This window comes from Quercus robur, chromosome 12, assembly GCF_932294415.1.
Source record: "Quercus robur chromosome 12, dhQueRobu3.1, whole genome shotgun sequence".
Lineage (NCBI taxonomy): Eukaryota > Viridiplantae > Streptophyta > Magnoliopsida > Fagales > Fagaceae > Quercus > Quercus robur.
The window spans coordinates 22,228,230-22,300,318 of NC_065545.1; the positions used below are offsets into that span (position 1 = coordinate 22,228,230).

General features: G+C 35.1%; 1 protein-coding gene and 1 pseudogene across 1 annotated transcript; both read right to left on the reverse strand.

Moving 5' to 3' along the window:
• Positions 1 to 27,217: 27,217 nt before the first annotated feature.
• On the reverse strand, positions 27,218 to 40,927 carry LOC126709172 (membrin-11-like; annotated as a pseudogene).
• Positions 40,928 to 41,742: 815 nt separating this feature from the next.
• On the reverse strand, positions 41,743 to 49,792 carry LOC126708991 (probable beta-D-xylosidase 2). Its single transcript, XM_050409055.1, has 7 exons — positions 49,325 to 49,792; positions 47,272 to 47,550; positions 45,849 to 46,018; positions 45,465 to 45,562; positions 43,897 to 44,247; positions 43,171 to 43,584; positions 41,743 to 42,767 (listed from the first exon to the last, which is right to left on the reverse strand). Exons 1-7 carry the CDS (start codon positions 49,739 to 49,741, stop codon positions 42,166 to 42,168), a joined length of 2,331 nt encoding a protein of 776 aa, XP_050265012.1. The 5' UTR covers positions 49,742 to 49,792; the 3' UTR covers positions 41,743 to 42,165.
• Between the last annotated feature and the right edge of the window lie 22,297 nt (positions 49,793 to 72,089).

Genomic DNA, 72,089 nt, shown 5'->3' on the forward strand with positions numbered 1-72,089 from the left:
TTAAAGGCTCTCTCTAACTTCCCTTTCCACTGCCCCACATAAAAACCCTACATTTTTTCAATTTATAATATATTAAAAGGAACAGTTCCTACAATCTCATGCATACCCAAACACTCTCTTGCCATGTCACCTCCTTCATCTAGCCTGTCTCCACGTGTCCTTTCTGTATGCTGGGTCCCACATATTACAAGGACTACTTTGCTGTCTAGATCAGCAACAGTTTTTTGCCTTTTTGGACAACGCAGTTTTTTGGTATCGAGATAAGGGGTAGATGCTTTTTAACAGCAGTTTTCAATAGGGATGGTAATAGTTACTTGATCTAACCCTAATGGGTTGGATTTTACCCGACCCAATAAACAGTGGGGTCGGGTCTGAGTTTTTGCAATATTCGCCCAAATTTGGACCCGACCCGTTTAGTTTAGCTAAAATTACAAAAAAAACCTAATTGTATATATATATATATATATATATATATATATACCCTTCTACCTAACCCTAATTCTTACTCTCATTCTAACTCTCACTCTCTTCAATAGCCGCCCCTCATACCTCACCCTTACTTAATATCCACTCTCACTCTCAAGTCTCAAGCCCTCTCTCAAAGTGGTCAAGCCCTCCCTCAAGTGATCAAGCACCATGCAACTCACCTAAACCACCACAGCCACAACCAAGATCCAAAAAAAAAATTCTTCACCAACGGATCATTCCAAATCCTTGCCGACAAGTCGAAACTCTCATCAATCATGAAAATCTCTATAACCACCGTGAACCACCCCTCACTTGTTAGGTCGTTATAGACCCACAACCGGTTTTTTTTTTTTTTTTTTTTTTTTTTTTTTTGTTGTTGTTGTGTTTTGTTGTTGGGATTTTTAGATTTGCTAATTTTCCTTCTAGGTTTGCAAATTTTTTTGGATTGGTTGGATTTTTGGTATGGATTGGTTTGTTAGATCGTGGCATCCGTTTGGATTTTTGGGATTTGTTGTGTTTGGTTTATTCATTTTTTTTTTGTTGCTTTTAATTTCATAGATTAGAATTCGGAACATAGATTCTAATTTGGAATATTTGATAGTCTTAATTTCAATGGATGGTGAATTTTTTTTTTCTTCAGACATGGCTAGATGGAATGGGCCACAGATTGGGTCAAAATCTGGCATGGTTGGACGGGGTCTGTAGGTGCCTAATGGGGCGGGTTTGGGGGTTTAAAAAAAACCCGTTTAATAAACGGGGCGAGTTTGGGTAATGGGGGCAGGCCTGCGAGTAGGGTTTGGGCAGAAAGAAACCCGCCCTGAACTAGACGCATTGCCATTCCTAGTTTTCAGTGTTTAAACACTGAAACACATATTTCCAATTTTCCATAACACTTTTTAATCTACACATATTTTCACAATAATTAAACAACGATACTAGAAATCTTTAACCAACCGGCCCTAAGCCATTATTTAATGTGTGGCCATTGCCCAGTGTAGAGTGTACTATTATAGGATCAAAGATTTAAGTGTTGCATATGATATATGGCCAAGTTTTAAACAAACAAAATTTTGAACATAGGGAAAAGAAAGGCATTCCCTGAAATAAATAGTTTGAAAATTTAGGGTGTGTTTGGATACCGCTTATTTGTTGAAAATTGAAAAACACTATAGCAAAATAATTTTTAAATGTGTAAATAGTGCTGTGGGACCCAAATTTATATTGAAATTTGTGTTTGGATGACTTTTGTAAGTTTGTGAACAGTGCCATGGGACCTACATTTTTTCAGCAAAACGCACAAACGCCAGCCATAAACGCTATCCAAACGTGCACTTAATAAAAGAATGTTCCTTAATTTCTTAATTATTTTTCTTTATTAAATTAACATTTATTGCTTTTAATATACAATTATAGGAACACAAAAAAAAAAAAAAAAAAAAAAAACTGAAAAACAAATCCATTTGCTTTGGAAGTTAAAATCATTGTCTTCAACAATTTTCTCTCAAACATTATTGATTAATAATCAACTACTGATATTTTATCTATTTTATTAGGACATAAATGAACTAAGTTGTTTGCTGTGTTGGTTTAGTAAATGAGTTAGGTTGAAGCCTAAGTTTAGATTCAACTATTTAACAATTTGAGATTAAATATATAATCGGTTTGTGAACAAACTTTTGAGTATAAGGCTCAATTAAAGTATATATACTATTATATGTTTATCGATGTTTAAGCTATACTTATTTAGTGATCTTGAGATTAGATTATGTAGTTTTGTATATAATTTTATAAGATATCAAATTATTATTTGTAATTTATTGATAATATAAATAGTATATTTTGTAGTAAAGTTGTATATAATTTTAAACAAAACAAGGTTGGTGAATCTAATTTTTATGAGTTCATAAACAAAAACCACTCTATCTAATTAAATCAAGTAATATAATTTCAATTATAATTTGAATATTACTTATTAACTTTGTGAGGAAGTCAAAAATTGTAGCTGTTGTGTTCACTACATATGAGAAAGGAATAAAGTTAATTAAGTAGTTCGTGAATAACTTATTTGATAAGAAAATGAGTCAAGACTGAACATACATGTGATCACATTTGGTTTTGAGCTTGAGATTGACTCATATTTGAAATAAAATTAAATGAACAATTTTGAATTTTTAATACAGGCTTAAGTTCAACTCACTTACAAACCTAATTTCCGTTAGGGTAGTTGACATGTGATCAGTTTAATTTCATTAATTATCACATTATATTTCTCAGGACATTGCACAAGATATCATACTATTGCTGCAACCTCATCTTGCAGCAATTACATTATTTCATGGAGAAACTTTATTAAGCAACAAACTCATGTTTGTCACATACTTCAACAAGGCGACATAAGCCGAATTTGTTCTCCCCCCCCCCCCCCCCCCCCCCCCCCCCCAATTTCTCCGGAGGGCATGATATAGAGAAGTTTATTGTACCCCCATGAAGAGATTTGACACGATGAGTGCAATGTTTACTACATATATAACGAAACGTAAACAACATGTATTGCTTTTTCTCAGTGAAATTATAAATGTTTGAAAGCAACCATTCCTTGTTAACCCACTTTGTAATTTCTTTGGCCCTTAGTCCTTACCCACCTCAAATTCTAGTGTAGCCCCCATTATTGAATAATGAAAATGATATACTCTTTATAGGACACAGGTCCTATTAATGTAGCTTATGTTTATTTTGTTCTTGTTCCCATAGGGTCGGGACCAATGGACCCATTGACAAGCCATGGTTTACAGGGGGTTGGTTTCTTCCAGAAACATTTGCTGAAACACCCTGTACAGCTAAGTATTCCAGGTTGTAAAAACTGGGACCCTAATTTTGAATTAGCTAGGCAACCCATTTCTAGGTGGAAATCATCAATGGCATGAAGCTCTGGCATGGCCTAGAGGCTTGAGGGTCCACGTTGATGGAGCTTTGTGAACAATATTTTAACAGTTCCAACTTTCAAGTACTTCTTAGATATGTCTCATTTATATGTTATTTGAATTTCTAGCTTTACATTTCGTTACAATTTGAAACATTTTCTCACTCTGACTCTTTTTTATTTAATTATGTTTTCATCTGAATGGTGGGGGATATAGGTTTATCACTTTTCTTGGGTAGATGTCTAATGAAGTCTATGCTTGGTTTATGCATGAAAATGGACCAGCAATTTCAAGAATAGTATGGAGAAAAACAAAACATATACCCATTTTTCGTATGCACAAAACATGTGGTGTGTCTACCACTTTCAGATTTGAAATGGCAATTCTTACAATGGGGCATTAAACCTGCTTATCTGATCCAACTACTTACCTGTAAAGTAACTATCTCATTCTTAGGCATTGCTCCATAGAAACATATTCATTGGTGCTGTTTTTTTCTGCATTCTATTGGATCTACCTCCCTTTGTTTCATTCCTTATTATTGCCAATTGTTTGTTTGCATGTACTGAGCATATATATATTTGAAGTGTAAATAGTTCCAATTGACTTCAAATAAAGCGAATTAAAAAAAAAAAAAAAAAAACATATACCCAGTCTAATATTGAGTTTGAAGTTTGATTGATATTGCATTAGCACTATATTTAATGACTGTTAAGTAAGGGTGTTTAATTATCTCACATTATTTAAGAGAGTGTATTGTGTATAATATAACTTACCCCACCATTTCTTAAAAGATATATGGTTAGCTGATCTTGCCCAACAAATCGAGCCATTGCTGCACTGATTGAACCAAGGTGATGATGATAATAATTAAAGATTGGCTATTAATGAATTAAATGGATTCAAGTATGAAAATATAAAACATTTTTATTATGTTCTCTTTTATCATTTATTGCATTTAAAAGTTCTTTACTGATTTGATTACTAGATGCAATAATAATTTTAAAACACTTAGGATATGTTTGATAACTATTTTTTTCTTTTATTTTCTGATTTCAAAAATAATTTTCTATTTTTGAGACTAAAAAACATGTTTGGAACCCAAAATGGATAGAAAACAAAATTATTCTCAAAACTCAATTTGTAAAGGAAATTGAAAACATGCAAAATCCTATTTTCAGTTTCTAATTTTTAATCTATCTCAAAAAATTTTAAAAATTTTTTTTAGAGTTTTCAAAAGTCAATAAAAACACGCGTTTGATTTAATGAATTTGTTCCATTTATTGAGTTAGTACTAGAGTTCAAATCCTAGTAACAACATATTTCAGTATTTTTTTTTTCCTTCAAAAAACTATTTTTTTTTTTAATTTCAATTAACCAAACATGTTTTTGATTTCAAAAATACAAGAAAATTGTTTTTTTCTTTATACTCCCCGAAACAAGTTTGTGAAAATAGAAAATAAAAACTATTACCAAACGTAACCTTAATAACTATTGTAAGGGCACGATTTGCTCCTAAAGCCCAAATGAAGGGTCAATGGTCTAAAGAGCCCAAAACAATAAATTTGTTAAAGAGTGGGCTTAAAGATGAACTTTCAATGAGATAAGTGGATAGTAGTCATAGTAGGTTAGTTATGGTTGGAAAGAATACAACAAATAGTTTAAGCAAGAAAAGTTCTCCTCGGTCAAGTCCGAGGATGATTTGTTCTTATATATTTCTCTTAGACTTGTACAAAATTTAGTTCTTGAGTGTACAATGATTTTTCCTTAGATTTTTTGATGATTCCTTTGTAATGGAGTTTTTCTCCTTTATATTCTCCTTCCTTCTTTCATCTCAGCTCTCCACGTGTAGATCAGATTGTTGGCTTTGATACTTGTCCCATCAGCACCTTCCTAAAATCTTTGGGGGTAGCTGTAAGGCTGAAAATTACAGTTCAGATATTACCTCCACATTAATGCGGTCAGGGGATTAGATGCAGAGCATTTAATGCGGTGGTAGCAGATTTCTTCTCAGATATTTCCCAGCTCTTTTTTGTTTTATTCCTATCTAAGGTTTATCCTTACCAGCACGATTGCTTGTTACCTTGTCTTTAATGAAGGGTCAGACCTTTGACCTCTACTCTGTTTAGCCGAGGAGATACTTCTCTTCGGACAACGTTTCCAACTCCTTATGACCATACTTCTTCCACGGCCCATTAACTAGTACGCCTTTGTTAGTATTTACCTGTCCTCGGGCACGGCCCACGACCCAATACCTATATCTAGGCCCTCATCCCTACAATAGCCTCTCTAAATTTCATTTTTTTGCTCCTCGAAAAAAAGGGGGATTTTGATTTTTGGCAATCATCCTTCCCATTCTTATGTCACTTCTTTCTGTGCAGGCTTCTTTTCAACTGCAAAGGGGCATGCTTCTGACTCTTCGGCATCCGAGATGCTTCAGCATTTACTTCCCACGTTCTGCGGTGTGATGGAGATCCTACGGTGGAAAAATTTTATGGGGATTTGGGCGGGAACTCTCTCGTTTACTTTTCCTATTCCTATATATATTGTTCGAAGATTTTGGCTGTTCCACTTTTTGTATTTTCAACTCTTAAGAACTAGTCCGAAGAGCCCTTCCACATTTCCGTAAGTTACCTTTAGTATTCCTTCTTAATTTTAGGACCTCTTCTTCCTTGGCCTCTTTAATTTACACATCGTCTTCCTAACACCTTCACATACCTTTCAAATGGGTAGATTTGCTAGCTTAGTAGATACCCTAGAAGGTATAGAGAGTTTCAAAGCCCGTTACAGTATTTCCACTAGGGTTTCAATCTGGTATTGCCGTAAAGGGAAATGGCATACTATGAGACAAGAAGGAGAGGTAGTAATCCCGATGATTGCTTTTATAGAGGTCTCTATAGGTAGAGTTACTAGGGACTACCAAATCGCCCACAAACTTTGCCCCACCCAGTGTGCCCTCAACATGTTTAGGATCCTAGGTAGCATAGATACTCTTAATGAAAAGATGGGTGAGAACCTCACCCATCACGATGTTAACTGGGCTTATAATCATCAACTCCTCAAAGGTCAGGGGTATTATTTGAAAACTAGGGTCCTCGAGGTCAGGCTTATATCGTGTCTCCTTGATACTAACAAGGTTATGGACAAGGACTTCTTAATTGTCTCAGGGAAATGGCATGATGGACGTCATTGCCCAACATGAGATGGGACACTAGGTGGGGTGTTTAGGTTCAGGCTTATTGCTTTAACAATACCCCTTTTCTCACTAACACTCTTTGTGTTTATATTATTTATTTATTTTTTTTTTAATTTTTAAAATGGTTCTTATTTGGCTATCTATGGCTTATTCTAACAATGTTTTCACTTTTGATGAATTTGCAGATAAGTACTCTACAACCCCCAATTTCAACCTTGTCAACGAGCCTGATTTGATGAGGATACTTAAATCCAAGATCTTTGTTCACACTGACGGACAACTACGAGCTGCTCACATAATCCTCAGCTACGACCCTATCTCTTCGAGCTTCCAAGCCCCTAAGAACTTGATAAAGGCGAAGGATCTTCGATTGCAGCAGATCAACATCGTCGTACTTGGCTTCCTTGCTAGCACCCCTCTAGAAGGCATAAACTAGTGGAGCTACCTTTCTGGTGCAGTGTCGAGAAAGAGGTGACCTCCTCTCACCTAGTTCTTGAAGAAACAGCCAAGGTGGTGGAGGTTTTGGATTCCGAGGAAGATTTTGAGGTTTTTGACCAACTTCAAGCGCTAGAACCTTCAGGTGTTGACTTTAGCCACCTTCCCCCCGCATAAGTTAGCGGCATTCAAGAAGCCCCCAGTGTACTCGATGCAATGGTGCTACAATGCAAGTCCAAAACAAGCCTTCTTGAGCTTCTTGAGTCTTATGCAGGAGGCTTAGTGCCCGAGGTAGCCATCCAGACACGTCCTCCCACTCCTCTTCTTGCCTACACTTCCCAGCCCGAGCCAGTGAATAAGAAAAGAAAACAGGACAAGAAGGGGAAGGATGTAGCTGAAGAAGGAGAGGTTATCCCCTCTAAGAAGCATAAGCTCCAGAGGGAAGCAAAAGTGGCAAAAATAGCGCAAATTAGGTTCTCAAGTGAGGGAGCAATAATGGATAGAGGACATGATCGTTGCCCAAGGGTCCAAAGTTGGAACCCTCCCTTGGTGTTAAACGGATCTCCCCTTCCCCTAGATTCCTTTATTAGGGACTTTCAAAAGGGGAAGGCAGGTTACGTGTCCGATGCCTTGGAGCAGCCACTATTGCTACCTTAGGACATGGTTGACCTGAGGACCATGAAGAAACACGAAGTGTTTCTTACTTTGAAGATGGACCTGGCGTTTGTAAGTTTTTCTCTTTTCTCCCCTCATTTTCTTTTTTTTACTAAGTCCAATTATTTCATCTCACACTTTTTTTTAAAATTATTTATTTATTTATTTTAACAAAGGTGATTCAAGCCGTGCATATGGCCGAGGAATTGGTGAGCACCTCCCATAAGCAAATGAAGGAGGAAGAGGAGGAGGGATGGCGCATAGCTGCCGTGGTGGCCTTCACTCTGGCCAAGCAGTGGATAAAGGACCTCAATACCAAGTTAACTGAGGCCACTAGAGAGAAAAAGAGTGTTGAGACTGCTCTGGAGGGGGTTAAGAGGCAAGTAGAGAGCCAATGCCAACAGCTGCGCTAGACTGAGGAACAGCTCGTTATAGACAAGGGGCAAATAGGGGATTTAAAGAAGAAGCTGGATGAGGCAGAGGAGGCTGCGGACAAAGCTGAAAAGGCTGGGTACGAGGTAGGGGTAGTAGAGACTAAGGAACATCTGAGGGCCCAGGTCACTGGGGTATGTAGAGGCTACTGTCTCCAAGTGTAGAACGAAGCACTAAACCAGACTGGTGTGGATGCTTCTTCCCCACTTAGGAGGGAAGAAAATGCCTTCTATCCCCTAGCCCTTCGTGTAGCAGGTCCCTCAAGCTCCCAAACTGAGGCCATTCCCAAAACTCTAGAATCTAACCAGGCTGCCTTTACCAGTGCTACTCTTTCCTCTACCGTTCCCCCCAAGGAGGCTAAGTAAGCTGGTGCTACGGAGAAAGAAAAAAAGCCAGCCAAAGAGACAGTCCCTGAGCCTCAAAGCTCCCACCTGCACCCAAAGATTCCTCCAAGAAAAAGGGAACCTCTCAGAGCCAGGAGCTGGTATTGGTTACCCTCCCCTGCACTGCCAAGGAGGATCCAAAGGGCAAGGGTACAACCAAGTAGTTATGCCTGAGACAACTGCCAAAATAGCTGCAAAGACCAATCCTCCTTCTAAGACCAAGTAGAACCTAGGCTATATTTTGTGGTTGTAGTTTTTATTTTTATTTTTTATGTACTTCTTTTTATGTGTATTTGTTGTTTGTGTTTTTAAGTACGTACTTTCTTTGCCTTTCAAGACCTTACTTAATGAAAAGCATTAAATTCCTTTATGTTTCATTGTGTTTAGATAAAACAAGGCATTATTTATTTCCTGATTAGTGTTTTACTAGTATAAGCATAACTTATAGCCTCATTTGATTAAGATATATCTTCATCCTTAACTTTGACAGTCGTTTATGCAAGGTGCAACCTGACTGTTACATTTCATGTAATTGGTAGAGTAATAGACTAACCTTTCCAAGCCCATAACACTTAATAACTTGTAATTTAACTTAAAAACATACTTCTAATACCCGAGATAAGTAGCTCAATGAATTATGTACTTCAAGATTCCCTTCTTAACTTCAAACAAAGGTGAAGCACCTATCTGTCCAAGGCGTACGATCCGAGGAGACTATCCTATCCAAGACCTCACTTAACACTCCACTTGGTAGTAGGCTCAGATAGTAGTAGGTTTTAATTTACTCAATGTATGATGTCCGAGGAACCCATACATAACCAAGATTCTGTTTAATACCTATATGAATAATTAAAAGTATTAATTTACCCTAAGTATGTGGTTTTAGTAACCAAGCATGACCGATGTTCTATTTAATACTTAGATAAATAGGTGGTGTTAATTTACTTAATGTACGTGGTTCGAGGAACCAGACATGACTAAGATTCTGTTTAACATTTAAATAAATAATGGGAGACATTAATTTACCCAAGGTATGTGATCTGAGGAACCAAGCATGACAAAGGTTCTACTTAATACCTAGATAAATAAGAAGTATTAATTTACCCAAGGTATGTGGTCCGAGGAGCTAGGCATGACTAATGTTTTGTTTAATACTTAATAACTGAAAGCATTAATTTACCCAAGGTATGTGGTTCGAGGAACTAGGCATGACCGAGGTTCTGTTTAATACTTAAAGGAATAAGGAGAAGTATTAATTTACCCAAGGTATGTGGTCCGAGGAGCTAGGCATGACCAATGTTTTGTTTAATACTTAACTAAATAACTGAAAGCATGAATTTACCCAAGGTGTGTGGTCCGAGAAACTAGGCATGATCGAGGTTCTATTTAATACTTAAAGGAATGGAATACACAACATATAATATTATAAACAAAAATGTGGTTGAGTTGCCTTTCATTAATAGTAATACCTTCGTAGGTTATTTACATTCTAAGGGCGTGGTACAACATTTTCATCTAAATCTTTTCAAAAGTAAGCACTTATACCAGCTGCCGAAGTAATACAATATGGCCCCCAGCTTTCCCCATGATGGGTTCTTTGCAATACCTACAACTTTTCTCAATACCAAGTCACCAGGTGTTAACGGCCTTGCCCTTACACTAATATCATACCCCTGTTTGACCTTCTGTTGATAATATGCTTGTTGAACTATGACAGCTTCTCTACGTTCCTCAACCAAATCTAGACTTTTTTCCAATATCCTATCATTATTGTCTGGAGTGAACAAGCTCGTTCTCAGTTTTGGAAATCCAGTCTCTAGAGGGATCATAGCCTCGAACCCATAAGTCATTGAAAATGGTGTTTCCCCAGTTGACCGACGAGGAGTAGTCCGATATGTCCAGAGAACATATGATAATTCTTTCACCCATCTACCTTTTGCCTTATCTAATCTCTTCTTAAGTCCATTCACTATAACTTTGTTGATTGCTTCAGCCTGTCCATTTCCTTATGGATAAACTGGAGTTGAATATATGTTTCTAATGCACAATTCACAGCAGTATCTCTTGAACGCTTTACTGTCAAACTAGAGCCCATTATCTGAGATGAGGGAGTGAGGTTTCCCAAATTGAGTGACAATGTTCTTCCATACAAACTTCTTTGCATCCAGATCTCTAATATTAGATAGTGGCTTAGCTTCCACCCACTTTGTGAAATAATCAGTTCCGACCAGAAGCCATCTTCGGTTTCCTATAGTTTTAGAAAATGGTCCTACAATGTCCAAGCCCTATTGAGCAAATGGCCATAGACTAGATAAAGGATTGAGGACACCCCCTAGCTGATGAATATTCGGAGCAAATCTTTGGCACTGATCATACTTCTTCACATACTCCAGTGCTTCTTTCTGCATACTTGGCTACTAATACCCCTGGTAAGGGCCTTATGGGATAGTGACCTACCCCCTGTATGACTTCCACAGATTCCCTCATGTAACTCCTCCAGAAGTGGTCCCATTGCTTTAGGATGGACACAGAGCAAGTATGGTCCAAAAAAGGAACGTTTATACAACTTTTTCTCCTTGGACAACCAGAAACAAGGAGCTTTCCTCCGTACCTTATCTGCCTTTTCCTTCCCATTAGGCAGAGTACCTTTCTTGTGAAACAAGACCAAAGGATCCATCCAACTAGGCTCGACCTTGATTTGGTGAACTTGGACCTTTTCCTTCTTCTCCTCGGTGGGCTTGTGCAAATCTTCAACGAGTATAACTCGACGTAAGCCTTGTCCAGAAGAGGTTGCTAAAGTAGCTAGAGAATCAGCATGTGTATTCCTGCTTCTCGGAATTTGTTGCCAAGTGAAAAACTCAAAACTTGACTGCAAGCGCCTAGCTTGACTCAAATATCCTTGCATTCTCAAATCCCTAACTTCCAACTCTCCCTTTACTTGGCCTACCACCAACCTTGAGTCCTAGAACACTTCCACTACCTTTCCTCCCATTTTTTGAATCATGGCCATCCCTACCAACAAAGTTTCATACTCGACTTCATTGTTCGTGGCCAAGAAACCTATCCTTAAAGATTTCTCAATAGTGATCTTGTTTGGGGATATCACAACTAGCCCTAACCCAGATCCTCTCTAATTAGCTGCACCATCAACATACAATTTCCAAGTTAAAGGTCCTTGTAGAGAAATTGTTTCAACTGGTTTTCCTTCTAAGTTTTGCTCTTTGTCCTTCATTTCTACTAGAGATTCAGTAAATTCTGCTACCAAATCTGCAAGAACTTAACAGAAGTCCAAGGCATATACTTATTGTCAAAGGCCCGATTAATTGTTCCCCACTTGGCAATACTCCATGTATAAAACCACAACTGTGTGAGCTTGGAAATAATGAGAGAGTTTCCGTGTAGCATGTACCACTGCCAAAATAGTCTTCTCTAGTGGCAAATAACGAATCTCTGCTTCATGTAGCGACTTGCTCACACAATAGACTGACCGTTGTACTCCATTGTCCACCCTTATTAGTACTAGACTAACTGCATGAGAAGCCATAACAATATAGGCGAAAAGAACCTCTTCCTCTTTGGCCTCAACATAATGGGTGGCCGAGAAAGTTAATCCTTCAACTACTGAAATTTTCCTGAACTGATGCCAAAAGAACACTTAGAAGCATTAAGGCGTAGTTTGTGCTTTCTCAGCACTTCAAAAATACTTCCAAGGTCATTCACATGCTCGGATTTTACCTTACTTTTCACCACCATATCATCTATGTAGACTTCAATATTCTTGCCAAGTTGAGGTTCAAACATTCTAGTCATCATCCGTTGATAAATGGATATTGCATTCTTCAGCTCAAAAGGTATTACCTTGTAATAGTAATTCCCAGTGACCGTAACAAAAGCAGTCTCCTCTTGGTCATTTAGAGCCAGTGGTATCTGGTGGTACCCTTGAAAGGCATCCAAAAAGCTCATCCGAGGATGACCAACTGTTGCATCCATCAACTGGTCTATCCGAGGTACCGGGAAGCGATCCTTGGGGCAAGTTTTGTTTAGATCTATGAAGTCCACACATGCCATTTCCCATTTTTCTTCTTTACCACTACTGTGTTGGCCAACCACTTAGGGTAAAACACCTCTTTTATTTCATGCTTGCTTAAGTTTGATCACTTCTTCTTTAACATCATCAGAATGTTCTTTGGCAGAGCGTCAAGGTGGTTGCTTCTTAGGGGTGATAGATGGATTAATGTTCAGATGATGACAGATGAAATTTGGATCCACTCCGGGGGTTTCATAAGCACTCCACATGAACACATCAATGTTCTTCTTGAGGAAAACAACCAGTTCTTCCTTGTGGCACTGAACTCCCACTTGGAAAAACTTCCCCTCATCATTATCAATGATGATTTTTTCTAACTTTTCACACTTTGCCCCTTCGGCCACAACATCCGAGGATAGGATTGTTCTCCTTGATTGCTATAAATCCCTTTCTGTAGTAGCCGAGGATTCACTTTCAGAATGATGTCTAATTACAGCCATCAAACATTGTCTAGCCATAGACTGGCTTCTAATCAATTCCTCAACCTGATCCCTTGAAGGATACTTTACTTTTAAGTGCAAAGTAGAGGAAACAGCCCCCATGGCATGAAGCTAAGGCCTCGCCACAATAGGGGGAATATGCATCTACCACAATAAAGTCCATTTCCACGACCTTCAACCCTACCTGAATAGGTAATCTGATCTGGCCTCTTGGGATGACTGTCTTCCCATCAAATCCCACAAAAGTAGAATCATAGCGGGCCAGGTCCTCAAGCTTCAGCTTGAGCCCCTTGTACAGGTCAAGGTACATGATCTTTACACTACTGCCTTGATCTACCAAAACACTCATTACATCATACTCTCCAATCCTGAGTGTAACCACCAGGGCATCATCACTTGACTGTAGGGTTCCCACCTTATTATCCTCATTAGAAAAGCTTAGAGTTGGTCAGACTTCCATTCTACCCCTCTTAGAATCAAGGGTCAAATCCTCAGCATGTGGTTGGGCTATAGACATCACCTTGGATGGATAGGAGCCAGTCCTACCTAGGGCAACAAGAATAACACTGATCGTCCCCAAGGGCAGTCTTGAAGAAGCACCCTTCTGATGTGCCAACCTTGCCTGGCTCCCCTGTCCATTGGGTTGATATAAAAATTGCTTTAGTCTCCCAATTTTGACCAGCTACTCCAGGTAATCCCGTAAAGTCCTACACTCTTCTATAGCGTGTCCTCGGTCTTGGTGGTACTGACAATGAAGACTTTGGTTGTGCTTTGTGGGGTCTCCTCTCATCTTATTTGGCCACTTAAAGTATGACCCATTCTTAATTTTCTCCAAGATTTGGTGCATAGGCTTCCTGAACATGGTACTAACTACCTGGGCAGTAGCAGGCTTGGTTTGCCCAGTAAAATCTCTTCTGGGCCGATTATATTGTACCTTTCCTATCTGAAATCCCTTCGATCTTGGGGAATTACTTTAGCCTTCCCCTTTCCTTGTTATTGATCCTCTTTGACCCGTTTATACTCATCAATTCGATCCATGAGCTGATGTATGCTCCTAGCAGGCTTTATTGTCAAAGACTTCCTTACATCATGCTTGGCAGGGCGGTCGACCTTAAACGTCCTTATTGCTATATCATTAAAATTTACATTTATTTCATTGAACATCTCCCAGTACCTATTTGAATACGTTTTTAGAGTCTCTTCCTCTCGTATGGCCATAAACAGCAAGGAATCCAAGGGACGAGGAATCCTAGTACAAGTAACGAATCGGGCCCCAAAGGCCCTAGTAAGCTCTCAAAAAGAGCTAATTAATCATTCCTCCTATCCATCAAACCATCTCATCGCCATTGGCCTCAAGCTAGATGAGAATACCTTACACATTAAGGCTTTATTCTTTGAATGGACAGCTATTCTCTGGTTGAAATGGCTAACATGCTCCACCGGGTCCGTCCTACCATTATACATGGTAAATGTTGGTTGAGTAATCCGCCGGAGAAGTTTTCCCCCCTTCAATCCTCCGTGTGAATGGTGACTTGGTGATTTGGCACAAGGCCCTACTTATAGCATCATTTCCTAAGCCTTTACAAGATAGGCTTCTGCTCCTCTGCCTATGATGGCAGTCTTCATCACAAGAGAAAGACTCACTAAGAGGAGTCCTTGACCTGAGCTTGTAGCTACCATCATCATCATCAGAATGAGATTCCAAGCTTGAAGGAGTCCATCTCCTTTGCTTATGGCGTAGCTTCCTCCGAAAATGATCTCTAGCTGCATGTTCCTGGTGTTTTCTCCATGGGATACACGGCTCCTACCTTTAGAATGACTCCTACTTGTATGAGTGGTGTACACACTAATTTCCTGGTCCCTCCTTCGTTCAAGATTAATGATAGGCCAAAAACGAATTGACCTCTTGTGATAAATTAACCAATTAATTTAGCCAAGTGAATTAATTAAGTTAATTAACATGCAAATGCGTGGTAGCACAAACAAATCATCAATAAACTAATTATGCAGTGGAAAATAAATAATATGGTGATTTGTTTACGAATGGGGAAAACCTAACGGCAAAAACCCCACCGGGTAATTTTCAGGTCACCACTCTTGAAATTCCACTATTATCAAAACAAGCGATTACAAGTAAAGGAATCCTAGTACCTTATACCAACCTACAGTTGAACCTTACCCCAATACCTAATTGGACTTGTTCTGTAGTGACAGTTTTCCCTTTTGATGCACGACTCCCAAGTATGTGACTAACCAATGCGCAGATCCTAGTACTCGGTTTACTCTTTTGCACGAATCCAAGTACGTGACTAACTCCACAGCAACCCTTTGATTGTTGAAGTTGATTTGCAGCAGCTTCATATAGAAACACCAATAAGATCTTCAATGTTGGTGCAAGAGACTTTGCTTGGTTATAGAACCCAAAGGCGTACAAGAAACGTAGCAAGAACTCTTTCTTCTGTAGGAGGAGGCTAGGGTTTCAAAAAGAAAACCTTATGAAGCTCTCTAGGGTTAGGTTTTTCTTTTTCCACCTCTTTTAAATAGGAGCTTAATGGGCTCTCCTATTCCAAATAGGTTTACACAAACCTTAGGCTTTCCTAGTCCAATAAGGATTATACAAACCCATAAACCTTAGGTTTTCCTAGTACTATAAGAATTATATAAAACCCATAAACAAATAGCCTTTTAGAATAAAAATAATGCTGGCTATAATCTAAATCCCGTAAGCTCGATAGATTGAGACATCTGTCTAGCTTTAATGAATCTCGACAAATCAAGCTTCTGTTGAAGAGGTATCAAGACCTGCAGATTGCACTTTTCTTGAGCAGTTCTTGAGTAATCTTCATGTCTTCAATTTAACTATTTGTAATGATCATCTTGAACCTACTTAGATTTACCAAAATACAAGTAAAGTGCGTTTTGTCAAAGGATATGCCAATTACATAAAAAATGTCCCTAACAATTAAGAAATTGATCTTGACGTTGGGATCCTACAGATTCTTCATGGTTTGGTCTTGATCCTACCATAATTGAATGAGCTCAAGAATGTTCAACTTTCTCATAGACAGTGCCAATTGTAAGGGCACGATTTGCTTCTAAAGCCCAAATGAAGGGTCAATGATCCAAAGAGTCCAAGATAATAAATTTGTTAGAAAGTAGGCTTAAAGATGAGATATTAGTGAGATAAGTGGGTAGTAATCACAGTAGGTTAGTTATGGTTGGAAAGAATACAACAAACAATTTAAGTAAGAAAAGTTCTCTTCGGTCAAGTCTGAGGATGATTTGTTCTTATATATTTCTCTTAGACTTATAAAAAATTACAGTTCTTGAGTGTACAATGATTTTTCCTTAGATTTTCAGATGATCCCCTTGTAATGAGATTTTTCTCCTTTATATTCTCCTTCCTTCTTTCATTTCATCCCTCCACGTGTAGATCAGATTGTTGGCTTTGATACTTGTCCCATCAGGGCCTTCCTGAAGTCATTGTGGGTAGCTATAAGGCTGAAGATTAAAATTTAGGTATCATCCCCACATTAATGTTGCCAGGGGATTAGATGTAGAGTATTTAATGCGGTGGTAGCAACTTTCTTCTCAGATATTTCCCAACTCTCTTTTGTTTTATCCCTATCTGAGGTTTATCCCTACCAACACGATTGCTCGTTACCTTGTCTTTGATGAAGGGTCGGACCTTTGACCTCTACTCTGTTTAGCTGAGGAGATACTTCTCCTCAGACAACGTTTCCAACTCCTTATGACTATACTTCTTCCACGGCCCATTAACTAGTACGCTTTCGTTAGTATTTACCTGTCCTTGGGCTATCTGATATCTTTAGGCATTGCCCATGGCCCAATATCTATATCTAGGCCCTTCATCCCTACAACTATAATTTTATTAAACACATTAAACGATAAAACTCTTTTTAGTTAAACCACTTTGTTATGATGATGATGACAACAATGGTGATGATGATAATAATAATAATAATATTATTATTATTATTAATTGAATTAATTGGATTTCAAATATAAAAATACTAATAATTTTTGTTATACCTTTTTTTGTCATTTCTTATCTATAAAAAAAACTATTTATTAATTTTGTTATCAAACATGTATAAGAATTTCAAAATACTTTATCATTGAATTTTTACAAACTTTTTAAATAGACCTTAGATGTCTCTATTGAAAACTTAAAAAAAAAATGTCAATTGAGCTACAAATATATATATATTTTTTTGGTGTAAAGTTTTCTTGCATTTTCTAGTATTTGGTACAATATTGGTAAACACAAGTAAATGAAAATATTATGTGGTATGGATAACAAAACTAAATTTTTTTTTTTTTAGAGGAAAGATAACAAAACTAATTAAGAATATAACGTTTTCCAAAACATTTATATACCTAATTGAACTGAAAATTGAGGCGTGGTATGGGTCCAGTAAAACCTCTCCATGTGGAGGAAAAAAAAAAAAAAAAAAAACCTCTCCAGAGCTCGTTTGTAAAAAAATTGGTAAATATTGTTTTCACACTTTTTTTTTTTTTAAATTTTAAATTTTTAACTTTCTGATCTACTATATAAGTAGCACTTACGATTTACATCTTCATTTGTTTGAAGATTTTTTTGTTTTTTTGCTCTACTTTCTTCTGCTCGCTTTGCGGTATGTTCTACAAACCCTAATTGAACTTTTTCTTGAAGTTTTTTTTTATTGTTTTCTCTTATGCTTTCCTCTCCTTTGCTCTATGAACTACAAAACCCTAACTATGGTTCCCTCTACATTCTTTATTATTATTATTATTAATTGGATTTGAAATATAAGAATACTAATCACTTTTGTTATGTCTTCTTTTGTCATTTCTTATCTATAAAAAAGCTATTTATTAATTTTGTTATCAAACATGTATAACAATTTCAAAAATACTTAATCATTGTATCTTTTCAAATTTTCTAAATAGACCCTAGATGTCTCTATTGAAAATATCAAAAGATGTCAATTGAACTACAAATTTTTTTTTGGTGGAAAGTTTTCTTGCATTTTATAGGGACAAAATTGCCTTATGCCCTTTTCACCCAAATTATATAGTCTTATGTCTCTCTTCCTAAACTAATTAGAGAAATGCCCCTCTTTTGAAACTCAACTTTCTCAAAATCGAGTTAAGCCCTATAGTGACGTTTTTAAGGACCTATAGTGACGTTTTTAAGGATCTATAGTGGCATTTTGTAACTCGATCTCCATGAAATCGAGTTATAGGCAATAACACTATAGGTCCTTAAAAACGTCACTATAAGGCTCCAGAAATTTTAAAATTTTTTTTTTTTTTAACTCGATTTTAAGAAAATCGAGTTACAAAAGAGGGACATTTCCCTAATTAGTTTGGGAAGGGGGGCATAAGGCTATATAATTTGGGTGAAAAGGGCATAAGACATTTTTGTCCTATTTTATAGTGTTTGGTACAATTGAAAACACAAGTAAATGAAAACATTATGTGGTATTAATAACAAATGTAATTAAGAATATAATGTTTTCCAAAATATTTGTATACCTAACAAGTCACCACGAATGAACATTAACCAACATTGATTTTTTTTCGTAAGTGACTTTTTTTCACTTAATTTTTTTTGTGTAAATTCTAATATTTTCTGTTTGATGTTTATTTTTGTGAATGAAAGTTTTTGTTTATATAATTACTTAGAATTGCATTAAATATTAATGAAAATTTCCAAGTGATTCAATTAATAGAACATGGTTTTCGTTTATTTTCCGGACATTAATTAAGCACATGGAAATGAGTTAATTTTTTTAAAAAACGAGTCATTTAATGAAAAAATTTCTAATAAAATTCATTTGTCAAAGAGGGTTCTAATTAATTGACATATTTTGATATCTTCAATAGAAACGTTTAGGATTCAAAACCCCTCGTAACTATTAAATTATTGAATAAATAAAAATAAAAAAACTGTTTATTTATGAAACAAAAAGGTATTAAACTAAAAAGAAAAGGGAAAAACTTAGGTACAGTACTTAGGTGTTGTTCTTTAAGTTCTTCTCTTAAGATTCTACTATGTAGATTTTTTTTTTCATTGGATGAAAGTGTATTTTTTAGTTAAGTAGCCACATGACTGAATTTTAAGAGAAGAATTTAATGAATAATACCTAAGATAATATACTTAAGTTTTGTCCAAAAGAAAAATACTCATCAAAACTTTTCATTTTTTTTTAGAGTATCTTATGCTAGGTGATGTTCAATTATGATAGCTCTATCTACCGATTAACATGATTGAAATGAAAGCTATTTATTTCTGATTCAGTCTTTTAAATTTATTAAAGTTACAATATTAGTAAAGCCTGGCTTGGTTCGAAATTGATCAGACATTCCCACCTAATAATGAAAATTGTAATAAATTGGGTTAGTTATTGTTGTATTCATATTCCTCATCAATAATTCTGATCTACCACCCATCATTTAAAATTTTGTAAAGAGAAATCATAGGATACCCCTTCAAGTCGCCAGGGTGGCCGATAGTTACAACAAGATCCACATTTAATGGTGGAATCACCATCATCATAAAGGATCTCTCTTTGCCAATCTTAGTATTGCTAAATTTAATTATTAATCGATTAGTATTTGATTATACAATTTTAGTTAATGGGAAACGCTTCCATTTTCTAAGACATGTTTGTATTCAAGGGGGCAATATGTGACGCGAAGCCCTAAAGATTCTCTTATCAAAAAAATTACACACACATATAGATAAGGTTCTTATATCTTTGCTTTGCACTTTGCTTATACTATTCTATATATATATATATATATATATACACACACACACCTATGTATATATTTAGAGCATTCCCATCAAAGCTCTAAAAAATTTTAGCATTAGCACCTTAAAAAGCTATTTTATCAATTTTAACAACTCATTTTACAATACACTTAACATCAAATGTTCTATTTTTTTACCATTTCATTTAAAATAATATAAACTACTCATTCAAATAATAAAAAACAACTACACAAACCACCTTTTCCACAACAAGCATTAAAATAATGATATATTTTTTTTAAAGATTGGAGCTACAGTGAGCTTTCATCTATAGCGATCTATAGCGAGCTTTCAAAGATGAAAGCTCACTGTAGCTCAGTTGCTATTTTTTTTTTTTTTTTTTAAAGTTTAGCATGTTTGTTGTACCTTGCTTTTTGGTGCTTATTACAAACTTAATATTGATGAAAGCTCACTGTAGCTCAGTTGCTATTTTTTTTTTTTTTATAAGTTTAGCATGTTTGTTGTACCTTGCTTTTTGGTGCTTATTACAAACTTAATATTAAAATTTAGCATTTATAACATTTAGCATTTTTAATGAGAATGCTCTAAGCTATCTCTTTTTTTTTTTTTTTGACGGCATACTTAAGCAAAATAATAACAATAACAGTGCCTTAATGGCTTGGTTTTAACCAATCATATATGTTTCTTTTTAACATCATCCAATGTGACTCTTCTTCCCAAAGTTTGTATAAAACCTCTCTGCAAAAAGCTCAGGGAAGCTCTGAGGGATGCACGTGTCTGGTGATTAAATTTCACGTGGGAATGGTGACCCATGTGCAAGGACGTGCAGCTTTGTTAAGCGCTGTGCTTATTAGCTCAAAATGGCCAACAAGTCCAGCTTAATTTGGGTGGTCCTTTGCTCAAAAGTTTCTAATTATTAACCCCAAATTTTGCAGGGAATTTTTCATTCTTAAAAACTCATTGTTCTCTACAAAAGGATAAAAAATTTGAAGTGGGTTATCTTATAATAACTCTTTGTTTTAAATGAGGTCTTATTTGCCAAAACCTTATCCTTGTTTTTGAAATAAGATTGCACATGGCAAAAAAGTACTGGGAATAAAAACTTTTAGCACCTACGCAAGATTTGAGTTTGAACCAGAATTTTGATAGACAGACTTATTCTGAAGAATCACGGTTAGTGTTTATCCATCACCATAAGAAAAATTTAGGAATACAACAAAGAAGTCAATCCAAAAATAATAGATGCTTAATTTCAATATTTTATAACTTACTACTAAGATGAAATTGATTAATTAAAACATGTAAATTGTCTAGCTCTCCCAACTGCATGATTCGTGATACAATTGTATAAAGAAAAAACTATTAAAAAAATGTTAAAAATTGAGTAAGAATAAGATTTTGATTGGTGAACTAGAAGATTATGATCAATTGATCCAGAAAAATTAATGCTTTGGAGTAATAAATTACTATATATGTTAACCTAACCATTGAGCTGTGTATACAAATGTGGACCAAATACTTCCACGTTTTCTTCAATTGAAAGTTAGATAGCATTAGATTTTAACAGAACAAAGACTATCCATTATTGATTATCCAATTTAGCTAGTTCATTTTTTAGAAGTCTCAACCACATCGGTTAAAAAATGAGGTCAACTCAACCCCATCATGTCGGAATTGTTAATTGAACCCATTACTGAATGTAAAAGGTCATCCAAATGAAATGATGCATAAAATTGACATTTTATTTAGAACTTGATGAAAGGCAGACAATTTACCAATGTGAAAAGAGCTAACCGAACCTTTGTATTTTCAGTCTACTCAGTACTCACGGGGATTTTGACAAAGCCACCGGCACAAAGAGTCAACTAAGAATTCAGAGCCATTGACAATTCCATGCATTCATACTATGCCGGTGAAAGAATCCAAACATTTTTGACCACATGCAATGGGTTTCATGCAAGCTCCTTGAAAGAAGGGTGTTTCTGTTTCATAAAGTCAACTCTTAATTTCATGGGCCATTTTGATTTGATTTTATTTTTTTGGCTAGGTAATGATAAATTTTATGGAAAAAGTAAATGGCTTTGATTTTTGGCATTGCTGACCCGCAACCATATATGGTGAAATTTATCCCTATATTCCAGATTTGCCAACCTGATTAAAGCTAAAACTGATGCAAATTAAGGTAAAAAATAGGTACAATGGTCTTGCAATAATTGGAATTAGTAATGTATAGAAAGTGGTATAATGAAAGCTTTATAGCAAAGTTTTGCATCCAGAGTCCAGAGAGCTCAGAGCTTTCTTTGGAATTTTTTTCTAGCCCACCCTACTGAAATCAGCCTTTGCTAAAGTTTTCTCTTTAAATAATTACCAAATCAGAAAGATAAATTCTTTGCTCTACTCCCTGTGTTTTACTTTTGTAGACGAAAAAAAGAAAAAGAAAAATTGGAAGACTCTTATTATAGGACTATCAAGATAGAATAAAGATGTTAAAGAAGAACATGACAAATGGGAAAGGTCAAATTAAAGCAAGGGTATTCATTTTGCTTTAGCACTGCCAGATATGCATGGGATTGTAATTTGTAGATGCTTCATATACGTCACACGTGACAAGAGCACCAAACTATCTTATCGTTTTTAGGTAAAACTTAGGTACACTACGGTGCAATATATTAAGTTTATCAACTTTTTTTTTTTTTTTTTTTTTTTTTTTTTTTTTTTTTTTTTTTTTTTTTTTTTACTGAATGAAAAAGGGGGTCTCCAGTGTGGGCTCATCGACTCTACAGCACGTGACGGCAATGGATAATACCACGTGTACCACACGGGCCTTGTTGGGGCTATTATTCGAATCGCTCCTCTCTGGGTGCAACACGAAGATTCCTACCATCAAGCCACACCCTCGTGTGGTGGTTTATCAACTAAATTTAAACACATAGTTGTGATGACTAATTATAAAATACAAATCATGCCTATCAATTTAATTTAAGCACATAGTTGTAATAATTAATACAATATAAATAATGTTTTTTTTCCATGAATAATTAAATTCAATACAACTAAGTGAAGTGGCATAACTACAGCCAAGACCCCCCATTTTTTTTTTTTTAATTCTTTATATTACCTATAACCATTGAACATTTTTTAAGATATAGCCTATAAAAGTAGGGATGAGCCCCACGCCCACCCCCCCAAAAAAAAATTTCTAGTTCTGCCATTAACCAAGTGTTTATATATATTGGGAAGCTTAAAATACTTTACCTAAGGTACTATTCCTAAATTTTACCCACAGTGTTCTCCCTCAATAAGTTTAATGACACAACAAATTTAATAAATTTTATGTACTAAAGTTATAGATTATGATTGATATATAATAAAAATGATATTAGTAATAGTTCAATAAGAAAATAACATTGCACTAATCATTGTATGCCACCTTAGTAAGCTGTGAAATTTTTTGTGTGTATAAAATTTTTTCCCCTTTATTTCTTTTGAGCGTCAAATGATGGGTATATTTAGAATTGTAAACAAGCCAGGCCAAATTGAGTATTAAAAGTTTAAGATTGTTCATTTAATTTTATTTTGAACATGAGTTGAGCTCGAATTCATTACTAAACTAGATTATTTTTCTAAGCTTAATTTGTCTTCTTATTGAAGAAAATTGAGATTGTTCAAGAGTTACTCGAGTTAAGTAGACAAAACAAGTTTTGTTTATGAACTTATACAAAATAAGTTCACCAACATTGTATTGTTAGAAGTTTAACTACAAAATGGACTTCTAAAGTATCAATAAATTATAAATAATAATTTGACATCTTATGAATTTATTTACAAATTTACATAATCCAATATCAAGTCTATATATATAAATATACTTTTATACATGCATACATATAAACATGTAATATATTCTTAACTCGTGCATCATACTTACAATATTGTTCTTGAGCACATTATTATGTTTCAACTCCATTTGTTTAGTAATTGAGTCTAAGGTTAGCTTGATTCATTTTTCTATACAGCTTTTTTCCTAGTTTGAGTCTAAAATGTTCATAAACATATGGAGTTTATTTTTGTCTGAGAGGAGAAGAGTGTACTATGCCTCCGTGCACATAAAGCTAGATCTCATATTTAGGTCCAGGACCAACATGTGGAGTCTATTTTTGTGTAAGAGGAGAGTAGTAAACTGCATACAATAAATAATTTCACTTAATTAAAATTCTCTACTCTAGGAGAATATTAAGTAGTAGTTGTAAGGACATATATGAATCATGTAAAGAACATATGTCATTTAGAATTGGCTAATCTTTTGACAAAACGTACTTTACTTGTAATTGGGTAGATTTAGGATGTGTTTAATACTTCAAGGAACAAGAGTTCGAGTCCAAGTGTTAAAACTATGCAAATCTGTCCAAGAATCAAGTGAAGAAGTGCTGTATTTTAAATCTTGACAGCTAGCTCGACAGATAGCATTTATCGAGGTTTAAAAGGGATCTTCAACTTGATGCTCGACAGCTACTCGATAGATAACCTATCTATTGAGATTTACAAAAATCAGTTTTTTAGATTTGATTTTACACTAATCCGTGTATATTTGTCTAGGATTTCTTTTCTCACAACCCTAAACATATATAAAGATTATTTTAAGGGTCGTCACAGATGATGCAAGCTGATGCAACTTAATGTAAAAGTTTTTCACAAGCTTATTTTGACCGGGGACATATACCCTAGTTCATCTTTCTCTTGCAGAAGCTGTTGCGTTTTTACGCCATAGGGTTTTATAATCAAGGAGTTTCGTGATTTTCATCGTGTTGATGAACTGAAGAACTTTGTAGCCAACATCATTTTCAAGTTGGTGGTTAGTCACGTACTTGGATCCGTGCATCAATTGGTTAGTCATGTACTGGGAGCCGTGCATTGAAAATGAGAGATTGTCACTATAGAACAAGTTCAATTGGGTATTAGGGTAAGGGTTCAACTGTAGGTTGGTATAAGGTATTGGAATTCCTTTACTTGTAACCGCTTGTTATGATAATAGTAGATTCTTGGGAAAGGTGACCTTAAAATCACCCGGTGGGGTTTTTGCCTTGAAGGTTTTCCCCATTTGTAAATAAATCACTATGTCAACTTTATCTTTCGCTGCATATTAATTTAGTTGGTGATTTGTTTGTACTACCATGCTTATTGCATACTAATTGAATTAATTAATTAACTTGGCTAATTAATTGGTTAATTCATCACAAGGGGTCAATACATTCTTGGCCTATCAATAGTCATAGTAAATTTTAAGTTAAATTAGTACCATGTGTTAAACATATTTGATTAATAATAAGTTCTAAGTAAAAAATTGTTAAAAAAAATGATCTTTATTAGTTATACTGATGTAAAATATTTCTCCCCCACCTCTCTTTTACTCAAACCCAAGATATAGTTTCTAAGGAGATTCTTTAAAAACCAGGATAATGATTAGAAGACAAGAATGAAATTGGATGGTCATCCTTCATGACCCAAGCCATAGGTAAGCAAACCAAAGAACTTGTGGATGTTTAGGTTGAGGATTGGACTTAGAAATCATATCCTTTGACTGTTTTTTTCAGAGGCCATCATCCACTCTTCTAGTTCATATATAAATGTCAAAATCAGTCCCATACTTTTGCTCTATAATTTCAATGTCTTGCACTTGCATGTCAGCTTCTATTATCACTTATCAGAGTATGATGCACATGGCACATGATTGAGTGTTGGGCTAGCCAAGAATTATAGCCTAGGCCCTGGTACTTGGCCCTTTCCTATTTGGGTCAATAATAATATTCCATTTTGCAAATGTAAAAACTGTTTTTGTTTCTCTCTAGGAAAAAAGATTCAAGATCTTAAAAATTCCATGGGCATATCCAATTGTCCAAATCAAATGCTTTGATTGATTTACAGCTCAGACTATAGAAAATTTATGTTATGTGATGTACTCCTTAAACAACTTCCTACTGCTTTCACGTGCAATTGATGGAATAAGATATAGCAAAGAGTCATGAAGGAGACAAAAATAAAATAGACAAGCCTATGATGCATGGAAGTCCATATTAATCCTTCCTAGTCGCTTTGGTCCTTACATCTACAAGAAACTTAATGCATTGCGTAGAATGGTTGTGTTTTGGGACCATGAAATGCTATGACAGCCAAATTAAGCCAAGGGAATGAGAAATTGGAAGTTATTCTAATGGCGTGTAAGAAAGTTTTTCTGTACCTAAATTTCAAACGCATATGGATTATGGAGTGAATAAACAACTGGTCCATTGCACTATTGATAACTCCCTCGAGTAGCCCTATTGTTATGTGTTTAACAGAACGGCCATGGCTATCAATATCATTGGAACTTCTGACAAAAAGATAGCTCTGTACAGATTTCATTCATTAGAAGAGACAAGAGATTCCTAGAAAATTAATATAAAATTTGTGAGATTGAGGATCAAAGATATTGGTACATAATCTAATAATCAAAGGTGGTTATTGTTCCAGTTTATTATTTTTGTTAAGTCCTATAGGTAGTGCAAATTTTGTATTGGTTGGGCCTTGTTAATCCTATATGCAACAAGGAAGGCCCAAGGGTCCAGTTAAATAGTATCAGCCCTCAGGTTCACAGTAGTAGTCCCTTCTAACTCAGAAGCACAAGGGCTAGGACAATAGATTTTCCCAGGTCCCTCAGGGCCTCCACAGAGCACAACTTCAAACCTAAAAAAGGAGCAAGTAATAAATAATTGAAATAATAATAATAATAATAATGATTTGCATATTTTCACCTCTTAAAGTAGAGTAGTAAATATTGGAGACTAAATAAACAATTTCTAAATATTTAAAACTGAAGGGTATTATCCTCCCCCACCCCCCCAAAAAAAAAAAAAAAAAACAGAAGGTTACATTTGAAGTGCATTTTAACCCTAGCATGCAAATATTACAAGCCTCCAACACTCAACTTGCCTATCCTTAAATAGCTGTGGGAATAATCTTTGCTTTGCCTTTAGATTGCTTAGGGTCTGTTTAATTAGAAGGATTTTAGAGAAAATGGAAAATGGGAGAAGGAATCCATTTGGTACATGGGAACTGGGAGGATGTTAGGATAAGTGACAAGTGGTCATGTTTTTGGAGTACTAATTGAATAAAGACTAATGTGTACTTTGGATTGTTGAAAATCAGTTAAATATTTTCTATATATCAAGTTCAACGGACGTTAATGGATATGAAATTTGAAATAAGTTAAAAAAGAGAAGCATTTGACAACAAATTCTGATTGAGAGGCTTGGCTCCCTGAAGTAACAACTACAATTATTCTTCAATTTGAACGTTACACAATAATTTTCGTTTTCTCAATCATAAGTTTGAGAAAAGCTAGTATGTGGCTGAAAAAACAAAGTATTGGCTTTGCACAGGTTATTCTCACGTATTCTATGTCGAGTTTAATTTGATGGTCCCTCTCAGAATCTCTAGGATGGATGCTGTTAAGTTGCCCGAAAATCTAAGTATTGGCTTGGTACTATGGTACAAATTATTCCCACCAATGCAATGTCAAGGTTCGATGTTCTCAAAATTGTTCTAGGAAGTAGATGGATGCTGCTATTTACTGGTATGTAGTATGTACACACGCCTCCAGTACAAAGACATCAATTATGGAGAGTGGAGACCTACGGTGCATCTTCAGCAGACAACAATATACAATTGTATATTTGTATATCAACAAAGGATTTACAAAGTACACAAAAAATCATCCAAAAATGGAGCTACAATACATTTAGGATTTCAACCATTGACGTGCAGAACTAGAAAGTTTCAAATGGTAGCAGCCTCTGTATGTAAATCAATTTTAGACAATTGTATCAAAATTGGCCTTTGTGCAACCTCAATCCTTTGATTCCTTCACAATATAACACCGCATTCAGGAAAAGATTAGTATCTTCCATTCCAAAAAAGTGATGACAACAAGTACCACCAAGCCTTAGAGAAGATCAACGTGTCCACCTCCAAATGATGAACAAAATAACAAGTGTCAAAATCATGCCTGCCTGCCTGCATATTTAATCCAATTATCAACACGGTGCCGCCTCTCAATCAGCCTCAGTACAGAATTTGAAAGCCCCACTGTGTTAAGAACATCCAGTGCTTTCCGATGTGCAATCTGAACAAAGGAAAAAGTATATTAGAAGAAGTACTTATTAGCATCAGGAGCTACATTCATGTCAAATAATCACAAATCCTATTTGTTGAGGAGATGAGCTATCCCAACAATTTAGACCTCGGTTAACTTTAGGTATTTTAACTTGGTCCAAAAGGATAAAAGAACATACTACTTAAAAATTAAGCATAATAATTGAGAAGTCCTTTTTTTCTTTTTCTTTTCCTTTTTGATACACAGAAACCCAAATTTCTCATGCAGCATATCCAAAGATGCCAAATTAATAATTAAAATCTCTAATCATTTATGGCTTTATCCAAGAAAAAAACCCAGTGGGACCAATTCCTACTATAACTTTTGTCTAGATGTTTATACAAAGATTATCAGAGAAACATACTACATTCTACAGACGCAATCATAAATCATGCCAACTCTGAAATCTTAGGCCCCGTTTGGTAAGCAAGTTTTAACACATGTTTTCAGTCTTTAAACAATATTACACGTATTTTTACACATTTTTTCACTCACACATATTTCCAAAAAAACTGAAAACTGTTGTTTAAACACACGTATCAAATGTGCTTTTATGTTTTGAACAGAGGAGAGAAAGAGGGGATGGGGGGCATCAGCAGGAATGCCTTCAAAACCTTTGATGAATGTAAGAATAACTTACATGAAGAATTTAAATCTGTTAACTTAAGAAAAAAAATTCAAAACAACCAGCACGACCAAAAAAAAAGGCTGCTGCAGCTGAATCTACCAGATCAATTACCATAAGATAAGTGAACACAGAATTATATTCTTATCTAATAACCTAGTATGTCAAACTAGACTCTAAATATATAGAGTCATGATAAATTTTTAATTGAGCTCGACGACAAAATGTAATATAGACATTGTTTTGATTATTTTGCAATATCACAGTTCCATGATTTCCATACTTGTTTTTTCCCCTTTTAAATTTGGTCCGGCAGTCCCATATTTTATCAAACACTAGTCACAATCCTGCATGATGCACAGAAATATCTGATTATTTTTAATAAAATAGAATCTATAATTTATTTTCTAAAATATTCATAAATTCATATTGTAGGGGCAAAGGCTCAAAGGCCCAAAATCATACAATGGGCCTTGGGCCCCATACGGGATGGTCAACTGTGTCCGAGGAGAGGACATGGATGCCAAAAGGGGTCCCGGTCCAGTTCTCGTAGGCCTGAAGTCACTTAAAGGGCAGTCCGAGGAGAAATGTCTCTTCGGATGTGACGAGTATGGCTCAACATGCACTCTGCCTACTAAAAGGATCAACCCCAACGAACACTAGTAGCAAGGACAAGTCCTATAGATCCGTGGCAAAGAAGGAAACGAAAGATGCCCAAGGATAGGCTGCAGCTGCCACATTAAATGTGTTGCAGCTACTTTTCTGGCCGCATTAATGTGGAGAAGACCTGTGAATAGTGCTGCCTTGGCTACCACAACTCACAGAAAGATGGAAGGAGTGTCTGATGGGACAAGCACTCAAGTGGGAGTCCAGATAAGCGATAAGTGTAAGGTCACGATGGCTTCAAAGAGGCTATATAAGAAAGGGAGTCCTCATGAGGAAGAGGAAGGAGGAAAAAAGAGAGGAACAGGAAAAGAGCTAGAAAACTTAAAGTAAGAACCAGCAAATATCTATCTCATCTCCTCGGACTGAGAATATATTGACATTAACAGAATCTTCTGGTGTCCAAGTGTTGCGTAGCCCAATCTTAGCCACTATCTACTTCGCTAAGGCCTGGTTTTGTAACCCACTCTCTATAAATTTATTGTTTCAGGGCTCCTTGGACCAAGACCCCATACCTTTTTGGCTTGGGCCTCAAATTGTGACCCTACACATATATTATGATTAGTAATCTGCAATAAAGCATTTTTCTTATAAGAGAATTTAATTTTAGATTTATTAAACTATTAATTAAGAAGTGCTTTTTATTTATTTATATAAACCTTTACCAAACCAACAAAGGGCAAGGGTTTTATTTTTTTCTAACATAAACAATGTCATATTGCTTTGTTTTTTTTTTTTTTTTTTTTTTAAATAATGAATTTTGTGTCTCTATAAATAAAAAATTATATATATATTTACTTTCTTTTTATATTAAAATTTTCATCTACTCATATTATGAGCTAAGCTAGTGATAGAATAAGGGGGGGGGGGGGGGTTTAAGTTTTTCCAATTATGATGGTTAGAAATGAATGATAAAAATAGAGTTTTCTCACCATTAAAAAAAATTTCAACTTATCTTTAATCTCAAACCAATCTATCTCTTTTGAAGTATTAAAAGTAGGATCATGATCTTTCTTCTTAAATACAATGTTTATCTCAACACATGCATAAATATATATTGAATCAAAATATACCCATATGAAAATGCATTGCAAGCAAATAAAATGTCATATTAATCGTCGCGTAACAATAATTAATTGGACTGGTTAGAAAAACAATTTGTTGTTAATAATCTATTGAGATTATTTTCTTTGAAGTAACTGCAAAATTGTCCACCAAAAAAGATTACAAATAACCACTTATTAGCAAAATCTTCTAATTAATTTTCTATATGCATCCTTGTATAATAATAATAATAATAATAATAATAATAATAATAATAAGATTGCAGAAGCTAAAATATGTCACTTGTCCCATTATTTTTTGTTTGACTAATCTTTGTTTTTGTCTAAATAAGTGGCAATATAAGATACTTCTAATACAACTATTAAGAGTACTTTCTCTACAAACACTACAAATTTGTCTACCCAAAAGGATTAAAAAAATAAAAAGAAAAAACTTAGTTGAATCTCATAGATTAACATCTAAAATGGATTACTAAAAAAATCAAATTTTAACTTACAAAACAACTAATTATTAACACAAAACAAATCAAACCAATGGGATAAAGAAAAAGAACTAGCAATCGGGAATTGGAATACCAAAATACACAAATATGCATAAAATTCTATACAAATTTGCCAAAAAGAGAAACAAATATAATGTGACAATTAAATCAATAATAACAAAAGCACCATTAGTAGAAAAAAAAATGATTGAAACAATAAAAGAATCCACCAAAAGAGAAAAAAAAAAAAATTGGAGAGAAAGAGAGAGTACTGACCTTTTTTGCCATGAACAACTTGGAAGGTATAGGAGAGAGAGGTGGAAATGAAGTAAAAAGAAATTTATAAGAAAATTAAGATAGAAGAGGAATGGTTGAAGTAGATGAAAGGTTGGAAATTTAAAAAGACAATGATTGAGAAAATTTAGAAACGGTAGAATTTAAGATGGAGGAAATTTTAAATTTTATAAAGGAATCAAATGAAAATTTTAAAAAGACAGTTAAATAAAGTAAAAATTGCAAAAAATCAAAATAAGAAAGGATGCTAATGATGTGGTGTAAAAAGATATTTGTAAAATTTATTGCAAATCTTCCACATTATATACAGTTATACATTGTTTTTGGTTTTTGATTATTCATTTTTTTTTTAATTATAAACATATAAATTAAAGTAGTTGAATATGTAAAGATAAAGTTATATGAAAATTAAAACCGCCCAAGATGAATGTGTAAAGTCAATTTATTTATATATTTATTATTGTCAACAAAATTTAGGAATAAAAAATAAATAAGAAATAGAATAAATATATGGCTAATAATGTGGCGAATGAGGTGGTGTAATATAAGCATAGCAATAATAAATAATACGCTTCAACTTTTGGATATATATATAGATTTGTTTAAACCATATGTCTGTGAGGACGCAAGGGCTGAATTGCAAATACCTTAAGACGTTTCCTTGACCTTGACATTGCAGACAGGATGGCCTCTCTAGCTAAACAAGCTTCTTCCAACATTCGAGTAGAATTATGAGATGACTGCATGGCTTGCGCTTCATCAAATATTCTCAAAACATGAGACCCCCCATTCTACAATATAAAATATTTAATGCTCATAAGATACTAAGGCAAAAAGTTTTGGTTTTCGGGACACCGGAGAGTCCTAAGATCCAACAAGCCCAATCTAATGTTAGTCTGACCCAAAAGCTTTCCTTGAAGATTAGAATAATAGCCCATTATTTTTAAAACATTTTATTATTATTAATTAAGTCAAATAGTATTTATTTGGTCAGGTTAAGTGAATGTATTTAATATTATTTTTTTTGTTTTCCTATGCTAGAGGGGCTGTTCCAAGCTCTATTTAAGCATTTGACTGAATCAAATAAAATTTAGATCATATTTTCAGAATTAAAAAAAATTCATCCAGCCTATTTCCATTTATTATATGGGTTAAGTTTGGGTTGCCCCATACAAATCTGGTATCAATTGATATTAGAGCTTTGGTTCAATGGCTGGATATCATCGATGTGAAAACAATGGTGAGATACTTGAAAGGGATCATCAAGATTTTGAAATTGACAATTTAAGGAGACAACTTTAGCAACTCTAGGAGCAATAGGAGTTTTACGAGAATGAAAGGCGAGGTCCTAGATATCATAATTCAGAATCTGAAGTTGTTTGCAACGATGAAGAGGAGAATACATTTCGCTGTGCCCTGTGCCCCTAGTCATTCCTCCGGTGGGAGCACTCCACCCCATCCTTGTCATCTCAGAAACTTACAACGAAGTTATGATATAAAGGTGGACATTCCAGAATTTGAATGGAAAATGCAACTTGATAATATCATTGATTGGCTAACTACTATTGAGTGAGGCTTTGATTTCAAAGATGTTCCAAATAATCGCAAGGTGAAGATTGTTGCTATCAAGCTGAGAAAACAGGCTTCAATTTGGTGGGAGCATCTTAAGAGGCAGTGACAACGGGAAGGAAGAGATCGTATTGTGACCTGGGAAAAGATGAAAAGAGAGCATTAGAAAAAATACTTGCCTAATCACTTTAAGCAAAATGCTTTTATGACATTTCATAATTTCAAACAAAAGGAGCTTTTTGTGGAGGAGTATACAACAGAGTTTGATCATCTTATGATTTGATGTGATATTGTAGAACCAGAGGAGCATATGATAGCCTATTATCTTGGTGGGTTATGTGTTGAACTCAATGATGTGGTCCAACTACAAACCTATTGAACCTACAATGATGTTTGCAAGCTTTCTATGAAAGTGGAGAAGCAATTGAAGGAAAGGCATGGTAGTAACTTTCGATCCTATAATTGAGAGGGTGTTTCTAATTGAGGGAATGGTTCCACTTCAAAGGTTGTTGCATTACCCAAGACAGCCATTGTCAAGCAACCACCAAAGAATGAATCTGCATCAGGTTCTAATCATCCCAACACCGCTGATACATGTTGTAGATGTTTCAAATGTCAAGGCTTTGAGGACATATTGCTTCTGATTGTCCAAATCGCAAGATAGTTTCTCTGATAGAGGGAGATGTGCAGATAGAAGATGAGGACGAATCAGCACTGGTTGTTTATGAACTTGTTGTTTATGATGAGGAGGTGGTCTTTGCTATCCAAGGAGAGGCGCTTGTTCTTCAAAGGAGTCTCAAGGTAGCCTATACAAAAGATGAGTGGCTTTGGAACAATATATTCCATACCAGATGCACTTCTCATAGAAAAGTTTTTGATGTTATCATTGATGGAGGAAGTTGTGAGAATGTTGTTGCAGCAACCATGGTGGAAAAGTTGAAGCTAAAAATTGAAAATCATCCCCAACCACACAAATTCCAGTAGCTTCGCAAAGGCAATAAGGTGAAGGTGAATAAGAGGTGCTTAATTCAGTTTTCTATTGGCAAGCATTATAATGATGTAGTAATTTGTGATGTAGTACCCATGGATGCATGTCATTTATTACTTGGGAAACCATAACAGTATGATAGGAAGCCTAATCATGATGGTTTCAAAAATACTTACTCTTATGAAATAGATGGGGTTAAAATAACTTTGGCTCCATTAAGAATGATCCATGTTTCCAAACCTTCACTTGGGGAAGGAAATATCTTATTGACTAGAATTGAGGTGGAGAGAGCATTGATAGAATTTGGTGGCATTGATAGAATTTGGTGAAGGGTTTGCTATTGTGGTTAGAGAAGAGAAGGATCTAGTGGATATTCCTCTTTTATTGATACCCTTTCTTGAGGAATTTGGTGATGTCGTTCTTGATGAAATTCCTTTCGGTCTTCCACCTATGAGAGATATGCAACACTGCATTGATCTTGTGCCTGGTTTTGTTTTGCCTAATAAACTAGCTTATAGAATGAATCCAAAAGAGCATAAAGAGTTGTGGTGGCAGGTTGAAGAGTTGATAGAAAAAGGCCTTGTAAGAGAGAATATGAGTCCTTGTGCTGTTCCAACCTTGCTTGTTCCCAAAAAGGATGGCTCATGGTGTATATGTATTGATAGTAGAGCAGTAAACAAAAACACCATTCGATGCCGCTATTCTATTCCGCAGTTAGATGATTTTCTTTATTAGCTTTATGGAGCTATGATTTTCTCAAAAATTGATCTATGCAACGATTATCATTAAATTCGAATGAGGCTAGGTGATAAATGGAAAACAACTTTCAAAATTAGAGAAGGGTAGTATGAGTGGATGGTGATGCCTTTCGAACTCTCTAATGCTCCTAATATTTTTATACACTTTGACTGCTCTAAAATGTGTGAAAACACAAGAGCTATTTAGACCCCCAAATAAAAATTATGGCTCGATAGATTTTACTCTAACTTTTACTAAGTGCGGAAAAGAGTAAATGCGAGCGTATAAACAAACAAGCTACTCTAATCCATATTCATAATAACACAGTTGTAAAATGAAAGGTAAAAGAGTAGGGAAGAAAGATGCAAACACAAAGACAACACAGCGATGTATTATTGAAAAGGAAACCGAAGTCCTCGGCGTAAAACCTTTATGTCGCTCTCCAAGCGGTAATCGATCTATTAGACAATCAGTTGTGATACATGGGTTAGCAAGAGACCCTCCAAGCCTAATCTACCTGATGTACCTAAGCCCTCCAAGCTCCTACTCCAATAAGGCTTCTTGGAACTATGTCTTGTCTAACTCTCTGGATCCCGCAGCAAGTTCCATGTTGCATCTGTCATCCTTGGCTTCTTTCAATGCTTTCCAACAGCGCCAAAAATTTACTAAACACTCTGAAAGGGTGTGGTAAGTTTTTGGACTATCAACCTCTCAAGGATATGAAAATGAAGAGGTAGGAGTTGAGGAAAATCCATAAGCAATTGTGTAGAAGATTGTGGGTATAACAATCTCTAACTCTCAAGGTTTGTGCTTGGGTTTTCTCTTAGAAAAATTCCTCAACATTTGTGGGTAATATGGGTATATATATTGTGGGTACAGAAAGTGTGCATTAGATAGGATAATCTAGCAAAACAGAATGTTTTGCGAGTGTCTCGTAGGAAGGCCTTACCCGTGAGGTACTCGTGAAACATAGCTATATCCATCCTGTCCTGACTCTTCATATTCCAGTCATGTGTAGGGCACATGCATCATTTCGCGGGATGCTTAGTCATGAGCTACTCTCGAAAACTCTTCAGTCTTCAATTTGCTTGAGTCTTCACATTCTCTCTCTCTCACACACAACCCTTACAATTAAATTCCACAATAAATATAGGGTACAAAAGATTGAATAAAATTACAATCAAATTTGGCACGGAATAAAAGCCAACAAAACACATAGTTGTAAATTACAACTTACACACTTAGTGAATCATGTCTTTAAGCCATTCATTGGTCACTTTGTTGTTGTGTATTTTGATGACATCTTAGTGTACAACAAGTCTCACTAGGAGCAAATGGAGCATCTTCATGAGGTGTTTCAAACTCTTCATGAGCAAAAGCTTTATGCAAATTTGAAGAAATGTCATTTCTTAATTGACATCCTTGTGTTCTTAGGCTATGTTGTTTTAGGTGATGGAATCAAGATGGATCTAAGCAAAATTGAGGCTATACTTAGTTGGCCCGTGCCAGAGTCTCTCCATGATGTTAGAAGTTTTCATGGGCTTGCTTTTTTTTTTATTGGCATTTTATCAAAAACTTCAGCAGCCTTATTGGCCCTGTTACTGAATGTTTGAAAGGAGGAAAGTTTCAGTGGAATGAAGAAGCCCAAAAGAGTTTTGAGTTGCTCAAGAAGAAAGTGGCAGAAGCTCCAATTTCCAAATTCCAACAAATTGTTCAAAGTTGATTGTGATGCTTCAGGTGTGGAAATTGGTGTTGTGCTTAGCCAAGAGGGTAAGCTTATTACTTTCTTTAGTGAGAAACTGAATGAATGCAAGAAAAAGTATTCTACTTATGATAAAGAATTCTATGCCATTATTCGTGCCTTGAATCATTGGAGTCATTATTTCCTTCCAAGTGAGTTTCTACTTCATTTTGATCATGAAGCTTTGAAGTATTTGAATAGTCAGTAGAAACTTAACAGTCGACATGCCAGATGGGTTGAATTTCTTCAATCCTAGACTTTTTCTATCAAACACAAGTTTGGAAAGCTGAATCAAGTGGTAGATGCTTTGACTAGAAGACATTCTTTGCTAAACACTATGGAGGTGCAGGTGTTAGGTTTTGAAGTTCTCAAAGAGGTGTATAACAATGATTTAGACTTTGGTGATATGTGGAAAATTGTTCCAACAGTTCCATTAATCATTTCTTGAAGTAAGAAGGTTTTCAATTCAAAGAAAACAGATTGTGCATACCTCAATGTTCTTTGCGAAGAGCAATTATTCAAGAAGCTCATGGAGTAAGTACTACTAGACACTTTGGAAGATACAAAATTCTGGCTCTTGTGCAAAAAAATTTATGTTGGCTCAAGTTGACTCATGATGTTATGTATCTTGTGAGAAGCTGCAGAACCTGCCAAATTGCTAAGAGTCACAGTCAGAACACCGGGTTGTACACATAATTACCAGTTCCCAAGGCTCCATGGGAAGATGTTAGCTTAGACTTTGTTTTGGGTTTGCCTCAAACTCAAAGAAACAAGGATTGTAATTCTATTATGGTGGTTGTTGATCGATTTTCAAAGATGGCTCATTTTGTTCCTTGTAACAAAATTGCAGATGCATCTTCTATTGCTGATTTGTATTTCAGAGAAATAGTCAAGCTTCATGGTGTTCTAAAAACTATCACTTCTAATTGTGATTTGAAGTTTGTAAGTCATTTTTGGCGTACTCTTTGGAGGAAGTTTGGAATTGTATTGCAATTCAGCTTTTCTTACCATCCACAAACAGAAGGGCAAATTGGAGTTGTGAATCGAAGTTTAGGAAATCTCTTAAGAAGCTTTGTGGGGAGAACATTAGACTGTGGGATCTTCTTTTGGCCTAAGCCGAGTTTGCTTATAATCGACCCACTAGCCAAACTACTGGTTATAGTCCTTTTGAAATAGTTTATGGCCTTAATCCTACTGGACCACTTGAATTGACACCACTTTCTGTTACCAAGAATTTCAGTGGTGATGCTGACAAAAAGGCGAAGGAAATAAAGAAATTGCATGAACAAGTCCAAAATAAGATTGGAAAGCAGAATGATAAGTATTGTAAGCAAGCAAATAAGTATTGAAAACCAGCAACTTTCAAGGAAGGTGATTGATAGGCCAAAAACGAATTGACCCCTTGTGATAAATTAACCAAGTGAATTAATTAAGTTAATTAACATGCAAACGCGTGGTAGCACAAACAAATCACCAATAAACTAAGTATGCAGCAGAAAATAAATTGACACAGTGATTTGTTTACGAATGAGGAAAACCAATACGGCAAAAACCCCATCGGGTGATTTTAAGGTCACCACTCCCGAAATTCCACTGTTATCATAACAAGCGGTTACAAGTAAAGATATCCCAGTACCTTATATCAACCTACAATTGAACCCTTACTCTAATACTCAATTGGACTTGTTCTGTAGTGACAATTTCTTCTTTTGATGCATGGCTTCTAGTACGTGACTAACCAATTGCACGGATCCCAATACGTGACTTCAATCACCAACTAGAGAAAGTTGTTGGCTACAAAGTTCTTCAGTTCATCCCAACGATGAAGATCAAGAAGATGCTTGGTCACAAAACCCTACGATGCACAAACACAGCAACTTCTTCACAAGAATGATGAATTAGGGCAAATTCTATCTTCGGTTACAAATTGCTTGAACAAACTTTGCTCAACACTTGTGCAACTTGTGAACACTTTGACGGCCCTTAAAATAATCCTTTTATATGTCTAGGGTTATGAGAAAAGAAAGCCCAAACACATAATCACGGATAAGAGTTAAAATAGAACTGAAACTTTGTTTTTCATAAACCTCGACAGATGCCTATCTGTTGAGCTGCTGTCGAGTAGCTGTTGAGCCACAGGTTTGGAACAGCTTCTTAAGCTCGATAGATGGCTAGCTGTCGAGCTTTAATGACAGACACTTCTTTAGCATGTTTCTTGGACAGATTTGCATGTCTTCAATACTTGATCTTGAAACACAGTTTCTTGAAGTATTAAACACATCCTAGATCTACCCAAATACAAGTAAAGTGCGTTTTGTCAAAAGATTAACCAATTATATAAAATAGCGACATATGTTCCTAACAAGTGAATCACATATGTCCTAACAGTGACTTGGTTAGGATTCGTCTTAGGAAGGAAAGATTTCCCTCCAAAAGATTTTCTAAGTTGAAACCTAGAGTAGATGGACCTTTTAAGGTGTTGCAACGAATTGGTGAAAATGCTTACAAGATTGAGCTGCTTGGAGGTTATGGTGTTTTAGCAACCTTCAAAGTTTTTGATCTTTCTCCTTACTATGAAGCTCAAGAAGATGAAGTGGACTTGGGGGCAAGTCCTTTTCAAGCAGGGAAGTATAACATTGGAGTGTCCCAAGATCCAACAAGCCCAATTTGATGTTAGTCTGACCCAAAAGCTTTCCTTGAAGATCAGAATAACAGCCACTATTTTCAAAACGTTTATTATTATTATTATTATTTATTTATTATTTATTATTTATTTTATTTTTATTTATTTTTATATATATTATTAATTAAGTCAAATAGTCTCTATATCTTCCATTCAAAAAAAAAAAAAAAAAAAAAAAAAAAATCAAATAGTCTTTATTTAGTGTCTCCTAGGATGAATCAGACTTTATTTTTATTTCTCCTAGGCAGACAAGTATTTTATTGTGTTTCTAAATTTCCTAAGAGTCATATATGATTTTGGTTAGGTTAAGTGAATGCATTTATTATTATTTTCATTTTCCTATGCTTTGGGGGCTGTTCCAAGATCTATTTAAGTCTTTAGCTGAATCAAATAAAATTCAAAGTGTATTTTCAGAATTAATTAATTAATTAATATTATTATTATTTTTTTTTTTTTTGTGTTTTATAGAAGATGGATTTCTTCTAAATCATCTCTTATCTCTTGGCTGGATTCCTTTGGGTGGCGAGTGTATTTCTTGGGTGGTGTTAATTTGTATCCCATAGAGTGGTGAGCCAAAATAGTTCTATATCCTTAGCTAAATTCCTTTGGGTGGTGCTATTTGTATCTCTTTGGGTTTACTTAGGTGGTGAACTTATCTATCCTTTAAATTATTGAGTGTTATTTTTCTTATCTCATAAAACCAGAAAATATAAAATACATTTATCCAGCCTATTTCCATTTATTATATCGGTTAAGTTTGGGTTGCCCCATATGAATTCGGTATCATTTCCTAACCAAGAGAATGGATTACATACAGTTCTTCCAAGCAATTCTGCCCTCTCTTTGGCTTCCATCACCCTTTTCTGATTTCTTAAGAAATAATTATCCAAACTTTGTTTTAAAGATTTAGCCTATTTTGTTACTTGTTCCACTTTTTTGAATAAAAAAAGAAAAGAAAAAAGAATTGCATTGCATCTAATCAAGATACAAGATCATTCAATTGCATCAACTCTACCTACAATGGTGAAACAACAACTAATGGATCCTCAACAAATTAGTCTAGGTTGGCCACTAGACAACAATAGGTGAAATCTACAAGTCACTACAATCCACCCTGCTCTTATGTGTCCTTGCGTGTGGGGCCCATATCCCTCACTGTTTTGTTCTCCCCCAAAGTACATAGTAGTGGAGGAAAATGTTTCTATACATTTAAGGGAAGTCATTCCTTATAAGCACATCTCCATGTGTTTCCCCAGGCGATGTGGGATTCCATTGATTGCAAACCCCTTTTGGGTCTATAACAACCCGCCCCCAACTGTGTAGATATTGTCCGGGGCCCATACCCCTCACGATTTTTTTCTCCCCCAAAGAAGACAATATCTATATAGTTAGGGCGGGGTCATTACAATAAAGGCTCGAGAAAAATTTAAATCCAACGCTAGAAGTGCAAAGATGACAAGATAATTAGAACATACAATGCTATAAAGGTCAATTATGCACATACTTAATATGTGTCAAATTAAAATATCAGCAAATTTGAGTATGAGAATAATTATCTCTCTCTCCTTTTTGATAGGAAAAAAAAAGAAAAAAAAAGAAAAAAGAAAGAAAGAGGATTTGGTTGGTTTAAGCTGTTTCAGTTTGAATTCAAGTACTCACATTAGGAAAGGCCAATTTCGATAGAGAAGCAAGATAATTGGTCAAGTACAATGGGATTTGGAAATTATTGTAAATTAGATAGCAGTTGAAGAAACATTAAACCTATTTCTAAGCAATTTATTACAACAATAATCTGTTTTGATTGAAACTGATAGTTTTGGTGAGTCCAAACCAACACCAACGATGGAGTACTCGAGAGCATCTCTGGTCCTCAATTGTACCTTCTTCGCATTCTGGTATATTTCTGATAGCGTATTGCCTCCTCCTCCTTTTGTTGTTGCTTCCATTTCCATACCCACTCAACAGAGTCAGAAAAGATGGTGTTGAACTAGGATATGCATATGCTGCTTTCTTTTCAGTAGTGATATGGACCATGGTTCAATCAATGGTATGGTAATTACTGGGCTCGTTGTTCTCTCTGTCTCTCTAGATATCAATTAGTGTCCCCCAATAATCGGGTCCAACATGCTTTCAGGGAGGCGAATAGCACCGCTGATGCTTTGGCCAGTTTGGGAAGGACCTAAGTCCTAGATTTTGTTGTTTTTTCCTCCCTTGTTTCTATTTTGGGGTGTTTTGTAATTGTCTTGTGGTGTTTTATAATGGATAATTCAGCGATGACTTGGTCTCGCCTTGTTCCGCTTTCTTAGCTTAATATATATCTGTATTTATCCAAAGCAAATCACAAATGGAAATCACAAATGGTGAGGGACCTAAGAAGAAGAGCATCATGGTTAATGCCATTGAAATTATGTCCATACTAGCCTAAAGGATCCCCTTCCATTTAAATCTTCTAATTTTCTCCAAATTTTTGAGGGTATGGGGATTTAAATCCTGAATGTTCCGGTTGAAAACACTAGGAAGTACAGACAAGGTTGTTTGGTAGTGTAACTAGAACAACAATTTTCAGTATTTAAATAACATTATACGTATTTTCAAATACTTTTTCACCCACACGTATTTCCAAAAAATACAAACAACATTACCAAACATCGCACTTAAGCTACAAGACTCTTGGAAATTGTCTCCAATTTGAATTCATATTAAAGATGTGTTGCATTTAAAAAAAATCCCATGCTCTTAAAAAATTTGTAAATCACACAAAATTGAATAAATGTAATGTGTCTCACATTTTGAATAAAAACTAGAAATAATGAATTTGAAAGATTTAATGGGAATATCTTATAATGTCAGAGAATGTTTAAACACCTTAAGATATTCCAATAACCATGTCATCGTAAATCAATAATGTGCACAACAAATTAATGACATGACCATAGTCATGCATGTTACATACTAAGCTCACTCAAAATATTACAATAGGAGCACAATTGAAATAATCGGCTTCAATATCAAAGCCAAATTACAATCTCAATATTAGAAAAAAATTGGGGAAAATTTTTCAAATGGAAGAATAGATTGGTATATCACTCTATCCTTTCCTCTTCATACAAATACAAAGCAATCTTTAAACTTCCGCTCTTTGTAATTTTTTTTCCTATTTTCCTTCTTGTAGACCATTATTTCCTTCAATCTGTACCTTGAAATGCCTACTGTAATAGTTGAAAATAATGAGTGCTAATTAGTATCTAGAAATATTCTCTACTATGCCCATGACCATGATACAATTGCCATAACAAAAAATGGCACATGGGTGTCCTTCCACGAAGAAATTTAAGACTTGATAACACCAAGTTTTGCTTCTTGGATTGACACTGAGTGTTTGGTATCACCAATATGAAGACTATGTAAACCCATTGGAATTCTTCGAATTCCAGACTTATCCACAACACTAAGGTACTTGCACACATGTATATTAATCAGGACTCGCCGTTGAGCCCTAGCTGGGACATGTACTTTCTCAAAGGCTACCAATTGTTTGTGTGGAACCCAATGCCCAGCAGGTGGTGTAGAAAATACAAGCAAAGTGTGAGAGCCATCCCTAGAGCCTTTGTTTCTCACATCTACTTGCACTCCTATTGAGAGCCTGTTACATTTTGCATGGGTCACCCTGATTGCTTTACCAGATGTGGTTGTGTTACCACGAGCATGGCGACCATCAAGGGGAATAGAAATCACAGTTGGAGCACTAGCTATGGTGTGAACATATTTTGTGTAGCTAATTCCGTACCCAAATGGGTACACTACTGGACCTTTGTAAAATCTGTAGGTTCTTCCTGGGTAGCCTGTGGATTGGCTTGACCTCATTGCCATGGTTGTCATAGGCAAATTTTTTAGATAATCTTGTGGGTACCATGTCATAGGCAACTTGCCCCCTGCAAAGCACGGAAAGGTTAGTTCTTGTTTTTGGGGGAAAGGCCAACCTGAGCAGCCCATAGAATCAAAAAATAAAGGGGAAATTACATAAACCTTGTAGTTTAGGGTGTTATTTTTGAAATTATTAGATTTAAGTCTGTCTCAGTTGTTAATATTTTTTTATTTTTATAATTTGATAATTTAGAAAGAGAGGATTTGAACTTGGATGTCCCTGTCAGAAACATCAGGAGTAGTTCTTAAAGAAAAAATAGTGTCAAGTGCTAATTAGTTGAATTACAAAAACTTTTGGCTTAAGTTGTTACTTTTAAAACTACTAAGTTTAATTTGTTACCCCTAAAGTTTAGGATTTCAATGTGATTTTCCACAAAAAAGGGAATTGCATTTTGTCAAGGAAAAGCAAACCTGGGTTATATGCTCCAAACAAGACATCAGCAATGGCAGCTCCTCCGGCTTGGCCCGGGTAACCGGTCCATAAGATGGCAGGAATGCGTGGATCATTCTTAGCAAAAGCCACATCAATAGGCCCACCAGACATCAACACCAGTATGGTTGGACCCTTTGAGGCTGCAGCTACCTTAGATACAAGCTCTTGTTGGCGGCCTGGTAAAACAAGCCCAGCTCTATCCTTGAATTCTGCCTCAATAGTTTGGTCAAGCCCAACCACTAAAATTGTTGCGTCTGCTTGACTAGCAACGTTAAGTGCTGCACCAAAGAGCTTGTCATCGGCACAAGTTACGTCGGCGCAACCCTGTTGGTGAATTGTCTTTATGTACCTCCCAATTCCTTGTAGGGGACTAGTGTATCCACATGCAACACCTAGTAAAACAATAACAACAATCAAGTCTTAGTCAAATTTTGAAGTTGGATATGGAATCTCAATGGGATTAGTTAGGTTAGTTAGGATTGACCACGTGTCTTATTTTTTGGGATACTATGAGGGCTTTGAGCCCATTTTGGATGAAATATCTATGAACCTAAATTTGGGACTTAGTGAACACACAAAATATTGACCCATGCCCAAATTAGTGTCCCAAGAAAATGAGAGGTAGACTTTGGTTTTTGGATAGCACTTACAAAAGGCTTAAAAGGAAGGCAGAGTGAGTAAAGAAAAAGGAAACATAAGTTTACCAGCATAGTTGCCAATCATAGTATTTGTGACATTGGAGTTAGGCCCAATAACAGCGACAGTACGGTAACGCCGAGTGGATAAAGGCAGTGAAGGCCCACGATTCTTGAGAAGAACGATGCCTTGTCTGGCTGATTCAAGGGCGAGCTCTTGGTGAGCCGGGGTGCACACATCTTTTGGGCCAAGGTTCCCAAATGGATGCTTGGACGGTTCTCCATCAAACATCCCAAGTCTCACTTGGACATTGAGTGTGTTGGCTAAAGCAGTGTTGACATCTTTCTCATTCAACAAGCCTTTTTTAACTGCATCCTCAGTGTGCACAGCCAGGAAAGGCCCGCAGTCCAAATCTAAACCTGAAAACATGACCAAAATATTCCTTCAAGTCAAATTTTATTTTGTTCCTCAAAAAAAAAAAAAAAAGGTCAAATTTTATTTAACTTATCTATTTAGGTGCAGTTTTTTTTATTTCATTTATTTCACTTAGTATCATGTATTTTGTTTTCTTGACCTAAGTTCTAAAAAGATAATGGTTGCAGTCGGTTGATAAATAACATAAAATTCAATCACTCTGTTATTATCGAAGGATCTATTACAAGAATACACGTTGAAGTCTTGTTTTTGTGGCCTACTTCAGCTAGTATATTGTAAATTGTTACATTTATGTACAACTTTTTTTTTAATATTATATTTTATACCTGATAGAAATTCTACTATAACCTAATCTAAGTGTATATGAGTGTGCAATTTTCTTTTGAAGACTTGAACTCTAACCATTGCCCTTACATTCTACAAGCATTTATACTTGTGGAGTGACTATTGCACCAAATATGTGCGGTGATTATGTACAACTTTAAAAAAAAAACTCATTTTTTAAGTTCATCTGCCTTTTCCCTTGGCAATGTTATTGATTGCTTTTTATGGGTTTTTCACCTTACAATAAATGAGAGAGTAACTCAGATCCAATTCTTTTCATTTGAAGAATTAGGCAATATTAATTGATATGCTCTAGAAAGTTGTCAAGCTTATGGTCTTTAAAAAAGTTAATTGAACACAAATGATTATCTTAATAAAGTGAGGAAAGGTTTCTCAAAAAAATAAATAAATAAATAAATAAAGCCAGGAAAGAAATCGAATTGATTAACAATAAAGTTTCTATTTATCGAGACGATTTATGCCTATGGATTGGATCCTCTGTACATCTTCTTCTTATGGGTCCTTATGTAACGAATGGTCTCAATAAAGTCCCACAATTTAGATGTTTTTATAGTTGATATCATATCTTTGGTAAAATACCTGTATACCATTTTTTCCACTTTATGTTTTATTGATCACAACTTGTCAATTATTTGTTTAATTTTTCTTATAAAATAGTCAAAGTTTAAAATGAAAAAAAAATAAATACATGATATGTTGTGATTAATAAAACATAAAATAAAATACAAAATGTGATATATAGGATTTGTATTTGTAAAATAAGAGAAGCTTAAGACAAACTATTAATTTATTTAGCGCCTGGTGTGATGGATAAACATCTAGGGAAAAAAAGTTGACTATTATAAGTGTTTAAAACCTGCTTTAATGGCATCAGCAGCTGCTTCTTCTGGTGTCGATGTATAATGTTGCTGATCATAATAAACCCCCACTGAATCACAATCTGAAACAATGTACCTACGGGTCCACAAGAAAAATATATATTTTTTCAAACAGTTAATACACATAAGACATGTCTTATTAAAGAGTAGACCATGATTGGATGATGCAATGGTTGAAGTCATCTGATGCGGTGGTAAAGAAAATTCTAGGATTACATAAAATGATACAACTTGTATCATAACTGTCCATGTAACAAATTGTAAGAAAAAGAAATTATGGGTTTATATGAAAGTGATAGACAACTAGTCATAATCTATAATATTACAATTACTTGCGGTGATAATAATGAGAGCAAACTTACCCATCAAGACCCCAAACACCGCGTACTGTTTTCTTTAGGAGATTAGGGTCAGCACAGGTAGGCACACCATTGACCTGATTGTAGGAACACATAACACTCGCTACCTTGCCTTCCTTCACACACATTTTGAATGGCACATCGAATGTGTCCACAATGTCCTGCTTGCTAACCTGCATGCAATTGTGACCCATGTGGGATGTCACTTCCATTATCATTTTTTTGGTACTGAGTTTGGATAGGATGTCAGAAAGTTATGAAACATATAATGGAGCAACGACCAGACAATATAGATAATAGAGAACAAATAGAAAGACGAGCTGTAAGAACTACAAAGGAGAAGGTGTGCTTGGATAGAAATAGAACAAGGCGACACTAGTGGGATATTCAATTATAAGTGTTGAGATTATGCAGCTTTGCAGCTCATGCTACCCATTCTTTGTCTAAATATTACTTTAATGGAGGACCACATTATAGAAAATTCCATGTGCTTATAAAATAGTGGGTCATTGAGAAATCTCACTAATTTCATATATTTATAAATGAACTTATCAAATCTTAAAATGATGAGTCAGAAAAATAATGCATCAAGAAATCAAAAGGTTCAAATTCATTTGACATTTATAATTCACTAGTGTACATTTATCAATGTTAGTAACATGATACAGAATGAAAATTTTTATGATCTTTTTCATTTATTAATATTATTGTTATTAAGTGTGTGTTTGGAATTGCTTAAAAAATCAACTTTATTATTATTTAGTTTATTTTTGGTACTATTTATGGGTTCTATTCCACTTTTTGATATTATTTATGGACCTACTGTATTATTTTAACTCATTTTTAGTTTTATTTACGATACTTTTAGTAAATTTTTTTTAATTTTAACTAAATAAACTGTTCCCAAATAGACACTAAGTGATATGATTGATATTAATAAAAATAACGTCAATAATAATTCGATCCAAAAATAATGTCATTTCAATCATACTCTTCATATGGTTAAAAATTATCATTTTTATATTTTATCTTTTAAAATTTTAAGTATGGGGAAGGAATTCAAACATTTAAAAACACACACACAAAAAAAAAAAATCTATATTTGAATTAAAGACCATTGATTTTACTCATACTTAAATTACTTGCAGCATATGATTTCTTCTATCATTTGCAAACAATAAAGAAAAAGAAAATTATAGAGATGATCAAAGAAAGAATTAAGATGGTCCCAGATTGTGATGCCATAAATTTCAAAGAGTGGACCACCAACACTGACCCTTGCAATTGTAGCTGCAACAACCGCTGCTCTTGCAGCTATTGACAGAGATGATCATATATAATTGGTCAATCAAATCCAGCGGTCTGAAACTAATAATCACACCCATGCGTAATATCTTAAAACACACGGCATCATAAATTAGATTACCTTAGCGTTAAAGTGATAGCGATCAACTCCGTTCCAATTATCGAGGTCATAGGCCGTGAAGTGTTTGCAACAAGCCGCAACTTTCAACCGGTTACCGTCATTTCCCTGTAGGCCTCTAACATAGCTGGCTGCATATTTACCGACTAGCACGGGGTCTTCACCGGGAGTCTCCTGTCCACGGCCCCACCTTGGGTCTCTGAATATGTTCACATTTGGGCTCCAATACGTGAGCCCAGCCACACCACCATTGTACATCGCTCTTGCCTCGTCTGACACTACCTGGGACACCGACTATTATTTTAGAATTTTTGTAGCTTTGCTTTTAAAATGGCCAATTTGCCCACCTTTTTGTTTCCAATGGCAATGGGCAAATTGAAACACAAACAAACTTGGAAAATTAATAAATAAACAAATATACATAAACACTTTGACATTTTAACAATAAATTTTAGAACTTCTTTTTTTTAAAAAAAGAAAAGAATATACATATATTTTTATAATTATGAAAAAAATTTTAAAAATTTATTGTGTATTTGAACTTATCAATAATACTGTTCATGATTTTTATAAAGTTTATTATTATTTATGATTTATCGTTGATACTCGTTGTTACCTTAATAATTATGAAAAAATGAAAAAGATTACGATATTCAACAATTCAAACAATGATGACTATCTTTGAAACCTGCCAGCTGCTTGATTGGAAAGGAAAGGATAAAGTGAATGTACTTAGCTTTATTGAGTACCACTAATTTTTATCTTAATGCAATAAATTAAAGTAAAGTTTTTTTTTTTTTTTTTTTGGGAGAAGAATTAAAGTAAAGCTTAAGTATGAGTAGAAAGACATAAATAATTGGGAAACCAAAAAAAAAAGGACATAAATAATTGTCTTATGGGTCCGTTTGGATTGAGCTTATTTTTGCTGAAACTGAAAACACTGTAGCAAAATAATTTTTAAATGTGTGAATAGTGCCGTGAGACCCATTTTTAATGAAAAAGTTGATAAAAAGTGGAATTTGTGGGACCCATGAACAGTATATAAGTCACTGTTCATGGCTGAAAAGTCAACAATATGCGGCTGAAAAAAAAAAAAAAAAAAAAAAAAAAAAAAAAAAAAAAACAAACAAAAAGGAAAACGCGGACGCAGTGAGACGTGCTATCCAAACGGGCACTATATGTGCGGTTTAGTTTGGGCATGTGCGTCTGGCGTCTGGCGTTTTTTTTTTTTTTTTTTTTTTTTTTGTATTTCAAGCAGCTTATGTTGACTTTCAGAGACAAAATTTACTATTTATAAACCGTATATACACTGTTTATGTATTTAAAAATATTAAAAATAGATCCTACAGTATTATTTACATATTTAAAAATTATTTTACTACAGTGTTTTCAGTTTTCAGTTTCAAGTTCAATCCAAACGGACCTATAGTAACACTGTTCTACAGTATTTTTATGTACTATAAGATAAGAAAGAAGTCATAGAATAAATAGAAATAGGATTATATGTTCAATCTAAACAAGTTAAAATGAACATTCTTTTTTTTAAGTGAACGCTACTCTTATTTCTTCCCTTCCAATGTGGCTTGGAGTTTACACTTAACACATGAAAAGGATTAATTATGATCAAGAATAATAAGAACATCCCATTGTGTAACCCATTGTTAAAGTGGCCAATTTTCTGTAGTACTAATAATAAACTATTTCACGCAGCCACGCGGTGAGCACAGAGCGAAATAATAAACTATTTCATCAAGCTTAAATAAACAAAACTAACATACACCAACAAAAAGAGCTTATTAGAGTTCGTTTGGTTAGAAATTTTTAGTAACTTTATTTGAGTGTTGTAAAAATATGTCTAGATTAAAAAGTGTTGTAAAAATAAATATTTAAATAATGAAAATTGTTGTTTAAACACCTAACAAATACCTCTTAATCGGCAAAAAGCTGAACAAAATAAGATTCACCTTTATGTAAAAAAAAAAAAATAAAATAATAATAGTCAGAAAATTAGCCATTGGTCATTTTTCTTTTTCTTTTTAAAAGGAAGTATTCTTACCCGTCCGATTGATTCCCACAAGGATGCATTGAAAGAAGCAGCGGTGGTTATTACTTGAGGGAAGCTAGTGGCCCCAGGAAAGTCCCCACCAAACTTAGTTCCTGGACCCACATTTGAAACACCATGTAGGGCCTCAGACCACCACTCATAGCCTTTGATTCCCAGCCGTGGCACAGCTGCAGCATTGTTCCCTAGCAGCTTTACCTTCTCTTGCAGTGTCAACCTTCCAATAAGGTCTTTCACTCTGTCTTCTACTTTTAAGGACGCAAGGCAAAATGGCAAGCCCTTTGTCTTTGCATCTTTTGGGTCACAAGCAAATGGCTCACGAGCCTCAATGGTGTAAAAAGAAGCACCCGATAATAATAGGAAGAGAAGGAAGGTAACACAGAGTGGTGAGGGCATGGCAGTGGAAGCCATTTAATTATGGATAAAAGAATATTGTTTGTGTGAGGGTACAAGCAAATGGTGGTGAAAGAGTGTGGTATATATAGGTGATATAAGAGTATTTTTTACGTGTTAAAGAAAAAGCATAGTGGATGGTGAGATGTACATATAAAGTTTGGTGTTTAACAACATTTATTAATAAGTGCATTTTACCTGCCATTTTTAAGTTGTAAAGTGTAACATTGTGATAAACTCTTTGAGTGGCTGAAAGGTGGCAAATGTTAATTGGTTCAATTTTTACGACAATGGACATTGGTGGTATACCGTACGTGTCGGTCCAACTTCCAATTGTATGAGACAGTGTTAGGATAATCAGGTGGAGGTAGATCATCTGATTGACTTCCATGCCTAAAGTCGTGAAATACTGAAAACTCCCATAAATTCGTATCTGTTTAATTTCTTTTCCATGTCTGGCAAGCATTTACATTTTTGGGGAACAAGAGAAAAATCAGGCGGTCGGAAGGGAAGAGCATTGAAATTTTTTGGTATATATATATTGATGGTTTTATCTTGCCTTGTAGCAACATTTGTCTAGGCCATAAGCTATTATTTGTACATTTTTACTAAAAAAAAAAAAAAAATTAAAAGAATTATACTTAAAAAAATAAATCAAAAAATTAAAAGAAAAAAAAAAAAAATCTTAAAACTACAAGAGACCCTCATGTCTGAAGAGCATAAGATTTTTTGATAATTCGAAATTGAAATAATTTTTTTTATATGAATAAAACAGAATTTCAATTTATGATATTTATTTTAACTGTCTTGCATGCATGTTCTTCCAAAAAAAAAAAAAAAATGTTGCATCTCTCTTACGAAATCAACCCCAAGATTATAAAGGAAATATATAGAGTCCATTGAAAGAAATCACGAGTTATCAAGGGGCTTTTGTTAATTATAAATTGCTCGATCCTTAGGAAGGAACAAAATTACACAAATACGTGCAAGTGGCAAGTACTAGGTACTAGGTAGCTTCGCTTGGAAGAGAGGGCATTGGTCAGAATTCAGAAACATACTCTAAAGTCTAACCCATAATGGATTGTGTGGTGAAACCAACGACATACATGATTGCATTACCGAAAGGGTAGAAAGACATTACTTGTAAGAACCAACCAAGCAACAGCCTTTGAAGTTTGATCACATTGAGAAATAACTACGGAACTATCATTTTGGCTTGTGGACTATTGAATATCTTTTTCTTTTTCTTTTTTCCTTGGTAAAGAGGAATTTAATTAAACAAAATTAAAGGTTACAAAGTTTCCGGTATGAAATACCCAAAACATCCAAAAATAGGGGTCTATTTGGTAAACATATGTTTTTAGTTTTTAAATAACATTATACGTATTTCTATATATTTTTTCACCTACATATATTTTCAAAAAAACTGAAAACTGTTGTTTAAACGCATGTACCAAACGGATCCTAAATGATACAAAATAGAGGAAGGAGGGGTGTGAATATAAATCAGAACTATCACTATTAGGGATTATTCATTTGCCAAAATATTTGTGCATTTATTCCCATTGCAGAAAATGCGGTTGTTGTGAGTTTCCTCAAGGACTAGAAGAGGGACCTGCGTTCAAAGATAAAATTATTACAGAAGTGAGATGAATCAAATAAGCTGTCATGTGATGTAAAAATTGTGACCACAACTTTTACATAAAGCTCAATAAAGAGTTTTTTTATATTTAGATTTTTTGCTACGATGAGACCATCATGAAGGCCCCAAAGTCTAGCAATCTTAATTAGAATGAGTAATCCCTATACTTCTAGAGAAACCTCCAATCCAAGCACTCATGAAATTTTTAATGAGCCCGTTTGCACTTGCTCTTTTGCGGCAACATATCAGTAGGCATTATAATATCAAATTATCGGAATGAGCAATCTCAAATAAGGAAATCATAGAACTGATTCAAATAGCTGTTGCTCCTAAATTAAAGTAAAAGTTACTGTATCTTATTCATAAAATGCTAATGAATATAATTGATAGACTTCAACCACGTCATAAATGAAATATTTAAATGTATTTTTGTAGTTGGTGACATCAATTTGTAAATGCCATGTAGTAAAATTATAATATCCATAGCATTACTCTTCTTCTTCTTCTTCTTCTTCTTCTTCTTCTTATTGTTATTATTCCCATAAAAAAAATATTATTGTCATTATTATTATTGTTATTATTAGGACTGAATTCTATGTTCAACATGGTATAATCATGAAATATGTTATTATTGGTTCAATGACTCCGAAATAAAATTTATACATACATCATATATATTATATTAAAGTCAAAGCAAAATCAAAATTCAAATTGAATACGAATTAGTTTCCAAGTGCTAACTATTTTTGCCCTAAGTATCCAATTTACTTTTCTAAATTTTGATGCCAAGTGACTCGTTAATAATATTCAATACGAAAAAAATGAAATGATCACTCCGTAAATAAGACTGTCCATCATCACTATTATTGAATGTTCTCATCCATAAAAACAAATTACAAACTTTCTGCTATTTCTCAACACACTCATTAAAAATGAGTATTTCCAAAATTTCTAACAATTTCTATAATTGCATTTTTAAATGTTATGATTTATATTGCTAAAAAAAATGGTCTACTAACATTTACCTCAACGTTTTTTATTGTTTTGTTTTTTTGGTTTTCCAAGAGGATTAGAAACAAAAATGTGTGTATATTAGGGGCTGATAATTTAAATTTATAAAAAAAATACAAATACAAATACATTACAAATATCGAAAGAATATTGATTTCACAAATACAAATACATTACAAATATCGAAAGAATATTGATTTCCACACTTCTTTTTTTGGTCAAGATTTCCACACTTCTGCATAGGTACTTGGAGTGTAACAAATATTGTATTCTGTACGTGCGGTCACGTTGGGTAATGCCTAATGCGGAAGGAAAAAAATAAAAAGACGCTGATATACAGTATCCACTTGTGTATGTGGTTCGTTTGTGTATGCTTGGTTTCTTTATACATTACACAACTCAACACGTTTTTTTTGGGAAGGTGCCCCATATTGTGCAGCAGAAAGTTTGTCTGCTTTATGCTAATGTACTTTCCTTTTCCATCTTTCTTATCCTCTTCCACTTCTCAATATTACCATTAACATTAAAATATACACTCAATTAAAAAAAAAAAAAAAACTGCTACATATTGTTATTTGCACAATTCCTTTGAATTCTGTTTCGAAAAACATTTTGGTTTAATTATGTATTTTGATATTGGTATATACTATATATTGATGTATATTTTTTTATTGCTCTACACACATATATAAAGTTTATAGTATGTCTTATATTAATTAAATTTATAAAAGATTTAAAACATTAAAACGAATATAGTTTGAAATATTTTGAATTTTTTTGGAATGGCTAATAAAGTTTGAAATTTTAATCTAGAATTATTAAGTAGGTAATATGAATCTAGGCATTGATGTGAAAACGAGGTGGAATCGAGTGAGCCTGCTTCACTTATACATTGTAAGTCACACAAGTGCGTGATGCTCACACAACGTGAGTGGCTTGCTCCATAGAGCATGCTCATAAGGTGTTTACTACTTAGAAAAGAGCGTAGGCAACAAAGGCTACTCAAAGACAAGGCATTCTGCATTCTACATTCTGATTAAGCAAGATAATTGCTATAGTTTGTTACTTGCTCAAGCATTCTACAAAAGCGTTATGTGTATTTCAAGGATATGAAAATTAATTAATTTCATAATCTTGATTAATAGTGCTACTTACATTAAGAGTATGAAATTAATTAACTTCAATTAACTTTGGTACAACGAACATTCTTCACTTCGCTTAACCCATCTTTCACAAATTTTCCCTAATTTGAAGAGGTTACAAAGCGAGGATTAGTTTTGCCCGCGCCGTTCCATCTTGCTCGTCGTCCCAATAAATACACAAGAGCAAAATATAGAGAGAGTTTAGTAAGTAGAGAAGCCCAAAAACAAAGCGCTGACTGATGGGCAGTGATACTAGTGCCCATTTGCGTGTATATATGTGTTATCCATACGATTATCAAAAATATGTGTTATCCATACATCTTTGCCAGTAAAGAACCGACCTATGAAGCACTACTATAGGTGTCTTACACGGTACGTCGCAGTCCCTTTCATTTCTTTTTTTTTTTTTTTTTGGTCAACAGAGGAATATCATTAAACTTAGGAATTAATAAGTCTATTACAATGTAAGCAAGCTTTATTAGCCGCTACAATACTTTCCACCACAGACGGCGGGTACAAAAAAATAACAAAAGAGTCTAAGCTACTAGTACCAAGTTTGGCCAACGCATCAGCACATTGGTTGGCCTCCCTATAGATGTGAACTATCTGCTTGTTGGGAATCTCTCTCACTAGGTTCCTGCAATCAGTAAGCAATGGCTCCATTAACAAATTAACAGTATTGTTATTCATAAGTAAAACAACACTTAAAGCATCCAACTCAATGATGAGGTTATTTATCCCCATCTCCTTAGCTATTAGAAGGCCATCCCTTAAGGCCCACAGCTCTGCCATACAACTGTTGGTGCACCCAAGAGACCTTGCATAGCCTTTCAACCATTGCCCATCATGGTCGCTGATAATGCCGCCGCCACCTGCACGCCCAGTGGAACCAAGAGCAGACCCATCTGAGTTAAGCTTACTCCCTTTCATTTCATCCTAAAACAAACCTACCCAACATAAAATACTTCCTCAAATGCAACTGTTTGCCCCTAATAATAGCTTCCATTTGCAACTTTATCCAAATGCAGGTTGTGCTTGTTTGAAAGATTTGATTAGTATACTGACAGTTTTTAGACCCCTTAAACAATTGATTAAACTTAGATAATTAGCTAAGTTGTTACTTAGTCCAATTAAACAAGTCTAGGTTATACAATAACAAAGATCAAATCATGCAAAGCAGCGGAAAGTAAATAACACAAGATATGATCACCCAGGAAACCAAACCGGTAAAAACTTGGGAAGGATTTGACCTAACTATCCTCAAGGTAAACTTGAATCCACTATCTTGAAAGAATCGAAGTTCATACAATAAGACTTACAAGCCCCCACGCTCGACTTCTTATTGCTACCAACCAGTAGAACTTATTGACACGACCACGTGCAAGCTCCGAATCCACGAACTCCTTCTTTCTTGGATTCCCACTAGCTACAAGCACACCCGCTTGTGTATTCTTTAAACTTTAATGGCAGCAACTGAATTGATCATCAAGGTGTAGATAAATCTTCTCCTTGAAAAACCCTAAGTTTGTGTAAATGAAAGCTCCTCTAGATCTCACAAGAGATTTACACAAACCGCAATTATGAGCAACACTAAAACGTGGCTAGGGTTTGCCTTTTATACTTAGGACAAATAAGAAACCCTAAAAACGTTTTAAAACAAATAGGGCTGAGTTGGACGAATATGCAGAAAAGCATTCTGCCCGAGCTTCGATCGGTCGAGCCTAAGCTTCGATCGATCGAGCCAGGCCGAAAGGCACAATGCTTCCTGCTTTAACTCGATTCCAACTTTACATTGACACACAATTTTGAGCTAGCTTTAAACACTTCTAAACACATTGTTTTGATCATGGTTTGCCAACAATACACATTAGAGTTCTAATTACATAAAATTCTAAACTTTAGAACCTAACAAACTCCCCCTTTGGCAATCCGTGACAAAACACAACTTAGAAGCTCAAAGTTTACAAAATGAAAAGCCCTTTACAAATTAATGCTCATAAACCAAATTCAATCCTAACTACTATCCATCAGTTGCAAGTATAGATAGTAGCTCAATTGAATCAACCTGTATATTTCCTAAAACACTAAACAAAATACATAACCGCATGTGTGGAAACAATACAAGTAAATAAAATAACTTCTTGATTTCAAACAACACACAAATAAAGACATATATCAATGAATAACTCATAAATATAAATCAATAAGCAGTTTGAAATAAGAAACAAATAAAGTACCAACAAAACATAAAACTCCCCCTAACATGAATATCCCATAAAAAACAAGGTAAGAGCTAAAAATGCATAAGTACAAAGTGAAGCACCTAGATACAATCTAAACTCCACAAGCTCCAACCAAAAACAAATAAACTCCCCATGAAAACAAAAACTCTACAAAGTACTCCCCCTTTTTGTGACGGAATGCCAAAGGGCAAACAAGATATCCATCATTAAAAGAGAGGTGGTCTAAACTGCGCCAACTCCGCACGCAAGGCACGGATCTCATCAAGCACGTCCACCAAAATCTGTCCTTGAGCCACCTGAACGGTCAAGACATGATCCAACGTGCAACGAATGTCTAAATCATCCGAAGTAGTCGGTGGAGGAACATTAGCATCAGCAGCAGCACCTGAAATCTCAGTAGCAGCAGTACCTGTAGAAGAGGGATGAGGGGGAACACCACTAGATGACGCACCTCTAGGACGAGAAGGAGCAACTCTCAGCTGAGCAGCCCTCTGACAAAGAGAGGTGGCACCTATGGGAGCAATCACATGAATAGGCTCACCAGACAGAAAACCATCTAGACCTAAGTAGAGCAAAATCCTATGAAGGAAAATAGGATGAATCAGTGCATGCCCTACGGCAGAACTCCTATGAACCTCGTTCAAAGAACGAAGGAACAAGTGAGGAAAACTGATAGACGCTCCAGAAGCAAAGGCGTACAAAAACACACATCGCTCTAAAGGGATGGTGTGGAAGTGAGAGATAGGCCACAAGGAATGACATGCAATCCGAAAGAAGAGATAGGCAGTCTTGGTAAGCTCAACGGACGTGATCCGAGGATCAGAACCCCATTGGATAGATGACCCAGTGATGTAAGACATGACAACGTCTAATGAGGGTGACTCATCATAAGGATAGTCAGCATCCCGAACAACCGGCACCCCAAGAGTCTCAACTACTACCCGAGGGGTAATGGTGAACTCTACACCTCGTACCCAACTCCTAACTAGAGTGTTGGAATCATAGATGTGGCAAGAGAGGTTTGAGTAGAACTCTCTAATCAGGGCGGTCGGGGGTGGATGATCTATCTCTACAAGAGGCAACCAACCTCTAGATTTAAAATTGGCCCTAATGGCCGGATTAAGCGCATCTAACACAACAGTTCGCTCAGACCAGATCTTACGCTTATAGTTCAAGGTGTCATAGGCTTCTCTACACTTATCATTCTTAAACAGCTCAACTCTAGTGGGAGACTCAGAGGAAGTGGAAGTGGTCCTATGGGCTCTAGTTTTCCTAGGCATGGTGCTAAGATAAGGATCAAAACACAGAGCAAAAGAACAAAAACACAAAACCAAAACCAAGGGCAGACTGCAAGTTAGCACAAAAACAAAATATAGAATAAAAATCTATATGATGCATGAACAAGTTTAAATGTCATGATGCATGTTCTAATGCAGTGAATTAAGTCCAAAAGGTTCAAATTACAAAATTGGCTTGAACATTAAGGTTTTTAACACAAAAACCCCAAAATTTGAAAAACCACTTGATTAATTTGAAAAATATTGACGAATTGATCATTACACAGGATATAATAACAAAAATAATGACCAAATACATCAATTGGATAAGCCAATTTCATCAATTTAAGCCAATTTGACAAAATTCCCAATTCGGATCAAATTCAAAACCCTAGAATTTTCAATTTTTCAAAAACCACAAAATTGATCAAATTAAACTATACGGAACATCATTATAACATCATAGCACAAAAACCCATTGATCAATTTCACAAGAATAGGTTCGAATCATCAAAAACCCCAATATGTTTGAAAGTGCCGAAAATACCCATGATAATGCATGAAAAATGCATGAAATCAAGAAATAAACTTCAAAAAGAAGGGCAAAAAGGACTTACCGGCTTCTAAGGACAAAAACCTTGCAAAAATCTTGAAGGAAAACGACAAAAAAATGGATGGTGGAGCCTAGAGCCAACGCGGAGAGAGAGAAAAGCAAAGAACTATTTGAAAAGTGCCTTTGAAAAAGTCTAATTTTGCTTTTTAAAAAACCCTATTCACGAGTTTCGATCGGTTGAAAATCAGCCTCGACCGGTCGAAACAGACAGAGACTCCCTCTCTCAAAATTTTAAAAATTTTAAAAATTTCGATCGGTCGAAAACCGATCGAATCAGGCAAAGGCTCACCATATTTTTGAGGAAAAACACAATTTTTGAAAAACAAGATGAATTAACTCAAAACAATAAAAATGCATGAGTATGAGATGATATGATTTTCAAATCAAGGATTTTAAGCCCAATATTCCCAAAAACAAAATTTCTTGCATTCTCCACAAATTTTCAAGTAACAAATTAAGTTTGCACATAATTTAAAGTATTTGCAAAAACTTGGTTGGTCAGACCATAAACACATACAATAACATGTACAATATTTAGCAAAGAGTAACTCGTGTAGTGTGTGTGACTAGCAAAAACTTGAGATACATGTGAGGTGATATGTGAATAGCAATCAATCACAAAGTCTACAAAATTCATCACAAAAAATTTAAAAGAGACTATCACCTAAAGAGTTACATCATATAACTCCCACATCTCCTAGATCATAAACTTGCAATCATGTAAGTTTCTTGTATTTATGCCTCATAATATACATTCCAATTTTAAGTTATGTGAGTTTGGCATGAAGCCTAATAGTACACACCAATTTTGATTTTAAGAATTAAGCACTTTAATCGAGGCTTCACCTTATGTTCTTTTTGTACATGTGCTACACTTTTTCGAGCACAAAATTTTATAATATGCACTAAGGTGTTCATGATTGGCTAGTGAACAGTGGTGAGATGGTTATTTATGCATTTCTCAAAAAGTTCAAGTCCAACATTTAAAAACATCTGACTTCAAGATTAAGACATAGTAGTAAAAAACCATACACATTTTTCCCACACAACATGCACTACAAATCTTCAACTAGTAGAGTGCAATAAATAAGCTCATCAAAGCTAAACAAGGTACAAAAGACATGTTATGTGAAAATAAATTGACCAACCTTGTTCTCAAAAACCAAGAAGAATAGTGCAAAACAAAATGTGCTTCCTTTTTCTTCCTTTATTTATTTATTTATTTATTTATTTTATTTTAATAAAAATAAAAAACACCTAGAATGAAATGCATGAATGTTATGCTATGAAAATCCTAGAAACAAAAAAACAAAAACAAAACCAAAGAACAATGGTCACAAAGGGTAGAGCAATGAAGCACAAGGATCATGTCAGAAAGACTCAGTTAGGTCGAGTCTTTTGCATCCAAAACCTTTTAGATGCACCACGAACATTGGAGTTCTTATTCACTTGAGAATGATTACCAACTCTAGAACCAAGAATAAAGGTTTAAAGCCTTTACCAAATTACCAATAAGTACCATAGGATCAAGTGCTTGAGGCACAGGTACTTTTGGTTTGTTTGCTCTCTTAGCAGCTTGCAGCTTATAGCAATTTGGACGGATGTGTCCAGTCTTTCCACAAAAGTGACAAACCCTTGCAGGCTTATCATGTGTCTTGTCCTTAGATAAGGTAGGCTTCTTAGGCTTAGATTCTTTCAGATCAACCCTAATCTTCCTAGATGATGAACTTTCTAAAGGTTTAGCAACCTCACTCACAGAGGGTTTGACAGTTTCACTCACTATCTCACTCACTGAAGATTCAGAAGAAGAAGATGAAGGAATAAGCTTAGTGGAATGGGGAGTGGACACACAGATGCTATCAACATAACCTAATCCAGTTTTGTCAGAAGATGACTTTTGAACACTCAGCATTTGATCAAGTTTAGAACTAGCAGATCTAGCAACAGATAAATCAAGTTCCAAAGATTTAACTTTATCAAGCAAAAGCATGTTTTCAGTTTTCACATTGTTCAAAAGATCATTAGCATCAAACAATTTAACAAGCAAATTTTTCTTTTCAAGCTCAAGAGATTCAATTTTCTTCAGGCCAAGTTCAACATTCATAGCATCCTTTGCAGCAATTTTGCAAAGTTTGTTATAGGCCTTTTAAAGATCTGCATCTTCAGAGAGTTCCCCATCAGAAGGGTTCTCTTCAACAGATATGCTCTCATCAACTACAACAGTAGCAGTGAAAGCTATGAAGTTTTCATCCTTATCACAATCAAACTCATAATCAGAAATTTCACTATCACTAAGGGTTACAGCCATAACCTTACCCTTAGACTTTAAATAGGTTGGACATTCAGATTTCATGTGTCCATACCCTTGACACCCAAAACACTGAGAGCCCAAGGAATTATTAGAAGCTTGACCTACTCTTTCTCTAGGCTTATCATTGTTGTTAACCTTGGTGGAATCATGCTTCCTAAAATTTCTAGGTTCAACAGTGTTTGTGCCTCTTGCCTTTCTATTGCTATTCTTGAGAAAGTTTCTAAAGTTCTTGGCAAGATAGGCAATCTCTATAGTAGAGAGCTCATCATCAAATCCACCACCTTCGACATCATCAACTGACTTAAGAGCCATTGATTTGGATTTGATAGTTTTGGGTAGATCTAACTCATAGGATTGAAGAGATCCTACAAGCTTATCAATAGGGATGGAGTCCACATCCTTACGTTCAGTAATGGCAGTCACCTTGGGTCTAAAGTCTTCAGTCAAAGATCTAAGAATCTTCCTAACAATTTTAGGTTGATCATAGATTTCACCCAGGTTAAAAGCAGAATTAACAATATCATTCAGTTTAGCATAGAATTCATCAAAAGATTCATCATTAGACATCCTAATACTTTCAAATTTAGAAGTCAATTGCTGTAATTTGTTTATTTTGACAGCCTTTGTGCCTTCATGCACAGTCTGGAGGATATTCCAAGCAGTATGAGCAATCTCAACATTCGAGATTCTCTTAAATTCCTCCATAGAAACAGCGTTAAAAATCGCATTCATAGCATTGCTATTAAATGAAGCTGCTTCTTTCTGAGAAGTTTCCCACTTATTAACAGGAGTAGTGGGCTTCTCCCATCCGTATTCAACGGAGTTCCACACCCTCTCATCAATGGATTTCAGAAATACTTTCATCCTTACTTTCCAGTATGCATAATTATTCCCATCAAAGTGAGGAGGAATAACTAGAGAGTGTCTATGTTCCATGACAACAGGGGTTAAGGATCAGCTCAGTGATCAAAGGATCAACAACAAAATAGCTACCCGCTCTGATACCACTTGACAGTTTTTAGACCTCTTAAACAATTGATTAAATCTAGATAATTAGCCAAGTTGTTACTTAGTCCAATTAAACAAGTCTAGGTTATACAATAACAAATATCAAATTATGCAAAGCAGCGGAAAGTAAATAACACAAGATATGATCACCCAGGAAACCAAACCGGTAAAAACTTGGGGAGGATTTGACCTAACTATCCTCAAGGTAAACTTGAATCCACTATCTTGAAAGAATCGAAGTTCATACAATAAGACTTAGAAGCCCCCACGCTCGACTTCTTATTGTTACCAACCAGTAGAACTTACAGACACGACCATGTGCAAGCTCCGAATCCACGAACTCCTTCTTTCTTGGATTCCCACTAGCTACAAGCACACCCGCTTGTATATTCTTTAAGTTTTAATGGCAGCAATTGAATTGATCATCAAGGTGTAGATAAATCTTCTAGATCTCACAAGAGATTTACACAAACCGCAATTATGAGCAACACTAAAACGTGGCTAGTGTTTGCCTTTTATACTTAGGACAAATAAGAAACCCTAAAAACTTTTTAAAACAAATAGGGCTGAGTTGGACGAATTTGCAGAAAAGCATTCTGTCCGAGTTTTGATCGGTCGAGCCTAAGCTTTGATCGATCGAGCCAGGCCGAAAGGCACAATGCTTCCTGCTTTAACTCGACTCCAACTTTATATTGACACACAATTTTGAGCTAGTTTTAAACACTTCTAAACACATTGTTTTGATCATGGTTTGCCAACAATACACATTAGAGTTCTAAATACATAAAATCCTAAACTTTAGAACCTAACATATACATATGAATCCAACATAAAAGACATTAATATTGTAAAATTGTGATTTACAATTATGTTTTTGTTGATTTTAATCTCATGTCAAATTTGATTGTATTTTGTTCAATCATTTTCCTTTATGTTTGTGGGATTTAATGTAAGGGTTGTGTGGGTCCTTTTTTTGGACAGTACCCAGGCCTAAATAGAAACAAAGATCCTAGGCCCTTCACTTGTTGTTTGGTGGATTGGGCTTGGCTCATTGCAGCTAAATGGGGTTAATTACAAACTAAGTTGTGCGCAAGTCACATAAAACTCCTTAAGGTAAAAATGCGATTCCTCCTAAGTAATAAAATACCATTATAAGTATTTTAATATCATAAAATGACCATTCACTCTTACGAAACAAGTAAAATAATTATTCATAATATTCACAATGAGAAAGAGATTGAAATAGAATATTTAAGGCTTATCTTTTATTGTTTAAACATTTAAAAGAATTCCTTCACTTGGTACCTCGGATATACTAGGCCTGTAATCCCAGAATGCTAATTTTCTGAACTATACGATCTTTCTCCATGCTTATTATGCAATGGAGTTTTGTTCTTTCCATTTACCTCTATAGGTCCTGCATAAGAACACACTATACAATACACATATCTTCAAATAATTGTTAGTTTCTTAGATTACGATATGCATTTTAATATATATACATATATGTAAATGAATTTCATGAGAATGAGTCAGCCATGAGAATCCTGGCCCCAATTCTCACAAACTTAGTGCTTTTGCACAAGACTTGTGGGATTTGGAACTCAAGTCTAAATGGCTTTGCTTGGGCATTGCCTTCCAAGATAGTTAGATGAGGAGGATTTTGTGGGAGAGAGTGAAATCTAATGTGTGCATGTTTTTGGCACATGTTTCTTTGGAGACTAAGTTATATTTCGAATAATCTCAAGGATATGGGACGAATTCCTACTCCTTGAATCTCTCTTGTTTTGTCCCTCTTTTCTTTCCCCTCCTTTGCTAGGTTTTTAAAGCTCTAAGAATATATCTTTTGAACCTCTGAACTCTCCCCCTGAATCACCATTTTTCTCCCCCCCCCCCCTTTTCTGCTATGCCTTAGTGTTCCTTTTATAATGGACATGGTCTGGTACCCTGGGTGAGGACGTCCTTGGTCTGTTGGGTAAAACCATGTCCTCTGGAACTTGAAAAGGTACATTGGGCAGAGGTTTAGCTTATTTAAGCAATTATAACTCAAAAAAGGCATTTAGCTTTAGTTATAAATAAAAGATTCATTCTTGGAAAGTCAAAAGAGTGGGTGGGTTACTCAGTGTACTTGTTGACAACTTTAGTTGAAAATGACAATTGAGAGGAAATTGTGGGGAGGTGTCATGCATATGGGGGAACTGAGTTTTCCATTGGTTCATGTATTCTAAACAAATATATGAATTAAGGGAAACCTTCGGGATCCTCCTTTCACCAGAAATCACTCCCCTACTGACCATACCACTTCTCCCTTATTATCCACTAGGGATCCCACGGGCTTGGACCATGGGTTACAAAGAAAATACTTATTTTGCTGGATTTTTAATGGCATTTTTACTGGAAATCTGAACATACATCTTGGTTTTCCCATGTGTTAGCCAAGTTCTCTTCTCAAGGCTTCAAAAGGACACATCAAAGTCTTAGGGTCTTGATGCTCTTCTTGCTGCATATCCTCTGATTGAGATCCTTGCTGCATGTCATTTGGCCTGACCGAGATCCTTATTGCATGTCCTCTGGCCTGACCGGGATCGTCTTCTTTTTTCTTTATTATTATTATTATTATTATTATTATTATTATTATTATTATTATTATTTCTTTCTTTTTTTTTCTTCTTTTTGGGACTTTGGGCCTTCATGGTCCTTCTTAACTTCATGAATTGGGCATTCTTTTGTTAAGACCCATGGTCTTTCCTTACTTTTCATGGAATGGCATTTCTTGTGAAATTTTGGTCCTCAACAAGGGTTGAGTGTGAGAGTTTTGTGAAGAATTGTGAAGACAATGAAGATTGCAATTGGCTTGCAAGTGGATGACCCACGAAAGGCCACATAAGAAGCACATACTAGAAGCTGAAAGGACTTATGCTAGACTAGCTTTCGCGAGTCACTTTGCAACCATTAGAGAAAAAACCCTAGCAATACACTTGAGAGTTAGAGATCGTAAATCCATAATCATTTACACAAATTCTCTTAACTTTCCTCTACTCCTACCTCTCCAGTTACAAAATTTTTGAGAGGTTCTTAGCCCAAACACTTACCTTACCCAATTTGAGTGTTGAGAGAAGTTTTGGTGTGTGTGGGAAGTATTGGAAGAAGCCATAGATTGGCAGATGCAATTTGGAGCTAATTGCAGGATTCAGATAACTAGTGAAGACATGACTCGGTAAAGTTCATTGGTAACTGGAACTTGGAGGGTTCAAGCACATTAGGTAGATTAGGCTTGGAGGGTATTTTTGATATCCTTGTACTCCAACTTTATTCACTACTGGATTGATTTGGCTTGGAGGGCCGCGAAGAGGTTTTCCACCGAGTACTTTGGTTTCCTCTTCGATAATACTTCTCAGTGTTATCTTGTGTTTGCATATCTCTTCCCTTACTCTTTATGTTTTACATTTATTGTTTATTGTATTTGTATATGCTATAGAGTAGTTCCGGCCTTATTGCATTACACTTACTCTTATTCCGTACTTAGTCAAGTAGGATAAAAGCAATCTAGCCATTTATTTAAAATTTAGGGTCTAAACAGGTAATAGTGTTTCACACTATTTGAGCTTTCAAATATGACAAGCTTTTCTGGATGAATAATATCCATTACGTAAAGAAAGAAACAATTTAACGTATCAAAATGGTATAAACAAGTAGCATTGGTTATAAGACTCAACATTATTCTACTTAATGATAAAACAACAAATTAAAAAATTACAAAGTTTTCTTTCTCCAAACCATATAATGAAAGAAAGATACGATGTTTCAAAATAATATACAAGCACAAATAGCATAAGTTACGACAGAATAGCAAATTAAAGTAAGGATAAAATTTTCCTTCAAACCATTAAATAAGTTACGATAAATTGTGTATTCTCATATACTGTAAAGAAGTATATTATAATTCTAGGTAAGATAAGAACTTCGCTTATCACTCTTCTTTTATGGCTAAATGCTATTAGACTCCCTAAACTTTTATGGCGTTGCACTTTGACCTCATTTTTTTCTTTTCAATTTGGTAGTCAAACTTTAATGGCGTGCTCATTGGTTTGATTGCACTTTGACCTCATTTTTTTCTTTTCAATTTGGTAGTCAAACTTTAATGGCGTGCTCATTGGTTTGAGACATGCATACAACATCTTCATGGATTCAAAGATCTTTAAGAAGTATAGATGGATTTTAATTTTGACGTGTTCCAATAGTAGCCAAGTTCAATTAAGTACGACATATAACAAGTGAAACTATGAACATAATTAGTGTTGAAGCTAACCCCCCCACCCACAACAACGAGGGTTTTTTTTTTTGGCTGAACCACGAGGGTATTTGAGTGACAGGCTTAGTTTGGGGTATGATGTAAACTCAAAGATCTTATGTACAATATAGCACACTATTGGTCCATGAAAATTTCAAAGTATCTCATGGATAAGGAGTGAAACAATTTGGCTAAATGATACATAGACACCTGAAACTAGGGGTGTGCTAAAAACTGAGGAACTGAAAAAACCGCCCGAAATTGATCGAACTGTTGCCAAAATTTCGGTTTAGTTTCGGTTTCATTTTTAAAAACCGAAATTTTTGGTTTCGGTTTCGGTGCTAGATTTTTGCACCCCGAAACCGACCGAACTGACTGATATATATTTATTTATTTATTTATTTATGTAACTTTAAGACATAACTGATCAGTGGCTTAGTGGTATGCTCCTTGTGTTTTGGCTAGCTAATCCCAAGTTCGAGCCTTCGCATGGGACGTGGGTTTTTTGCTATTTAATTTTTTAAAACCCTAGTTATGCATGATATAAATACAGAAATACCCCTATTTTATTCTTCTCTTTTCTTTTCTTCAGTCGCCCCCTTCCCCAATTTTTTCTCTATCTCTCTCTACCCTTCTCGCTTTAGTTCAATTGCCTTTTTCCCCAATTTTCTCTCTAAGTCTCTACCCTTCTCAGTTCAGCCGCCTTATTCTTTTCTTTTCTTTTTATTCTCTGAGTCCCATGGACCATGGCCATGCCTTTCTCTTCTCTTTGAGTCACATATCTCTGTTCTTTCTTCAATTTAGATTGAAAAATCACTACAGAGTAGGGGTGTGCAGCCAACCCGGCAAAACTAACCTGACCCAACTCAACCTGTCAGGTTGGGTCGGTTTTTAAGCCTTGGTGGGTTGGGTTGGGTTACAATTTTTTTTTTTATATATATATAGCGGGTCAAGTTAGGTTTGGGTCATAAAATTCCAAACCTAACCTGACCCACCCAAATATTTAATATATATATATATAAAATATATTATATAATTAATAATTTTTTTTAAAATAACTAGCTCTTTCTATCCTATATAAAAGTCAATTAGTTCACACAAACCCTAGTAAATTACTATTATTGTTTAGTCATTAGTGTTGTTTGCCTTTAAGGAGTCACATTGATACTAATTTTTGGGTTTTTTTAATATATTTATATTTATATTTTTTTCTACTCAATTTAATAATAATGATAATAATAATAATAATAATAATAATAATAATAATAAATTGTCTAACCCATGGGTTCAACCCGACTTATGTGGGTTGGACTTATGTGATGGATTGGGTTGGGTTGAAATTTTTTTTTTTTTACTCACCATGGTGAGTTAGGTCATAAAATCCCCTTAACCCGACCCAACCCGGCCCATGCACACCCCCTACTACAGAGACATGGTGGTAGGCTCAAGCATGGTGGTAGGCTCCTACTATGGTGCAGCAACGGTAAAGTTTTGTCTAGACCCTTTTGCTAATTCAAAATATTTTCAATTTTTTGTTGGAATCTATGTGTAAATTGTTGAACAAATATTGTTGGAAGTTTTTCTTTCCCTATTGTTTTGATTTGTTCAACAGCTCTCTCTCTCTCTCTCTCTCTCTCTCTCTCTCTCTCTCTCTCTGTTGCTCTATTACTTTGTTTTTTATATGTGATTAAAGTTAGGGTTTTGAAAATCTCAATAACCCTCTCTTTGGAAAATCGAAATACACCGAAACCGAAATACACCGAAACCGATTGATTTCCAGCCATTTCAGTCGGTTTCGGTTGAGAATTTCACAAATTGAAATATTCAGTTTCGGTTGGCCATACCCATAAAAACCGACCGAAACCGAACCGAGCACACCCCTACCTAAAACAAAGAGGCATGTAGCCTAAAGCAAAGAATTTTTTCTCCACATAACATGTAACACAACCAACACACAAGGTATTTAGTCCTAATGAGAAAGCATCTACCATTGAATTACCCATCAATTCTTAATAGAATTTACATTTTATAAAGTAAAAGAAACAAAAAATTCTATTTAACAGTCAGTTATTCCTTTTGGTAACAGAATATTATCCTCTTTACTCCTTTCATGTTGTTACTCTCTCTACTCTACCCGCTTCCTTGACTTCGATAGATAATATGTGATGCATCATCAACAGTAAGCCCTACTTTAGTAAGAGTTATCCTTTCCTTGCGTGTACACAACTTTTCTCCTTAATTATTTCTCCTTTCCCTTTAGAGCTTTTTCTTTCTTTCTTTTTTTTTGATGCCTTGCCCCTTCTCTTGGCTATAAGTCGGGCTAGTTTGAAGTTTGAACCATCTTTGTGTGATTGTGTCTAAGTAGACTATATAATATATATTAGCTAGCATCTCTTTCCACGTCATTACCTATAATTTCCTACACAGCATTCATTAGAAAGCAGCAAATAGAATCTCTTTCCACCATGCTATGATGTAAATTAGTTATCATAACATCCATTTTTTTTTTTTTTGTTTTTCAAAAAAAAAAAAATAAGACAGATTTAATCTTGGATGTATTGGAGATTCCAAATTTTAGGAAATTTCAATTAGTTGAGTTTCAAAGCTCTTAACATTTATCGTATATTATATCATTGATTATTATTATTTTTCCCCTTGTTATTTCATTAGAATGCATAACGTTTGGTCTGAATGTAATTAAATGAAATTATTAAGACTTAGTTGAATTGATATAGATTGTCTTAAATGTTAAAATTAGTTATTGAAGAATTCTAGTAAAATTTTTTTTTTTGAGAAGAAAATAATTATAGTGTTAAAGGCTCAAAGCCTTTTGGGACTAGCTTTGATTGATTGCTTTCATTACTCATCGGAGTGAAGTAGGAGGTTTTTACTTGTTTGCACTTAGCACTAGCATGAAGTTGGTTAAAAATCACATTGAGAATGATGGTGGTAGTTAGGACAATAATGATTAATGAAAGGTAATGACGAGTAGTAAGATGGTACTCATAAATGATAAGCTGGAGATGCACCAGGAAATCACCAAATGGTGTCATTAAAGCTGTGGACCCTTTGATATATGGAACAGAATCAATTGGGTGAGAATGAAAACAAATAGCAACAAGCAAAATAGGATCGACGTACTTGTCCCAGACTGACATATGTGCTTTCCAGCGAACCATTAATCCTCCTCTTATCCATTGGCTCCCAAGTTGAAAGAGAGAGGTCAAAAAGAACCATCATATCCTAAGTTTATAGAACTTATTTTGCTGAAATTGAAAATAAAAATTGAAAAACACTGTAGTAAAATAATTTTTAAATATGTGAATAATATCGTGAGACTTATTTTTAATAAAAAAGTTGCTGAAAAGTGAAGTTTGTGAGTCCATGAACAGTATACTCGTGCACTATTCATGAGAGAAAAGTCAACATAAGCGGCTAAAAAAAAAAAAAAAAGAAAGAGAAAACGCAAGAGAACAAAACGCAGCCGTGAATTAAGTTGGATCCAAACAGATACTCAGTTCTCTCCTGTATGAGACAAAATGGAAGTAATTGGCTAAATGCTTGCAGTGTGTGAGATAAGTTGGTTGAAAATTACTAGTTGCTCGTGTGTTCCATAGAACAACCCAACTGGCAAAAAAAAAAAAAAAATTGTCCCCCATAGAGCTTTCTTAGTTCCCAAAAGCATTTTGAATTTTCAAATTGACATTGAGTTCATGAAATTAAAGATACAAAAATTTGAAATGTCAATGTCAGAAGAAGAAGAATTATTTTGTGTAAACTTTTGTTTTTGATGGTAACCGTAAAATTTACTATATTTATGAATTACATCTCAAGTAAATGAGCAATTATTAGCGGAAATCAATGCAAGTTATCAAATGTAGCCAATCCCATTACACCGTACCTAACTCTAATTATCAACCAGCTTTAATAGTGAGACTTTCTAAGAAAACAATTTCTCAATATCTTCCAAGCAATCACTTCCCTTATACCATGAAAGAAATCAAATATTAGAGGAAAAATATTGTATATTTTCTTGCCTATATGATGTGATTACTGAAAGAAAAGCTAAAGCTTGAGAGAAAGAGAATGGAAAACAGGAAAAAGAACTCTCTCTAAGTTGTATTGAATGATCTTTTGAAGTATATACTGAGTATCTATTTATAGGACTTCATAATAATACCCGTGGATTAAATCCTAAGTGTAACTAATCATTCTAACAGAATCTAAAGGAAGGAATAAATATCTAGTTTGTTACAGGGAAAATATCTGAAACTAGATAAGGATAAGAATTCTGCATATTGTTCTGCAATGAAGACTTTTGAGCACTGGATCAGTGAAGAGCAAATGTTGAGTAAGTTAGTGAAGCTGTGTTGGAAAACGTTATGTAAAGATAGTTTTCCATATTTTTCAGTGTTTGGTAGCACAAAAAAAAATTGGTCAACGGGAAACTATCTTTAGTCAACGGAAAACACTAATAAAAATAAAGCTTATTTTCTATAAGCTGTTTTCCAAATTTTTTTTTTGGAAAACAACCTCTCTCTCATGTGTTGCATCTTTTATAAATATTATATTCATCTGTAGCCATGGGAAATGAAAGTTCAAATAGTGTATAAAACACCCTTGAACGTTTAGAACCCCAATTACAAAATAACCAATTCAAGCTTTATGACAAACAACTAGTGTGCGGAAAATGAACACAAGCTATAAACAGAATTGGTAAACAATCTAAGCCAATTAAAATCACATCCACAGCAGAAAATAAAAGGCAAAGATTAAGGGAAGAAAGATGCAAATACAAGGACAACACAACGATGTGTTATCGAAGAGGAAACCGAAGCCTTCGGCATAAAATCTCTTCGCTGCCTTCCAAGTGGTAAGTAATCCACTAGAAAATGTAGTTGGGATACATGAATAGTAATAGAACTTCCAAGCCTAATCTACCCAGTGTACCTAAGCCCTCCAAGCTTCTTGCTCCAACAAGGTTGCGCAGAACCTATTTCTTTTCTAGTTTCCCGGATTCCGCTACTTGACCATAGCATCAACCAATGTGAAATTGGTTCCTTCCTAACTGCTTCCCAGAACACCAAACAGCCCTCTCACAGTAATGGATATGGTGAGAAAATGTTTTGGTAAAAGGCCTCTCAAGAATTTAACAATGAAGAGGAAGAGAGTAGAGGAATTTGAAGAGTCTCTTATGTGAAGATTATGGATGAATCAATCTTGTTTTACTTTAGGGTTTCTCTCTCAAAATTCTCTCTGGAAGCTCTCTTTCTTTCGTGGGTATAAGAGGTATTTATACTGGGGTGAGAATGGAATGTGAAGAGTTGTGTTTTTCAAAACAGGGCTGGCTCGCAGCTTGGCCTCACGGCTTGACTAAGTCGCGAGATCCAGTCGCGAGATAACTGAATGGCCAGTTGTCCTATTTTGTCTTGTAGTGCTCCAGCTAGCATGACGCTTCAACTTCTGGCATGCCTGGCACGTGTGCATCTTTTGGTGGCTTACAACCGCGAGTCACCCGCGAGATCCAGTCGCGAGTCTCTGTTTTTCTTGCACGTTCTTGAGCATTTCATCACACTATCTCACTCACTACCCTTACAAAAATCCCACCTAAATACAGGGTTACTAATTGCTGAAATACAAGCAAATTTGACACGGAATAAAGCCAACAAGATGGTTGATTAAATTTAACCTTACAAGCAGTGGCGGAGCTAGAATTTGAGTTGAGGGGGGGCAAAACTTGTATAAGATATATGCATTTTATGTACATATATCTTATGTATTTAAAAAGAAAAAAAATAGAAACAACAAATATGTTAAGTAGCTAAGGTGATTTTGTTCCATTAATGATTAGGAAAACAAGTATAAAATATATATACATATATTTCATTTTTCACAACTTCATCAGCAACCAAAACGAGTCAATTAAAAAAAAAAAAAAAAAAAACCAACAACTGTTCTCACCTTCAAAACTGAAAATAAAAATGATAGTATCAAAAAAAAAAAAAAAAAAAAATTGGGTGGGCTAGGGGGGGCAGTGGCCCCCCCTCGACCCCCCCTGGCTCCGCCTCTGCTTACAAGAAACATAATTTTTTTGCGCCTTCTCTCTTTCATAGTAAGCTCTCTCACTTTTTCTCACTTTCTTTTACTTTCTCTCCTTAGTCCTCACACCCTCACTATCACTAACTCTGGTCTCACTACAAAAAAAGGGGTTATCCCAGCGTTTTCAAAACCCTTGGGATAGCCCCTGAAAGCGTTGGGATAAGGTCAAAATTCCTATCCCAGCGTTTTTTTTCCCGACGCTTCAAATCGCCGCACAGTGAATGTGGGTATAGGGTCGTTGGACCTGTCCCGGCGCTTTTCAAAAGCGCTGGTATAGGCCTTTTAAATTATATTGATTCAAGACCTATACCAGCGCTTTTGAAAGCGCTGGAATATGTACTACCTATGCCAGCGCTTTCAAAAGTGCTGGTATAGATCATGAATAAAAATAATTTAAAAGACCTATACCAACGCTTTTGAAAGCGAGGGCATAGGCAGAACCTATTCCAACGTTCTAAAAAGCGCTGGTATAGGTCTTGAATCAATATAATTTAAAAGGCCTATACCAGCGCTTTTGAAAGCGCTGGCATAGGCTGTACTTATTCCAGTGTTCACAAAAGCGCTGGTATAGATCATGAATTGGTATAATTTAAAAAGACCTATGCCAGCGCTTTCAAAGGCGCTGGTATAGGTCTTTTTTTTTAATAATTTTTTTAGCACCTGTAATGTACCTAAAATACATATTTTCCAATACCTATTTTATAATACCTATAATGAACCACAATTCAT

Coding starts and splice junctions, on each gene's coding strand:
- LOC126708991 (XM_050409055.1), bottom strand. CDS start 49,741: ATGGCTTCCACTGCCATGCCCTCACCACTCTGTGTTACCTTCCTTCTC. Junction 47,551..49,324: donor TGTGGGAATCAATCGGACGG/GTAAGAATACTT, acceptor TCGGTGTCCCAG/GTAGTGTCAGACGAGGCAAG. Junction 43,585..43,896: donor TATGATTGGCAACTATGCTG/GTAAACTTATGT, acceptor TTGTTTTACTAG/GTGTTGCATGTGGATACACT.